This window comes from Marmota marmota, unplaced genomic scaffold (genome assembly GCF_001458135.2).
Source record: "Marmota marmota marmota unplaced genomic scaffold, marMar, whole genome shotgun sequence".
Taxonomy (NCBI): domain Eukaryota; kingdom Metazoa; phylum Chordata; class Mammalia; order Rodentia; family Sciuridae; genus Marmota; species Marmota marmota.
This window is the reverse complement of record NW_025999932.1, coordinates 26,061,103-26,133,191: the sequence shown is the minus strand read 5'-3', so window position 1 is coordinate 26,133,191 and position 72,089 is coordinate 26,061,103. Positions and strand designations below refer to the sequence as shown.

Sequence of the window (72,089 nt, the reverse complement as noted above, 5' to 3'; positions counted from 1 at the left end):
CCTGGGGAGAGGCCCTGTTGATATATTGTCCTCTAAAGAAAAAAAACAAAAACCTAATTCTTACCTCCTTATCGTTGTTCAGCATGAACCTTCTTCTTACTCCCCAGACCCCATGTACTTCTCACCACAGTAGAAGATTCCCTAGCCAGAAGATGGATATAAGTTGTCTCCTGAAAGCTATGTGTGAGAAAATGCAGGAGTGATCGGAGGTGGAATGAGAGCTGTAACCTAGTTGGTAGATTGATCCATTTGGTATGTTAAAAACTTGAAAGAACTACTTACTGGGTGGTAAAGATAGGCAAGTTGGATGTGATCAGAGGACACAGGTCCCTTGGGGACATGCCTTTGCGGTTTACATTTTATTCCTGGTGCCTTGACATCCCTCTTGACCACCATGAGCACAGAGCAGCCCTCCTCAGCCAGCTCTTCCACCGTGATGTTCTATCTCTCCTCAGGAGCAGAGAAGTCAGCCCACCAGGGTCTGAACCTCTGAGCCAAAATAAACTCTTCCACCTCCCAGTTATTCCTGCCTGGTATTTTGGTCACAGCTATGAAAAGCTGACTGACACACCATCCTCAAGGCCCACATCCAGTGTCACCTTCTCTATGAAGCCTTCCATGTCCCCCAAGGCAGAAGCAGCTTCCCCCTCATATCTCCATTAGGAGCATGTGTCTTTGGACATAAGTTTTCCTCTCCTACTCAGTTCCTGCTCCTGAAAAATTACCATGAGCTCATCTTCTGCACAGATTTTGCCCTTTCTGGGTTATTACTATTTTTCTTTAAATAGCCTTGCTTATTTTACATACTATGTTCTTTAGCTTCATTCTAAACAGGAGTAACATGAAATCATATATTTGATGTGCTTGTTATATTTCGAGAGCACATGAATACAAATACACTATTATTTTTTTAAAAAATCTCATCATGGTACTACCTAAAAACACTACCTTTGAGAAAAAACTGCTAGCTAGGTAGAGCCTCCAGGGGCTAGATTTTGTTAAGTTTGAGTTTTCTCCAGGGCTCAGTTCATGATATTGCTCCATAAATATTTGCCCAATAGAAATCAAGTGAAATGGATCACTGGAATTGACTTATACCCATTACCTATTTTCATGACTCTGATTCATCCCAAGGGTAATTGCCACCTTGGAAAGAAAAACCTGGAACTGAAAAAGAATTGGACATTGAAAATGTTGATAGGCCTGGGAAGGAGAGAGAGGAAACATGTAGAAGCCAGGTGTGATGTGACAGATGTTCTTCAAGGTGTGCCAGGGGAGGGAGATAGTTACAGAACAGCAGAGGTTAGGACCTGGCTGGGAGGAGACCACGACACACCTGAGAGGGACCCCAGCTTTACACTGGGTCCCTGCGGTGACTCTCCTCCTGGCCATGTCTGGGAGATTCCAGCCCAGTCCAGAGCCCTGCCTGAGAGTCCGCCCTGGCCTGCAAATGTGTTGCCTGCTCGCAGCCCTCATACCTTTTCAGCCCTCAGCCTCCGCTCCAGGTCTGTGTGGTGTGGGGGTGTCTTCCCCTGGGCCAACTCTTCCAAACCAGTGGAGTGACTGCGCATGCTCTGCCGCGTGAGGCAGGCCCGCAGCAGCCAGGCCGGGGGCTGGGCTCCAGGCCACCCCTGCTCCGCCCCAGGCCGAAGTGCAGCTGGACACGTGTGAGCTCGAAGCACGATGGGCTCCCCCAGGATCCCGACTGGGCTCAGGATGCTGTGTGGGCCCCACCCAAAGATGGGAACCATTAGGGGTCTCTGGAAGGGACCACTCCACTCCTCATGCAACTCTCATGAATAGCCTAGAGGTCACCTTCCCAAAGGTGACTCCTAAAGATAGGAGAGATTTTTTTGAGGTGTAGGAGCAGACCCTCTCTCTTACTTGGCCAAGTTGGGAAACGAAGTTGAGCCCTTCCCACCTGCTTTAAGAAAAGAAAAAAGAGCTGGATGTGGTGACTGCACACCTGTAATCCCAGTAGCTCAGGAGGCTGAGGCAGGAGGATCACAAATTCAAACCAGTCTCAGCAAAAGCAAGGCGCTAAGCAACTCAGTGAGACCCTGTCTCTAAATAAAAAACAAAATAGGGCTGGGGATGTGGTCAGTGGTCATATGTCTCTGAGTTCAATCCTTGGTACCCACCCCCTAAAAAAAGAAAGAAGAAAGAAAAATGAGAAAAGAAATGGGAACTGGGGGACACAGCTCCCCTATATATATCTAGTAGGTAGAGAGCTTGCTTTCCATGCACAAGTCCTGGGTTCAATCCCCAGCACCACAAAAAAAGGGGGGAGTTAACACTCATCCCCCTAAGTATTTTCTGTTCTGAACACACAAAGTAATAAGGAAGCATAAAAGTATTAAGGCAGAATTCATGGATATGAAGGATTGTCTGCAACAAAGAGAATCTGACATGCACTTCATGATAATTTTTATTATAGTACATGGTAATTAGATATAAATGACAGGATGTTTAAGCAATAATCCAAATTACTGTTAATTTTATAATAGTATTATGGGGACTGATGAGGAAAATCCCCAAAGGTGCTGGCAGTTGCTGATTCTTCCATGTGAATATTTCCCTCTTAAGGAAATAGAACCAATAATAGATTTTAGACCTCTTTTCTTAAGCACTGAGGATTTTTGTATCTATACTTAGAGTGTCACCTGCTAGTCACTTGTTTAAACTTCATCCACTTAAAGATCTTGTTTGCTGTATCCTTGGGAAATACAGAAAATTTGGAGGACCTCATCTCTGGTTGCAAAATAAGGCAAAAGAAGTCTGTCATCTCATTTTATCTTGCCCATAATTTTGACTCTGGGGAAAGTAACAGAGGGTAGACCAGTTATACCTCCAAGAGGCTTGACTGAAGGCTAGAACAATGGTCTTCTGTCCTCTGTTGTAAGGAGGACTGCCATTTTCAGGATTATTAGGTGATTAAAAGTGCTTGCTTAGAGAGTAGGCTCAAAGGTCTTAAAACCCAGATGATACTTGGATGCTGCAGAAAAGAATAGATACTACAGCCTATGAAACTCTTTGAAGACTTTCTTATTAGTGCCCTGAAATTTTATTTCATTGGGTGCATAGAACGTAGTCTGCCTGGAGGAAAGACCCAATCACTAATGGCACACTCTACACACCAACAAACCAAAACAGGCTTTTCTGGGGTCAGGTGAAGGGGAGGAAAGAACACCAGAGATGCACTGAGTGGAGGAGGATCTGGATGAGTGGGAGAGAAAGGGGAGGAAGGTTGATTTTGCAGCAGGCAGCATTTAAATGGAGCAACCAGAATGAGACCCATGATCCTCTCCAGGATGGGGGCTGACTGGGAGAGAGAGAGAGATACAAGTGTACCTCCTTTTGACCTTGTTCAGTATAGAGAAGAAGCTGTATGGCTAATAGTACTTGATGTCTCAACTGCAAGGCAGTGATCATCACAGTGTCTACTTTGTAGAGTGAGAAGTAAAACAAAGGCTACATGTGTCCAGTATTTAGAGCAGTACATGTTCTGTGCATTTTAGTCATTGTTATAGTTTGTATCTTGAATGTCCCTCAAAGGCCCATGTCCCTTAAAGGCCCATGTGTTAAAGGATTGGTTACCAGCCTGTGGCACTATTGGGAAGTGGTGGAACCTTTAAGAGGTGGGGCCTAGTGGAAGGAAGTTAGGTTATTGGGGTTTCACCCTTGAAGAGGATACTAGAAAACATTCTCTCTCTTTGTTTGCTGGTTGCTATGAGGTGAGCAGCTTTTCTCTACCATGTGCGCCCCTGCTATAATGTACTGCCTCACTACAGGACCCAAAACAATAGTCAACTGTCTGTAGGTTGAAACCTCTGAAATTGTGAGCCAAAATAAACCTTTCTTCCTTTTTAAGATAATTAGCTCAGGTATTTTGTCATGGTGACAGAAATATTATTATTATTATTATTATTACCACCATTTTTAGGCCAGAATTGTCTTTGGCTGTTCTGTAAGAGACAGGGCAAATGCCTTGTATAGATACAAAAAGTATAGATACAAAAATCCTCAGTGCTTAAGAAAAGAGGTCTAAATGTGACTCTCTTGCCCACAAGACAAGTATAAAGGATGTCCACCAATCTGAGGTCTATTGAAAAAATGAGCTGGGGTGGCATGAGTCTTTCTCTTGGTGTTTAAACTAGTACCTGTGAAAAGTGTTCAGGGAAAAAAGAAAAAAGCAGACACAGGAATGAACTGAGTTGTATGAACAGTGGGCTCCAGAGGAGATATTTTGAGCTTTTGGTTCCTGGATCTTAGATATACTCTGAATCCAAAACTATTCCTTAGGAGCCAGCCCAAGAGAGCTTCCTCTTCTAAGATTACCACAAGATTTTCTGTGAAGCCATCACCAAGGTCCCTGGCTTGAGCTACCTCAAGGGGGTTTCTATTCCTTGCAATCCAAAAAGCCACACTGAAGTTTCTCTGTTGAAGACTCTCCCTAGAGTTCTTACTTTATTCTCTTTGTTTTTCTCTCTAATCCATATTTACTTCAGTGACCTTATGTAATTCATGTTTTTCTATAACAAACACTTATTTCATAACCACAAAATAACCACCCACTTTAAAACCACCAATTTTATAGTACTTATTTTATAATCTTCCATTTACAGCAAGAAAGTTGTGTGGGAAAGACCAAGGACCACGAGGTCAGATCTGTGTTCCAGGGACTTTCTCATTATCCAGTCACATGACATTCCTCTCTGAGCCTTGACCCTAAAATGAGAAGGTCTCCTAAGGAAGTCCTAGGTTCCATTCTGGATCCAACTATCGTTCTGTGTAGCAGAATCTCTTCCCCAAACCTGCAGCTAGTGTCCAGAGGGTGGTTAACCCCAGAGCCAGCCTCTGTTCCTCCCTGGAAGACGACCCTTCTGAATGGAACAGGCCTGGTGACGGAGCACTGCGGGGACCCTTCCCTCGCTCTTCACTCCTTCTCTTACTTTGACCAGATATTGCCTATCACAGATCCTGTGCCAGAAACTGCACCAGATGCTGAGACAATGAAGACAAAACAGGATGGACAGGTGAGCCACAGCCAGGTCAGCACTTGGACAACAGAGAGGACGCACTTAACTCAAGTGAGGCTGGGCTGGGAGATGCTCCCTGACAGAGCCAGGCAGACAGGAGAGGCTGTGCCTTCCAGGCTGTGCCAGAGACAGTAAAACACGACAGAGGCAAGAAGGAGCAGGATGCTGGACAGGGTCATGGAGCTGCCCATTGTTACCCTTGGGGGAACTCTGGTGCAAGCCAGGGAGGGAAAAGAAAGGAGGCCGACAAATTAGCATGAAGAAGGGATGGAAGGGGCAGAGACCATTTTCAGGAGCCCAGGACAAAAGTGCAGAGGGTCTGGACCAAGATAGGGTAGTGGGAATGGAGGTGAGGAGAATGAAATATCAGGCCTCCATGACTAGAGGCTGCAGGAGAAAGAGGATGGCCCTGGGTTCTGACTGAAACCCACAGGGAAAAGGTCTTAGAAAACGAACAAGAATGAAAGAAGACCCGTGTCCGATAATTAATTCCTTTGGGAGCACGTTGAATTGAAGGTCCTTTTGAGATACCCACATGGACAGGTCTACCATACACCTGGAAAAATTGGGATGGGGCTCCTGAGAGAGTTGGGAGGCTTTGCCTGGAGTTTGTCAGGGGAAGGAGTCCTTGGAATAGGTCGGGTGGAGACTGTGTTGTTGTGTTGTTCTCAGAAATGTGGGTGCAACTGAAGTCCATGTGCAGAAGTCCATGTGAAGTCCATGTGCACAAGGACCAACCATCTGATGGTGACGGTCCTTGTGCACACTTTCAAATAGCTATTGGGAAATATGAGACCAGTGGCTTTAAGGAACAGTTGAGATGAAAGCAAGGGGCAAACCCTGGAGCTAAAGACATGGTGGCCCACTCCATTGCATGAGGGTTGAGGGTGGGGTCCCACTCTTCCTAAGGGTCCAGTTTCCCCGGTGGCAGGATTTCTCCTTTTGGCCCTCTGGCTGGCTACTTACCTAGGCAAGCCAAGAGCTACTGCAGCCTCACATCCCTCATGGTGACCCCACCACCCACCCAGCTGCCCAGCCTTCTGACCACTCACTGTACACTCCTTCCCTTCCCTACTAGCCTGAGAATGGAACCACCATTTGACCAGCTGCCCAAATTCAGAAGTTTGGTCATGATTTTACTCTTTCTCATCTTTCTTCCCCTTTGATCCACACACTCCCCAAGTCACTTATTCTTCCTCCTGTGTCCTCTCTTATCATGACCCTTAACCTGGTGGTTTCTGGGCCTCCATGACCTTTACTGTCTTCCTCCATGATCCTTGTGGACTCCAGATCTACCTCCCTGAAGCCTCCATTCCTCAGGTCACCCTCTGCCTCAAGCTTAGGGACTTCCTCTGCCCCATACCAGCCTCATACCGGCCTCTCTCTACCTTTCTGACCTTGGACACATCATTAACTCAGGTGAACTCAATTTTCTTGTCTATAAAATGAGGTGGCAGAACCAGGTGATTCCCAAGTTGCTTCCTATGATTTCTGTGGTCTACTCTGAAGATTCTTCTCACAGTCTCCAGCTCACACAAACCTATCTTTCCAGCCTGGTCTCACCTCTGCGCCTGTTGCTCTCACCTGAGGCCCCTCCCTGCAGGTGTGTAAACTGAGGCAGAGGCCTCAGTTACAGGTCAGGACTGCCCTGGGTCAGCGGGATGTGGGATGGAGCCCAGGTGTCTGTCAGCCTGCTCCCCTCTCCACCTTTCCAAGACTAGGTCCAGTGTGGGGAGGAGGGTCCTGCATTCCTGTCCCGCAACTTTTAAAAAATTCTCTTATTCTTTTTTTTTTTAATTTTTAATATTTATTTTTCAGTTTTCGGCAGACACAACATCTTTGTTTGTATGTGGTGCTGAGGATCGAACCTGGGCCACAGGCATGCCAGGAGAGCGCGCTACCGCTTGAGCCACATCCCCAGCCCTAAAATTCTCTTATTCTTGATGGAACCTTTTCTTGGTCTTTATGGATGTCTGTGACTTCCCTACTGGGAAATGATGTGATTCAGGCTCCTTTGACGATGCATTTAAGTTGGTATTGACATACTGAAATGAAGCCATCGGCTCATGCTTGTGTTCCCTCCCCTCTCCCAGTCCTCTTAATGGGACCTACCTGGCCCTGGCCCTGTTCCCAGAGCACCCTCCCCTTCCCCTTCACACCCTCCTGGGTCTTTCTCTTGTTTTCCCAGTGAACATAGGTCAGCAATCAGCATCCCATTAGAGCCTCTAATTGGGAATCCACCTTTCCAGTTGCCCCCATCTTGCCTGGCTGGACTCTGCTCTTGGCTATTGTGACCCTGCAGGTATAGGAGGAGCGCCCATGACCGGCCCTCATCACCTGTTCTCCTTCCACAGCTCTTCCCCCCGTCCACGGAGACACAGACACACAGAAGGGGCCTCAAAGAAGTCCTGCACAAATAGGAGTTTAAATAAAGCTAAGCAGTTCAGACAAGAACTAATCCAAACCATCACAGGGGTGCGTTTGTGTGGCGGCCAGATCAGAGCCACTACGAAGGCCCTCGGCTCCCTGGAATTCTGTCTGCAGAATGTGCTTACAAGGCTGGGAGACAGCGGCCTGTTTCAGATCAAGAGCTGGCATGCCCTGGTTGCCCATGGCAACCCAGCTGCGCTGGAGTGCTAGCATTTGTAAATGTGTGTGGGCTTAAAATTGTATTATTGATTCTGTCTGAAAGACGATAGTCTGATTTGTATATAGCTCTGCATAAATTACTCATTATCCTTTACAGCCATCAGAGTGTGAGCCTCCCTCTCTTTCTCCTTTTATTTTTATGTTAGAGAGACAGCAAATTGTGTCAGCAGATGTGAAGTGAAATGTTTCCCATAACAACCGTAGGAGAGGAATCAACATCCAGGGCACCCACCCGGAAAGAAGTCCGGCATTACTGAATAAATAACAAATGGATCTGGGAGGGACGGAACCTGCATTGGGTAATCTAGTCTGAAGGGAACATAAGGCATAGTTGGAACTGCCGTGAAGACCAGCCACCAATAGAGGAAAATGCAGGTCCACCTGGATGTGATCCATTCACACTGAGCCAGGCTTTCTCTTCTGTTTTCTTCCACGTGTAACATATTGAAGTATTGCCCCAGTTCCTCATCCTCCCTGCATCCATGCTCTTTGCCCTATAACTCTGTGGATCCTCCCACAAAAGACATCATGTATTGCCCTTGACTGTGGCCTTGGTCTCACAGCTTGCTCTGACTAACTAGACTAAATGGCAGTGTGCCATTTTTGAGGAGGGACTTTAAAAGTCTCCAAGAGTTGCCCTTCTTTGCTTTTGTCATCTCTCTGAGAAGATCCTGCCATAGGTAGCTGCTGCCCCTCCAGCTGGAACCCAAATTGATATACATGGGGGCAGAGTCATTCCCAACAACACCAGCCACACGGACAACTTGAAGAACGGCCCCAGCCTTCACTGATCACTCCAGCCAAGTTTCAGATGAATGTGAAGTAAATGTTCATTGTTGTACACCACCAAGAATTTGTAGGTGTTTGTTACACAGCAGTAGCTGACTGAAATAATCTTCCATCTTCCCAACATCAGTGCTTTGGTTTGTGTCCCCAAAGAGGTGGTGGTAATGGGGAGTAATGTGGAAACTTGGGAGATGAGGGCCCAGTGGCAGGTCCTTGTATCACTGGGAGCATAAAATCATTGACACTTGACCCTTGAGCTCTGCAGAGAGGACTGATATAAAAGGAACCCTCACCCTCTCACTGTTCCTGGTTCCAAGTGTAATCACTTGCTTTCTCCTACTAATACTATCCACACCATGAGGTGATATAGCCAAGGGGTGGTTCTTGCTGAGTCTGTGCTATATGGTATGAAATTTTAGTCTCCAAAACTATGAGGTAAATAAAGTTTTTTTATGCATTACAATTTTCTGCATATTGAGCACTGTTAGGGTTTAGATCTGGAATGTCTCCCAGGATCTCATGTGTTGAAGTCTTGATACTCAATACAGCAAAGCTTAGAGGTGGGCCTTTGGGGAAGTGATTCGATCATGAGGGCTCTAACCTCATCAGTGGATAAATCCATGGATAGCTAGATGGACTTCTGGGAGGTGGTGGAAACTATAGGCAGGGAAGGCATGGTTGGAGGAGGTAGGTCCGTGGAGGCCTTCCCTGGGGGCTGAATCCTATCCCTGCCCCCCACCCCTTCTCGGCTTCCTCTCTGCCATGAGTTAACAGCTTTCCCTGCTGTGCCCTTCCACCATGATGTTCTGTCTTGGAGTTGGTTGATCATGGACAGAAGCCTCTCAAACTGTGAGCCAAAATAAATATTTCCTCCTCTATATCATTTTGGTCAGTTTTTTTTGGATCACAGAAAAGAAAAGTTGACTAACACCGGCACTCGCTGTGCACTGTGCCATGTCATATGACATTGCCACCACCAGTGCACCCATGAGAAGCTCCAAGTAGGTTGCAAGGTTCCACTCACCATATGTTTTGTGCTCACAGAAGTCCTGTGAAAAGATTGGTGGGAATGTGTTTGAGCTGGGGGGAATGAATGGCATTATACCTCTCAGAACATTGTACATATTGGCCTTTGATCCATCCCAGAACATCTTTGTCGGAATGACACCTAAGATTGCCCCAGTGCTCTTTCTAGCCTCTGTGCTTCCACTCTTCAGTCAAGGTGCAGCTTATCCAAGTATGTTGATCAATTCTTATTGAATGTTTATTGAGAACCTACTGTGGGCTGTTCCCTGGGAATAAATAATGTATTGACCAACAGAAACATGATTTCGATAAGTATCTGGGAACATAAGAGTCAAGATTGATCCCTGGGCATCTATCCTGAATAACTAGGCAGAAGGAGATGCAATTTATTAAGATGAAAACAGCTGTGGAGTTGCTGGTTTGGGTGAACATACAAAGTTCCATTTTGAGCACATCACATTTGAGATGTTTCTGGGACACGAAAGTATGATGTCAAGTGGGCACTTAGATGTCCAGGTATGGAGCTCAGAGGAGATGTCAGGCTGAAGGTGCCGATTTGGAGGTTTGCCAGCATGTAGGTGGCATTTAAAACATGAGAACTGGATGATGTTTCCTAAGTGAGGAAAAGGAAGAAGGCTTGGGCCGAGTCGTGAGGAGTCGGCGGAGGGAGGGTAGGCAGAAGAGGGGTAAGCAAGGGAACCCCAGAGGAGCAGCTGGACAGAAGGAGAATCAGCAGAACCTGTGGAGGACAAGCATGTGCGTCCCATGCTCTCTATCCTGCGGCCATCTTCCCCAGGGCCAACAGAACTCCCCCTCCAGGTAGGTGTCGGGGTCCTGCCCTTTTTGACAGGAAGGGCTTCCCCTAGTCTCAGGACATGGATCAGAGGCCAGGGACAGTCATGGTAACACTCTCCTCACTGGTTTGGGTTTAGATGTGTTTGACATGACTTTGGCCAAGCAGATGTGAGCAGATACCCACTGGGTGGCTTTAGGGAAAGGTTTCTATGCTCAAAACAAAAAAGAAAACTGAATTCCTCTTCTGCTTCAGATGTGGCCTCTGGATGGAGATAATGCTGCCATCTCACTACTGAACAGATGTAAGGATAAAACTCCAATAATGAGGAAGGAAAGAGTACTTGACTTGAATCACACACTGAAGTAACCAACCGCAGAGAACTCTACCACGAAATTGATGCTGTGAGGTCATTAACTTTCTAAATGTTTAAGCACCGTGTGTCTTCCAAGAAAGCATCTTAATTGGCACTTGTAGTCTCATTAGACCAGAAGGTGATGCTTAATCCATAAGATGGTGGCTCTTACTTTATTTGAGGAAACAGCAATTGCCCAGCCCTTTAAGTATATTGTTAAATTGTAACACTAACTTAATATTATGCTGGCAGTCTCTTTCAACCATCAGAAACCAAATTCTTCTTCCAAACTCAGAGCGTGCTTTAGCTTAGTGACCTTTAAAGGAATGGGTCACCCTTAATCACACCATTTCATCAACACTTGCTAAGTAAGACGGATGCCCTGAGAGGCAGAGTTGGAAATACTCTGGAATTTATTTTCCTGCTAACATGGAAAAGAAAAGATTCATGATAGAGCAATCTGAGAAAGAAAAAAAAAAAAGAAACCTAATGGTCAGGAGAAAAAGATGATTAGATAGAAACTGACATATAAAGTACCCCGAAGTCAAAATGTTTGAAATGACATTTAGTATCTTAATTAGCCAGATTCTAAGATAATGACTGTATGTCTTCAAATGGTTTAGGATGTTCTTACAGCTCTTTGAATGGTGTTCTTTTTATTCAATTAATGCTTCTAAAAGAATTTTAATTTTACATTTAATCAAAAGCCCTCATGATATTCTTAGAATTTACTCAAATTCAAGTTATTTTTAAGTGCAATTAAGTTATCAAAGCACAGGCTCTGATTACAGGGACCAAATTCCATAGGAACAATGGTTAAACACACCAAGCCGGTGGCACTGCTCTACCTCCTGTCCGTGCCAGCCCGAGGGGACATGTGGTCAGGCTCCACAATGAAAGGGACAAACCTCCCTCCAGCTTCTTCTGCGGAGCAAAGACTACTTCCTTGACAATGTAAATAGTTATCTTACGCCACTCATTTTTACAGCAAACAACTCTATGCCTAGACCCCAAGCTAAGAAACTTCTAGAAAATTCTGTGACATTGAAAAAAAAATGAAGGAATGAAGATCACAGATCACTTTTTCTTACCTGTTAACATGAGATGTTTCTAGTCTTCCCAAAGCAGAACCTGTTTTTCTCCCTCTCCAATTCATGGTAGCTGATAGCAGAACCTCCCAGGGACTCCTTCACTGATTAGAATAGTGTCCACTCAGTCCCTTGGAGCAATTCTCAAGGATCAGAGAGATCTCCGTGAAGAAAATCACACTGTTGTCTTGTTGAGAGCAGCCGGTGCTGACTAGGTCTCCCCACGGCGGTGGCTCGCCAGCTCCTGCCTGTGTCTGGGTTTGTAACTGGAGTACCAGGCTGGGTTTCTCCTCTCTCCCCTCCTCCCTGGTATGTTAATCCCATCACAAGTGAAGGTAACTGATGCTCAGGTGAAATGGGGAGCAGGGAAGGAAATGCCAGGGAGTGGCCAGAAGGAAATTGCCCAGACAGGGTGAAATCAGTAATGGCTGGGTGCCATCTGCCTGCCATCCTAGACTGAATCCCTGATCACCCAGTCCCATTCCTCCCCCACCTTCCCCATCAAACTTGGCAACTAACTCCGTTCTTCCAATTGCTCAAGACAAAACTTTGGAATCATCCCCTTCTCCTCTTTCTCTCCCAAGCACACACTGAGTCCGCCAGCAATTTCTGTTGGGTTTACTTTTATAGTAGATTCGCCCAAAGCTATCACTCCTTGCTTTCTACACCAACACCTTGGGGGCTGAGGAACCCATGTCTCTCATCTGGACTTGGGGACAGCTTCCTTATTTGTCACTCTGTTTTGATTTCTGCTTCCTTTCAACATAGTCTATGTAGACAGTGGCAATCATTGTAAAATAAAAGTTGGATAATGTCCATCCTGCAGAATCCTGATATGCTTCTCATCTCATTGGAAATAAAATCAAAGACATTATTATAGCCTCAGAGGTACCCTGTGGTCTGTCTTCCTACCTGTCTTACCTCACCTGTCATTCTCTACTCTCTTCTCTGGGACGACCTTGACCTTCTCTTAGAACATATGAAACTCTGCACTTGTTCCCTGTACCAGAAAGACTCTCCCCACAGATAGGTACAAGATTCTTCCCTAATCCTTCACTTCCCCCAAGAAGGAGCTCAACACCATCTCAGAGAGGCCCTTCTTGTATACCCTTCCTAAAATAATAATCCCTTGGGCTTCCCAATCTCCTTAGTCTGCTGAATTTTTCTTCATATTTCTGAATTCAACATTATATTATATTTACCTGGAATATTATGCATATAAGAAACACATATTTGTATGTATTATAAGTTTTATGCTACTATATTTAATGTCTCATACATTTGTTTATTAGTTTGTCATAAATTTTCTTCCTTCAGAATAAGAACTCCATGAATATAATTTTACCTCTTTTCCTGATGTGTCCCCATAGCCTAGTACTGGCACAGGTGAAGAATGAATAAATGGATAAACTTCCCAGCTGGCCAGCTGCTCCCAAATACTTCATGTGCTGTGGAGAGTAGTGACAGTGAATGGGAGAGCAGTGTCTGAGATTGGGGTCCCTGATGACTTCATGGCTGTGGCATGCTTGGTGCTGGGAAAGTTTCTGTACAAAGGTGTAGGGTTCCTCGTTGCTATGGTAATGCCCTCCATAAAGAGGTTCTGTGCTAGAGTCTTATCAGCCTCAACCTTGATCTCAGGCACACAGTACCTAGGAATAAAGAAACTCTTTTGCTAAACAGCCACAATGTTTCACAGGCTCTGCTGCTCCTGAACCTGCTCCCATAACAGTCACTTTAAATAATGGACTTTCTTGAGAGATACACAAATCTCCTAACATTGCACATTGCAATTATAGTATGTAACTAAGGAACAAACTGCATTATGTTGCTAACTCTGTAAATTTCATGAATACAAAGAATAATGCTTGCCTAGTCTTTCCCCTGATTGATGAGACATATATAATAAAGATTGCTGGCATAATTCTTTAGACCTGCTTTCCCATCAGAGAGCAGCGCTCCACCCAATCCCAGCTCTTATCTTCAAAAATCTGAGTATGTGAGTCTTTATTTTTCTAATCTCCCATGGCCCCTCACCAGAACCTGCTAGTTTGGCCGCGCTGGTTGTGGCAATCTATTTCCTTCTTGTAATAACTTCTGAAGTGCCGTGATCCTCATTTATACAGGAAGAAAGAAGCCCTGATGGGATGAGCATCTCCTGAGATTTTATAGTTCATCAGGGACTCAACCATTTCTGTTTTGTGATGGGCCAGCTCAGCATTCCGTCTTTGGAACTACACTAAATCTGCATCATCTATGGCCTTTCCTGAATTTTTATAAAATACATGTAGATGCCCAATATTAAGTACAACATGTGAGATATCACCCCTTGTAAAACTCTAATATTGAGCTAAAGTGCTCTTGGTGGGCGTCCATGTAGTTTTGGTTTGGTTTGGTTTGGTTTGTCTGAGCAGCTTCCATTCCCATCTCTGGCTCACAGGAACGCACTCCTGTAGAAAGCCCATCCTGTTCCAGGTGGAGCTGACCTCTCTCTGCCTCACTCCTCTCTCTAGCCACCATCACTGTCAATTGGTTAATTTCAGGCTACACATTTGTGCAAAGATGTGTGATTTTATATAAATTGGATCACATCATTTTGTAACCTACTTTTTTCTTTTAGCAAGATATTTAGACTTTTCCATGTCAATAAATGTAGACTCAAATGTGTACTTGTTTCATTCTGAATTTACTAACAGTTCCCAGTTGATCAACATGAAGACCATTAACATTTTCCTGTGGTTTTAAATGGTGCTTTAACAAAAATAAAACAACAACAAAAAAAAGGTTATGTAACTTTTCCCTTTTGTGTAAAGATCTCATTAAGGTAAACTTATAAAAGTAGAACTCTGAAACATTGTCAAACTGTCCTGTGGGAAGACTGTATCCTACTTACACTCTGAGTTGAATTGTGTCCACCAAAAAGATGTGCTAAATTTCTAGCTTCCAGGACCTGTGGATGTGACCTTATTTTGAAGGAAGGTCTTTACAGATGTAAGCAATTAAAGTTGAGGTCTTGCTGGATTAGAGGGGGGCCCTAAACCAATATGACTCTCAGAGTCCTTATGAAGTGTATAAAAATTTTGAATTAACTGAAAATGTTAAAAGTCAGAGGATTTAAAATAAAATGATGTTTCTGACATTTGGTTTTTGCCCAGGAATTTAGAGAGTCGGAAAATTCACACATTTATAGGAACAACAGAAAAGTGTCCATACCAAAAGTTCACAAGCATCTCATGCCTATCAGAAAGCTATAGTCACTGGGCAACCAAATCTAAGGTGATACAGGTGTATGCAGGGAAAGGAAAGACATTATCACTTGCTTACCTTGGACAGAAGCTTTCTGAACACCAGAAAGAAGAACCCAGCAAGAATTCTTTATTCCTGGACAGATGCCGAGTAGGAGCTGGCAGGAGAGCATGAGCCCATTGGGGCTGCAGACACAGTTGGAGCACACAGCCTTTTGCAGACTTTTCTCCAGAGACTTCACCCAGAGCTCACCAAAGGGACTGGTGATCCTTGGGAGGCAACAGCCTTCCTGATACAGGTAATGAGGACCAAAACTATGGCTTGAGGAGCATGAAGCCCTACCCAGGCCCTTCTTCCATCTCCTCTATGGAACAAAATCCTCAATCTTCTAGGGGAAGGGAAATACCATTGCTCTTAGAGCACAGGTGAAAAACCACTGAGTGTTGGGCCCACAACTACAGCCCAGGGAGGGGCAGAAACCCTGAGAAGGCCACAACTGGGGACCAGAGCATAGTGCCTGATTAAGAATAGGTCTTAACTAGAACCTCAAATATCTCCTACCCCAGGGATAACGTTGAATAACAGTAGACAACTGATTGGAAAATGGAGGAGTGTAGAAATATAGATATTTCCACACTGAGGTGCATAGAAAAGACCTAACGCTGAGACAGAGGAGAAATTGAGAAAAGCCAGTCCCTACCCTAAACACACATGTTGTAGGAGAATTTGAAACATATGCACTGAGTGTAACTGCAGTGCTATGGTCTGAACATTAGTGTACTCCATGAATTCATGTGTTGAAATCCTTACTCCCACATAATGGTATTAGAAAGTGGGGCTCTTGGAAGGTGATTACCAAATGGGACTAGTGTCCTTATAACCTTCTATCATGTGAGGACCCAGTAAGGTGGCGTCTATGAACCAAGACATGGGCCCTTATTAGACACTAGATCTGATAGTACCTTGATCTTGGACTTCTGAGACTTCAGAACCCTGAGATATAAATCTCTCACAGCTGTTTATAAGCCACTAAGTTTATGGCATTTTGTTATAGCAGCTTGAACAGAGTAAGACGCATAGCAACAACAAACCTCAAATCAAGCTCAACTTGTGACATTAGCTCCCATGCTAAATATCTACCAAAAGACAAAGCACACACATTGTCAGGCATAAAAATTATTTATCCCTTCCTCTGCCATCCTACAAAAGATATCAAGCTTTCAGCAAAAAAAAATAATAATAATAATAATAATGAGGCACAAGAAAAGGCGATTAAAAAAAAAATCAACACACTGCCAAGAGACAAAACAATCAACAGAAACAGACCCCAGTATGGCACAGATGGTGAAATTCACTGATGGAGAATTTTAAATAATTATGATTTAAATGTTAAAGTCTCTAATTACAATATGGATAATATGTAATATCAGATAGGTTAAATGTAAGTACAGGGATGGAAACCACAAGAAGGAAGCAAATGGAAATACAGCCACAGAGATGAAGAACACTTTTATTAGACCTGACACAGAGAAGAAAAGAATCAGTGAACTTGACAGAAGTTTAGTGGAAGTGAACTTCAGTCGACATTTCAACAGAAGTAAACCAAACTGAAACAGAAAAAGAAATCATAAAAACAAACGAAGCATTCAAGTACTGGGGGAAATACCAAATGGTATGATATATGAGTAACTGGGAACACAAAAGGGAAGGGAACAAGAAACATTTGAAGATACAGTGGCTGAAAAATTTCCAAACTCAATGATAGATACCAAATTATAGATTTAAGAAGCTCAGAGAGCACCAAACAGGATAAATACCCCCAATCAACCTAATAAAAAACATATCATATCATGTTCAAACTGCTGCAAACAAAAGAGAAATTTTGAAGTCAACCATAGGGGGAAAATACATTACAATGAAGGAACAAAAGATCGTAGCACATGGATACAAATGATATAAGCAATTCTGCAATGGAGTGACACATTTAAATAACTGAAAGAAGAAAAAAACCTGTCAGATGAGAATTCTATAACTAGCAAAAATGTCTTCCATAAGCAAAGAAGAAATAAAGAGATTTTTTTTAGACTAACATAAAGTGAAACAGGTTTGAAGACTGCTGCACTGAAGATTCTCCTAATAACCAAACTCAAACTTAGCCAGACTTCTAACTAGGTTAACATCAGTCGTTACACTAAGGTCTATCAGCAGGAAACTTCTAGAAATATTATGTAAAATTCTTTAGGAAGAGGAATATGACATCAGACAGAAACTTAGATCTACCAAAAGAAATGAGGAATATTTGAGAGAGACAATAAGTTAAGGGGCTATAGATCTTAATTTTTCTTATTTTTAATTTTTCTAAGAGATCACTGTCTAAAATAATGGAAATGTATTGCTTATTTATAGCACATGTAAAAATAAAACATGGGATAACAGAAGCAGAAAGGCAAGGAGAGAGGAATTAGGTAAATATATTTATAAGGATCTTAAAATACACATGAACTGGTAAAATGGTGTTTGGAAGTAGAATACGTTTAATTCACGATATATATTAAAAAACTTGGGCAACCCACCAAAACATTTTACAAAAGCAGCATAAATAGGAAGTTGATAGTGGATTTAAAGATAGGATAATAAAAACATTAGTTAACCAAAGAGAACACAAAGAGGAAAAAATAACAACAAACAAATGTTAAAGATGGAAAATAAATATCAAAACAGCAAATTTTAGTCCAACATAGATAGGTTGAAAGTAAAGGATGGAAAAAATGTATCATATTAAAATTATACAAAAGAAGATATAATAGCCACATGAGCGAAAGACAAGGTTGACATCAGAGTCAGGAATATTATCAGGGACAAAGAGAGTGTCACATGGTGAAGAGGGATCAGTAGTCCAAAAAGACCCAGCCTTGTGTTCACCTCTAATAACAGAACTTCAAGATACACAAGGGATACAAATGGATAGAAATGCAAAGAAAAATAGATAAACCTATCCTTATAGTTGGAGGCTGGAACATTTCTCTCATGATCAATAAACAGACAGGAAGTCAGCAAAGATACAAATTTTAACTACATCTTCAGGAAACGTGACACACCAACATTCATAGAACACTCTGCCCCAAAGCACGCGTACATTGTTTTCCAGCACATAGACCATTCACCAAGACAGAACATATGTTGGCCCATGAAACCAACCATCAAATAAACCATTTAAGAGAACAGAAACTAGGATTCAATAACAGAAATCTATCTAGAAGTTCCCCTAATGTTTAGAAATTTAACTGCCGAGTAACCCACAAGCAAAGAGTAAGTCCCAAGGAAGTTTGAAAAAAATGCATTAATCTGAATGAAAATAAAAATACAAATAACCCCAAAATTTGTGGAATACAGCTTTCACCTTGCATACAGGGAAATAGGTAGGACTACAGCATTCAGTGCTTACAGCAGAAGGGAGGAAAGTGCTTTAATCAGTCATCTAGGCTTCGAGCTTAAGAACATGGAGAAGAAAGGCAAACTAGACCCTAAACAGCAAAAGGAAGAAAATTGTAAAAATATGAGCAGAAGCCAATAATATTAAAGGACAAAAGCAATGAAAAAAAAGCAATGAAAGCAAAAGTTACTTCTTAAAAAGATCAATAAAATTGGTGAACATCCAGCCAGGCTGACCCAGGCATAAAGAAGGAAAGTACAAATGACCTATATTAGGAACAAAAGAGGGCTGTCACTATGAAACCCAAAGACATTAAGAGAATAGGGAAGGTTTTGAATTTGATAGCATCCCACTTACTGATTCTCGGTTTTACTTGTTTTGCTTTAGGGGTCTTGTTAAGGAAGTCGGTGCTGGTGCCTACATGTTGGAAGGTTGACCCTACGTTTTCTTCTAGCAGTTGCAGTTTCTGGTCTAATTCCTAGGTCTTTCATACATTTTGAGTTGACTTTACCCAGAGTGATTGATAGGGATTTAGTGCCATCCTTCTACAAATAGATACCCACTTTTCCCAGCATCTGTTAAGACAGCTGTCTCTAATCCACCTCACGTTTTGGTACCCTTGTCAAAGATGAGATGACCGTATCTGTGTGGGTTTATTTCTGTTTCTTCTGTTCTATTCCACTGGTCTTCATGTCTGTTTGGGGACAGTACCCTGCTGTTTTTGTTACTGTAGCTCTGTAGTATAATTTGAGCTCAGATATTGTGATGCCTCCAGACTTTTTCTTCTTACTCAGGATTGCTTTGGCTATTCTGGGTCTTTTATTCTTCTGAATGAATTTTAAGACTGTTTCATCTAGTTCTGTGAAGGATGTCATTGGAATTTAGATGGGGATTGCATTGAATCTCTACATTGTTTTTGGAAATATGACTGTTTTAGCGATATTAAGTCTGCCTATCCAAGAACATGGGAGGTCTTTCCATCTTTTGATGTCTTCTTCAATTTCTTTCTTCGGTGTTCTACAATTTTCATTGTAGAGGTCTTTAACCTCCTCGCTTAGATTTATTCTCAGGGTTTTCTGTTTGTGTGTTTGAGGCTGTTGTGAATGCATAACAAATAATTAAGATAGAAAATCTCCACCAGTTACTCTTTGTACAGAAGGTTAATATCCAGAATATATAAAGAACTCAAAAAAGTTTAACACAGAAACTAAATAACCCAATCAGTAAAGGGTCAAATGAACTATACAGACATGTCTTGAAATGTAAATGGCCAGCAAATACATTTAAAAAAATGCTCAATGTTATTAGCAATCAGGGAAATGCAAATCAAAACTACAGTGAGACTTTTATCTCACCCCAGGTAGAATGGCAACCATCAAGAATACAAATAATAAGAAATGAATATGAGGGTGTAGGGAGAAAGGAACACTTACACATTGTTGGTGGGACTGCAAATTATTACAACTACTACGGGAATCAGTACAGAGGTTTCTCAAAACATAGGAATGGAACCACCATGTGATTCAGTCATTCCACTCCTCAATACTTATCCAAAATAACTAAAATAAGCACACTATAGTGAAACATATATTCCAATGTCCCTCAGTACAATTCACATAAGTTATGAAACCATCCTAGGTATCTGTCAACAGATGGATGGATGGATAAAGACAAAGTGGTATGTGTACACAATGGAGTTCTACTCAGCCATGAAGAAGACTTTTTCCCCAGGGATATAAAACTGTTTCTGCATTTTAAAACCAACCGATGAATACCATATTAATAAGCAAAGGAGCAAAACACACATAACCTTCTCAAGATTCAGAAAAATCATTTGACAGCATTCAACACTGATTCATGATTATTAAAAAGAAAAACCCAAGCAAAACTCTGATCCAATCAGGAATAGAGGGACATTTCTATTTTGCCTGATAAAAGACGTCCACAAAACACTCATAGCTAACATCAGCTCTAATCTGGATAAGTGTCTCCCAAAGACCTATGTGCTGAGATCACCCGCCTGTGGTACTGCCGGGAGTTGTCAGAACCTTTGGTGGAGGCACTAATGGAAGGAAATTAAGTCACTGGGAGAGTGCCCTTGAAGGGGATGTTGGGAGCCCAGGAATGTTCTTTCTCTCTTTTGCCTCTTTGCTTCCAGCTTTGCTCTACAATGTCCCTGCCATGATATGCTGCCTCACCATAGGACAAAAGCAGCAGCAGCAACTGACCATGGACTGAAACTTCTGAAACCATGATCTAAAATAAACATTTCATCTTTTTAAGTTGATTGTCTCAATACATTTTGTTATAATTACAGAAACCCGACTGACATCATACCTAATGTTGAAAGAGTGCATAGTTTTTCTCAAAGTTGAGGAACAAGGCAAGAGTGTTTTTTCTCATCACTCCAATTCAAAGTTATACGTGAGGTGTTTGCTAGCACAAGTATATAAGACAGCGAAACTTGAAGTATAGAGATTGCAAAGGTAGAAATAGAAATATCTCTATCCATAGATAATGTGATTTTATACATAGAAAATCACAAGGAATTTACAGAAATACTTCTAAGCTAACAAGTGAGTTTAGTTAGGTCACAGGGTAAAATATCAATAAAAAGTCAATTGTATTAAAATTGAAATATCAATTTTATTTCTTCTCTATACACTAACAGTGAACAACTGGAATTCAAAATTCAAAAAATTGTACCATTCTCAATAGCAATTTGATAATGAAATACTCTAATAAAATGTGTGCAGGATCTATGTGTTAAAAGTTATAAATTGTTGATGAAAGAAATCAAGGACCAAAATAAAGAGATATTCAGGATTCATGGATTGGAAGACTCAATATTATATGAATTACCTCCTAATTTGGTCTATGGATTCAATATAATCTCAATTTCAAAAAATCTTTGGGTTTTATATATATATATCAGCAAGCTAATTATAAAATTTGTATAGAAAAGAAAACAAACTAGGATGGCAAAAATAATTTTGAAAAAGAACAAGGAGGACTTACTACCTGATTTTAAGATTTCCATAGCTGCAAAATCCAGACAGCGTGGTGTTAGTGAAGGAGAGAAACATAGATCAATGGCAGAGTTAAAATTTAAACCTACATCAATACAGTGAACTGATTTTTGACAAAGATGAAAAAACAACTGAATTCAATGGAGAAAGGATAGTCTTTTAAATAAATGTTGCTGCAACAAGTAGACATTCACATGCAAAACAATGAAATAAGTTGAACCTCAAATCACATCTCACCCACGTACTTAACTGTAAAATCTAAACCTGTAAATTTCTGGAAAACAGAAAAGAAAATCTATGTGACTTTGGTTTTGATTTTTACATTATAAAAGACACTGTTAAGATAATAAAGGTAGAAGGCATAGATGAAGAAAAAATAATTGCAAATCATACTTTCGTCAAAAAACTTGTAACCAGAATATTAATTTTAACATAACTCCCCATATTCAAAAATAAGAACCCTAAAAAGTTGGGCACCATGGCACACACCTCCAATACTAGCTCCTCAGGAGGAACAGGCAGGAAGATTGCAAGTTCAAGGCTAATCTAGGCAACTTAGTGAGAACTTGTCCCAAAATAAAATAAATTTTAAAAGCCTGTACAAAAATTCATCAACATCATTTTCATTAGGGAAATGCAAATTAAAATATAATCACACACCTACTAGACTAGCAACAAGCACACACACAGAAAAAGAAAATCAAATTCAACTATACTAATTGCTGATGTAGATGGGAAACAACTGTAACAATCATATGTGCTAAAAAAGCACAAAATGATACAACCTTGAATGGCCAGTTTCTTACATAATTAAACATACATATGACATGGAAATCCCACTCCCAGATAGGTGCCCAAGATAAAGGGAATTTTTTTGTATTAATCTGTTTTCTGTTACTATAATAAAATACTCAAGACAGGAAACTTATAAAGAAAAGAAAGTAAATTATTTAGCTCACAATTTGGGCAGCAGAAAGTTCAAACAGCGTAGCTCCAATTCTGGTGAGAGGACCCTGGCTGTATCGCCTGATGGTAGATGTCATTATTATAGGAGCACTTGCGGAAAGAAGATATCCCAAGATAAGAAGCCAGAGTACAGAGCAGGGTCGGGGTTGAAACCTCTCAATGAGACCTACCTCTCAGAGATCCCACTACCTCTCAACATCACAGTGCTATGACCAAGTTCCCAGCACCGAAACTTTGGGCCACATACTCTGTGTTAGCTTTCCAGCACTGTGACAAAAATACCTGACATCCAGCCAAAACTGTGAATTTTATTTTATGGAAACTTCAAGAACACATTTCTGGCTTCTCCTGAAGTCCCGCATGTCTGGCACATGCTGAGGGGGCAAGAATAACTAGAGAGGTTGGTAGCAGCCCCTCTTTTTTATTTTGTATTTTTTATGCTAATTTTCTATATATGACAGCAGAATGCATTACAATTCATAGTACACATCTAGCACAATTTTTCATACCTCTGGTTGTATATTCACACCATTTGTGTCTTCATACATGACTAGGGTAATGATGTTCAACTCATTCCACCGTCTTTCCTACCCCCAAGCTCCCTCCCTCCCCTCCCACCCCTCCGCCCTATCTAGAGCTCATCTATTCCTCCCATGCTCCTGCTCCCAACCCTACTATGAATCAGCCTCCTGATATCAGAGAAAACATTCAGCGTTTGGTTTTTTGGGGATTGGCTAACTTGACTTAGCATTATACTCTCCAATTCCATCCATTTATCTTGCAAATGCCATGTTATTCTCTTTTATTGCTGAGTAACATTCTACTGTGTGTATATACCACATTTTCTTTATCCATTCATCTACTGAAGGGCATCTAGATGGTTCCACAGTTTAGCTACTGTGAATTGCAGCAGCCCCTCTTAAAAAGGGAAGGCACTCCCAATTTTGCCACAGTTCTCACTGTTCTCTCCTGGCCCACTTCCCTCACTCAGGCTCCTCATGCTATTTTTATTTAAAATAGGAAATACATATTTTGGTCTTTGTCCAATTTCCTGGCACACAGCTCCTGAAAATCCCTGAAGTGATAATTGTCATTTGGTATGCTAATGGGATGACTGATGGGGAAAGGGAGGCTTCTGGACAGTCTGAGGATGGGGGCTGGTGCCAGGGGAACCAACCGCGTGAGAGAGGATGGTGACCTCCAGCCTTACCCCCAAGGCAGGGAGAAGGACTGAAGGGGGGTTGATCACCAATGGCCCATGACGTAATTATGGATCATGCCTGCCCTGCGTAACGAAGTCTCCATTAATAACCCAAAGGACCAGGTTTGGACAACACGTTGAGGTGCCCAGGGGTGGTTTTCTGGAGAGTGCAGAAGCCCTCTTCCCATGCATCTTGCACATGTCCTTCTCCATCTGGCTCTTTGTCCTGTGACATCGTCCTAGTAAGCTGCAATGGAAGTGTTCCCCTGCATTCTGTGAGGTGTTCTAACAAATAGCAGAACCTCAGAGAGGGTCCTGGGAACCTCCCATCTGTAGCCAAGTTGGACAGAACTTGCAGATGACCTGGGGACCTATTACTTCCAGTGGCATTAGTTGGGGCTGCTTTGTGGGAACATGTCCTCAACCTGGCCGGCCCAAGCTACTTCCAGTTAGTGTCAACATTGAACCAAACTGTGGGGCATCTGGTCTTGGAAAATTGCTCAGTTTGAGGCGAAATCTCCACATACCCAGCCAAAGCAGTGTTCCATGTTGAATGAGGATGGTGGCGAGACCATCAGGGACCACCTCAGGGAAAATGGGCAGATGCATTCCTGAGGCCTTAACACATAGCTATTACCCAAGTATGGCACCCATTCTTCCGTTAACCCCTCACCCAAACTTCAAAAACCATCATTAAAACTAGGATGCTGGGGCTGGGGTTGTGGTAGAGCACTTGCCTAGCCCATGGGAAGCACTGAGTTCAATCCTCAGCACCACATAAAAAAATAAATAAATAAAATGAAGGTATTGTGTCCATCTACAACTAAAAAAAAAGTTAACAACAATGACAACAAACAAACAAACAACAACAACAACAAAAAACTAGGATGCCTTAGCCATAATGTCTCTGAGGACAAACTAGGTCAAAGAAACCATCGGGGAACCATCACAGAGGGCTACTGGCCAACTCCCAGGGCCCTGGCCTGTTACTCACAGGTATGTGTTTTCTCCCACCCCCCATCTATGTATTCTCCCACCAGTTGCAGGGATTCATAAAAATGGGCCCCCTTTCTTGGCTGGGGGGGGGCACTGACACATTCTGTGTCTCCCTTTTTACTTGAGCGGATGCCTCAAGTCCTTGCCTGAGTTTGAATTCCTCTGGGTCTAGTCTCATTTCCGCCACTTCTGGACCCAAGAACCTGGATCTGCTAGCAGTTGTACAGAAGGAAAAACAACTCGTCCCTCCTGCCATGTACCTCTGTAGGCATTTAAGTTTGAGACTTGCTTTTGCAAACAGTAACTGCAGCGCCTATGCCTTCAAAAAAGATCTAGGTCTTACCTTGTTCAGAAAATCTTTTCTGCATTATTAAGAACTTCACTGATCACAAGTGGCAGAAGTCCAGCTCAGTCCAGCTTGAATCAGTGCAGAAATGAATTGCACAAGCCTGGGGTGCAGATGGCTCAGGAGCAGACACCCCAATCTCAGCAGCTTTCCCTCTCCTTCATTCATTCATTCTCTCTCATGTCTCCATTCTCTGGAGTTGTTTGTCCTTAAAAGGTTGGAAGAAAGACTACAGGTAGCTCTGAAGGTGTCCTCTTACAGCCTCATAACAACAGACAAAAGACTGCTCAGCCCACACTCCTCCTGAGGACCATCCTAGGCAGAGGGTAGCATCCTTGGTGAGGTACCAGTCCAGGGAGGGCATGGTAATCTCCAGTCGCCCTCGGCACCATCCAGCTGTGGATGAGGATAAGAGGGTAACCCCAAGCAGGCACACTGCTCTGAACTAATTAAAGAATACGTTTTTATTACATTTGTTTGTCGGTTTGAGCCATAAACTCCTATATCTTTAAGAATAGTTATTGTGTCCTTTATCTTTGTATCTGGCCCAATATGACATCTAGAAGAAAAGATCTTTTAAAAATATATTCTAAAAGAGATGTTAGATAAAGTTTAAGTTGTCATAGTCATGCACTCCAGAGTTCTTAATAATGCAATAATAATTTCAATAAAATCTGAAGAGAGCAGTCACAGAGCCACGCACAGAGTGCTATGAGATTTCTGTGGAGGTTTGCCTAACCCTGTCGGAAGGGTCAGAAAAGGTTTTTTGAAAAAGACAAGATCCAGATCTTTTTTGAAGGCACAGGCGCTACAGTTACTATTTGCGAAAGCAAGTCTCAAACTTAAATGCCAACAGAGGTACATAGCAGGAGGGACGAGTTGTTTTTCCTTCTGTATAATGGCTAGCATTTCCTAGGATATGAATGCAGTCTTTCTTTTTCTTTCTTTCCTTCCTTCCTCCCTCCCAAGCAGGAGGCTTCCTTACATTCCAAACCATATTTGGTCTTCGGTCATACACTCCTGTGTTGGTTCGGTTTCTGCAAGCTTGGCCAGCTATGTTGGTTACATTTTGCCTGGCTTTCACATCCCTTTAACACCCTTCTCTAGTCTGTTGGGTGCCACCAAAAGCTACCTGACTCTTTGGACTCCATCCCTCTCTGGACTTTGCTGGAAGGCTTCCAATGGATTAGGTCCCTCCAGCAGACTTGGCCATTGGCAGGAGATGAGACTGTATCAGAGGGAAGGTGAAGGAAAGCTGAGGTATTTCTCCAGACTCTCCTGTCTCATGTGTCCAGCAGTGGCTCAGTCCCTCCCAGGGGACAGCAGCTCCTCCATAGCTCTGGATCTCCCTGGGCTCCAATCCATTCAGACCCCGAGAAATTAACTGCTTCCTTCTTGTCACCAGTCTCTGGGAGCTTTACCCTTATTTATATTCTCAGCAGGTGATCCCTTCACTTAATCCCAAAATTTGGAACAAATGGGGTGATCGTGTTGCTTGCCAAGACCTTGACTGAACTACCAACTTAAATTTAGCAGGTGCGAACTTCCCATTGGAACACTCCTCTAATTAATGCTTCTTCCTGTCCGCTGGGCACTGGAATCACCTGGGGACCTTTAGCATCCATGGCTGCCTGGGTTCCATTGCCAGGATTTCTGATGTAATTGGTCCACGGAGAGGCCATAATCTCTCCAGGTCGTTCTATTTTGCAACCAAAGTGAGAAGCCTTGCTTCTGGCTCATATGGCTCTCATACAGAGAGGAGATTCTAATACATAATGGGAACGCAACTGCATATAACCCATTTTATTTTATATATCTACAAATTACTGCAATCTCTGGTTTAAAGTGACATTGTTTTCAACTTTTCCATTCATGAAGGCATTTTTTTAAACAAATAGAACAAGTTAAACACATTTACCTAAGTTTTCTCGAGGGGTTTCTAGAAAACACAGAGTCTCCCCCCCCTCTATACACACACACACACACACACACACACACACATGTGTGTGTATAATACATTATGTGTGTGTATTTATGTATATATATTTTAAATAAAATACATATAAATGTATTTTATAGGGTGCCTTGAGGAGTTAAGTTTTGTAGGAGGATTAAAAGAAAATTAAAGAGCCATGAAAGGATATAATAAGAGAAAATATTTCTGAATCACTGTGTCAAAAACTATTCTCTTTGAAATATAATCATAGAGGTATTAGTAGGAGGCAATGAATTCACATGAGAAGCATGGCTGATCCAATCTTTCCAATCTTCTCTGAGAAGGAACCCCATTAAAGCAATCATTCACAACTTCTGTACATTAAAATAAGCATCAGCCACTGGCCTCGGGAGAACTTTTGAGATGTCCAGTGTTTAAAATGCCTTCACCATGTAGCAGGTTTTTCACCAGCACCACACTCTCCTACTTTGAAACACAATCATTTTTTAAACACACGTTTGTTAGTGGTGATTAGACTTATTTAATATTTTTAAGAGAACTTGTACAACCAAGGCTTCCTTCTCATTTTGAGTGTTCCAGGGATATCTCATCTAAACAAATACTGCATTGGTCAGCTGGTGCTCCATTAACTTCTGTGTCATGAAACCAAAAGCATTTATTTCCCACTGTCTGTGGGTCCCCGGGATGGGCCAGCCTGGGGTGGCTTTCCTCCACTTGTCACATCCTCCTCCAGGAACCCACTGGCAGCCCAGGTATGTGTGCTAACATCCATTGGCCAAAGAAAGTCATGTGGCCAGGATCACAACTGAAGGCTGGAGAAATACACTGTGTCTTTATGAGGAAGGGATACAAGGTTACAGAGCCAGGGGTAGGGATACAGAGAGATGAATTGAATAGGGACAACAATTCAATTTACCACAATACCTCAAGCAAAAATATGTCAGTGTGCACCCCAATCCTGTATGTATGGTAAAGAGAATTTCTGGCTCTAGATTGGCCAGTCGCTGTTGAGTTCTAGAACCCCACATATAGGATGGCTTTCTAAATCCCGACGGATGATGGCAATCCTCACCCACTGGCGGGGAGCCTCAGAACAAAGGGGCTGCTGGTTTTTCTCAGCTCTCCTCCCTGAAAGCACCAAAACCATCTTCCAAGGAGTAATATTTCGAGAGGAGCAGAGAATGAGAATGGTGGAGCGCAGGATTTTTAGGGCAGTGAAGTCATCCGACATGGTGCTACAGTTGTAGATATCATGGCACCATGATTTTGTGAAGACCCATAGAACTTTACAGCACAAATAGTGAACATTAATGTATGAGAATTTTTAAAAAAATCCTCTAAGTGATCAGGGATCCCACTTGGATGTGGAGGTTCGTGGTCAGCTGAAGATGCGTGCACAGACATGTCCCCAACGGCTAACAACTGGAGTCCTGTACAAAGCTTTGCCCCCAGTTTGAAAGACGGTTAGTGCAAAACCAAGTCATGTTTATGGGTGATCCACAACTTGACTCAACAGAAATCTAGTAAACATTCTAGAATACAGCAAGTAGAATACAAGGGCCCATGATCTCAGGAATATGAAGGCCCCCAGGCCTCAACTGAAGTCTCCTTGACCTTTTTGTGCATAACAGTCCCTCTGTCCCTTGTTCCTGACCAACTCACTAGACTTCAGCCACTCTGCCTTCTGCAGGTTTCTAGGACATTTCAAGGTCTTTCCTTTTCAATGCACTTCCTTGTTGCTCCCCAAGCCTGGAAAGCTATTGCCCCATCTCTACCTAGCTAACTCTTCCTCCCCACTTGAAGCCTCAGCTTATAGGATCTGTTCTCAGTAGGAGCCTCCCAAGAGGCTTCTACTTGAAGATAAGCTCTGGGTATTTTCCCATCACCTAAAACAATTCCTGGCACACAGTAGGTATTAAATAAATATTCATGTCATGTTTGTTTAGGATTCTTATAGAATGATTTAGCATGGGTGCTGTGAAGACAGTTGAGAAGTCCTACACCACGCATATTAAACTAAGAGAATCCATGCAAAGTTCTTGGGTGACTACTGCTACAGTCCTAACACTCTAATAAAGACATAAAAGCAGCTTTATGCTCAGGTGCTGGAAATTTAATCTTTCAATTCATATTTTGACAGTATTTGGAGGAGAGGCCTTCAGGAGGTAATCAGGTTTAAAGGAAGTTATGAGGGTGGAGGTCCCATGATGACTTTAATGCCTATATAAGAGGAGGTGTAAGGACCCAAGCTAGTGTATTCCTTTGATTTCTCCATGTGATGCCCTCTGCCATGTTATGACACAGTAAGAAGGCCCTCATCTTAAGCACCTTGGACTTCCCAGCCTCCAGGTTGTGAGAAATAAATCTCTCTCCTTTATGCATTCCCCATCTTGGATATGTTGGCGTAGCAGCAGAACACAGCTTAGGACACAGGTACTGGGCATATCTGAAGCCGTGAATTCTCCAGAGATTTGGAGTGGGTGAAGGCTTTACTTTCCTTCAACCCTGGTGCTACGCTGCAGCCATCAGTTCCAAGCCATGCAAGAGAGGTGTCTGCTGGATCCCAGGCAGTGATCTCAGATTTGCAAATCCTGGCAGGCCCCACATGGGTAGATGTGGGATGACCCCTTCTACAGGGTCACAGCTACCCACTTGCTGCTGGAGGATCTGTCCAAGGCTGGTGACCCTGGAAAACCTGGTGGAAGATGAAATCATGAGATAAACTTTTCCCACTCTGTGCAGCTGAGAGAGCTGTTCATCCCCTACTTGGAGGAAGCAGAATGGAACTCTTACCTGCATGTCAGCAAGTAACGGAACTCTTCTCTCTAAGGCCGGCTCCTTTGCAACTCATTCACTAAGCCAAAGCCAGCCATTCTTCCCCTGAGGCTTATTTTCTCTGACCAAAGAGACCACAATAGACTGACCTTCCATGAGAGCAATGACAAGCCACGCTACCATTTCTGGGTATCCATAAGGTGATGGAGAAGACAAGAGCCACCGTCAGAAACATGGCTGCAATTAGGGCAGAGTCGATGGAGAAGGCAAAGAATAAAGTCATTTCAACAAACCATAATAACTCAAAGGGGATTCAAGTACAGAGAAAAAGAAGACTTTCTGAAATTCAAGCTCCATAAAACACGATGCCCTGATTTATGAACGGCCGCTGCTGAGAATCAAACTGATGCTTTGAGTCAACAAAAGGAAGAAATTTCATACAAAAAAAAAAAAAAAACCTTAAAAAATTGAATTCTGTAAACAAAAAGAAAATCTGAGAGCTCTGATGTGATTGTTGGTTCAGGAAAGAAACATGGAAAGAGACAGAGGGAAGATAAGTAATAATAAAAACAAGTGAGATAAAAGAAATTTCCCAAAGCTAGAGAAAGATCTCAGATAAAGATGAACGTCAAAAAACGATGGACATATTATCCAAAGTACATGTACAAAGACATGAATTGGCGTGAACATACTTTATATACAACCAGAGATATGAAAATTGTCCTCTATATGTGTAACAAGAATTGTAATGCATTCTGCTGTCATGTATTTAAAAACTAAAATCAATTAAAAAAAACACTGAAATGCTATGATGGAAAGAGAAAATCATAAACTTTTGGGGGAAAAAAACAGGTCACTTACAGCAGTAATAGAATAAAACTTACAAATCATATTTTCAACCAGAAGAAAATTAACACAGTGACTGGGAACTCTTGAGAAAATAAGAAAAAGTCCTACTCATTCTATAGCTAGCCAAAAAGCATATGTTTGACAAGTAAGGTTTAAGAGTATTGCCCATCTTGTAACCCACCAGAGGAGGTACACAGAAAATATTCTAACCAAGGAGAGTAAATCAGAATATGGAGCTCGTGACACAGAAAAACTGGGGAAGCAGAAAACCATGACAGTAACGAATAGCTAGACAACATGGGTAATGTGGCTAAAATCTGTCATAGGTTTTAAGCAGAAAAATAATCTTTAATAAAACAAAATTCCACACTCTCTCAGCGTGCAAAACTATGTATGCCTGTGCACGAGTGTGCGTGTGTTTGTGCGCATGCGCACGTGTGCGTGTGTGAGCATTTACACGCGGACGATGGAGTGGGAAGGACAAAATTAAATGGGAAAACAAAAGTTCTCTTCTCGGTAAGCAAGGGTGGGAGGAACGGGGAAGTAAAAGGCACTGGTAACATAGGGATTATGTGATTTTTATATATTGGTGGAAGAATCCAAATTTAGTAATGACTATATGTGTTAAAGACTATAAGTATAAAGAAAAATAATATATTTAAAAAATTCACACTAGAGGGGGAAAAATGAAATTAGGAAAAATAAAACAGGAGAACAAAGAATAAAGAACAAAAAATAGTATGAAAAACATAAAACCCAGTACGTAAAACATGACAATCACTGTGTACTAACTTTGTCAAAAGAATGATTTTCATATTAATTATGATTCAAAACTCAGGCCTAAAGTATTGCTATAAATACACTGAAGCAAAGTTACAAAGAAAGACTGGAAAGTAAAGGGGGTTCAAGGAGGTACTAAGCAAATGCAAAGGTTAAAAAAAAAAACAGTATGAATGGCAACATTTTAATATCAGGTAAAATGCAATTCAAACCCAAAAGCATTAACCAGGTTAAAGAAGACAGGGGAAAACTTAATCAGCAAAGAAGCTCTGTGTAAGACATAAACCCCAATAGAATAAACAATATAGCTGTCATACATATAAAATAAAAATCCCAGAAATACAAGGAGAAATTGACAAAATTATTTATTGTGGAAAGTTTCTAATATTAATATTTTTCTTTCAAAATTTGACAGTTCAAGTATACAATTAAGGCAAAGATATACAATATTTGAAAGGTACAACAAGTTAAGATTTTCCCTTATATTCATGTAACACAAAAATTAATCATATATTGGATGAATGGCATTGAAAAAAACTTTGATAAACTTCCCAAAGCAGATGCATTTATTTTACTTCATTTAAAAAATAAATCAACAATCAGAATATTTTTTAAAATCTTCTAGTTATTGGGAAGTTAATAAATCTGTTCCACACAAATCGTGGTTCAAAGAGGAAATCAAAATTGAAAACAAAAAATTAAGATCCAAAGGGAAAAGACAAGACATTATATCAAAATCTATCAGATATAGCCAAAGCTATGTGCAGAGGGAAATTTGAAGCCTTAAATTACTTTATTATTAAAAAAAAACAAAACAAATCCACAGGCTCAAAACCATCACAATGCATTTGGAGTAATACGTATCCATTTTTTCTTGATTTTTCTAGGTAGGCCCCATTGCTTCCACTGATTTTCTGGTTTTCTTCACTGAGCAATTTCCCTCTTTCATTTCTTTCTTGATACCACAGTGAGAATGGATAAAGTGATCAAGAATTTCTCTGTCTGAAAAATCACGAAGAAGAAAATCCGGATGAAAATTTCATGCAAGTATTTAAATGCTAAATAGAAAAATTCTAGGAAGGAGGCGAATATCTGATAATCGTACTAGATTTACAAATTTGATGGCAAATCAAAAGAATCAAAGGATAATTATGTCTAATACCTAAAGAAGTACATATGTATAATTGTTAAGAAGAGTACATTTAATATTCAAGGTATTAGAAAGATTTTAGAATGGAACAGAAGTAAGTCTCAGTGCTGTGCTGGCCAGTGTTAACAAGCCACTAACCTCTCCCCTTCTCCATTCCCCCTCATCTTGGAATACAGCCCACAGTACTTACCTTACCCTCCCGTAGGGATGGATTAAGGATGTGTGTGAGGCACCTAGGTGATGCCTGGCCCATCAAAGACATCTAACAGCCCTACCCTTTATCCTGGCTGTCCGGTAATAAACATTGGTGATAAACAACTGAGACTTACACCTAAAGTTTCACAGAAGCTAGCCTGTTTTTCTATCCACCAAAGCCGGTGTGTTTTGTTATTCTTGAGAGATGACTGTTGAACCCTGGGAATGTCCTTCAAGCTCCCTGGCTCCCACTTCCTCATCTATGAAATGGAGGAGTCTTGTATGGTTCTGAACATCTGTGATTCCCTAATTTTAATTTCATGTCTTGTCAGCAATACAGAGTGGAGCTGTAAAATTTGGTTCACTTCTAGAAATTGTCATGTGTGCAGCCAAAGCCAAAAAGAAGAAGAGTGCAAGGGATAACGTGTTAAGCTCAATGTTTACATCATCCTGCTCAATGTCACAAAAGCCAGTGGGAGTCCCTAGATCCCTAGATGTGTGTGTGTGTGTGTTTGTGCGCACGTGCGCACGTGCATGCACACATATGCATGTGTTTTCTCTCCAACTATATTTGCATTTATTTGTCTTTGCAGTCTCATGTTTAATTTTGAACAGCTTCTACCCTTACCCATACTTTTTTGATGCCTGTACTTTTCCATTGAGGTTCCCTTTCTATAAAAAGTAATGCACTGATCTTCCATGTACAGTTGGATCAACTGATATTTACACACTTATATGCCACACCCACATGAAAATTTCAACTATCCCACCATCCCAGAAGATCCTCCCTGTTTCTTCCCACTCAAGACTGCTGCTGTTATGATTTCTTTTAATCAAAGACAAGATTTGCCTGTTGTAGACCTTCCCATCAGTGAAATCATATAGGTGGTGTTTTGTGTCTGGCTTCTTTCATTCGGCATGTTTTTATGGCTCATGCATTTTGTTGTATACATCAGTAATTTGTTCCTTTTTATTCTCACTATGTTAATATGTCATAATTGATCTATCCATTTTCCTGCTGATGGGGATTTGAGTCGTATCCAGTTTGGGGGTACTGAGAATAAAGGGGTTATAAACATTTTCATATGAGTCTTTTTGAGGACCTGTGCTTTCTTTTCTCTAAGGTAAATATCCAGAAGAGGAATTTTTGAGTCATGAAAGAGTCATACGTTCAACACTGCCTGATCTGTTTCCAAAGTGATTATACTGTTTGATATTCCCCCAAAGTCTGGGAGTTCTGATTGCTCCATGATTGCTCCATGTCATCCACAACTGCTATCATCAATTCTTTTCAGTTTAAGCACTGTCTCTAGTTTTAAACTTTATAGTAAAGATTTTATTTTAAAATAAGCAAAAGAAAAAATTCCCTCTTTCCAATACCAAAGATATGCATACAAGATGAATCAAGTATGGCATGCATTAGTGAAAAGGATGAGATTGTGTAAAATATAATGTCAACTTAAGTTGACAACTACCCCCAAAGACTGCCAATTGTAACTCAAGGACTACCCATGTTTATTATGTACAGATGCGGGTTCGTGTCTCCATGGTTTTATCAATGCTATTCCCTTTGCTAGAAAGGGCCTTGCCTCTTCTCATTGTGCATCTAGATTCATCTCTTCTGAGTGGCTTTTCCTCATTTCCTGAACCCCTGTGCACTGTCAGGGTTAAGAGTACCCCACATGGGCTTCCCATATAACCAAAGATCCCTTGCTTACAGCCTACAGCCTACAACATTAAAACTACACGTCTGTCTCTCACACCGGGCAACAAGCTTCCCAATAAGAGGGTTTATTTTTCACTCATCATTTATCTTTGTATCAAATGAACATTATAGGTCTTCAATTAATAAAGTTTGTTGAGTGATTAAATAAATGTATTTTGGATAGCACTGGAGATTAAAGTCCCACATGTGCTCTACCACTGAGCTACATCCTCAGCCCAATAAGTGCATTCTTAATTACTGGAAGTCATCCATGACCCATGCATAAGCTGAGTGATGTTGAAACCATTAGGCAGGGAAGCCTGGTTTTGGGAACTCCCAGTCAGAATCCACTGGCTTGAGAACGCCCGACCCATGTGGTACCCTGTTCTAGCTCACCATTTAAGTTCTAGCTTAGCTATGGAGATGATACTGACCCATTAGAGCCACACAGACTCCCAGAGATGGAGAGATGGGTATGGCTTGCCAAAATGCCATTCAACCTGTTTACTGAAGGACCCCCACCATACCAAGAAGCAAGCACGGAACCAAGACTCCTCCCACTGAAACTTTATCCCTGCCTTTGATGTACTCCCCACTTAACTAAAGAATTGGGGCCTTCTTCAGTTATTCAGTCCTAGCTCCCATCAGGACTGGAAGACCCATCAGATGCTCCCCTTTTTATATCTAATTTCTGGCTTTGTTTTTATTTCTTACTGATTATTTCAGACCTTTTATTTTCCCAGGCAGCTTATACCTCCTGAGTAAGAACCTACCCTGCTGGGGTTGCTGGTAACCTCGTTATAATTAATACTACAAAGAAATACCTTCTTGACAGCCCTATTCACAGGAGTTTGGTTGGAAAAAAAAGATGGGGAAGGAGTAGTAGCTTAAAAATTTCATAGAAAACCAGACTTTAGAAAATTTATCTTTAAAAGAAAAAAATTTTGGCGGTGCTGGGGATTGAACCCAGGGCCTTGTGCATGTGAGGCAAGCACCAAGTACTGTACCAACTGAGCTATATCTCCAGCCCCCGATATTTTTATCTTTTAAGTGGAAAAAAATGGGTAAATTACAGAATCTTTACCAATGGATAACAGACACCCAAAGAGAGTAATAAGCTTTTGGGTGGTCTGAATCAGACCTAGGGATTAAAACAATTTGGAAAAAAGACTGGTCACTAAACAGATCTAATCCCATCTCTTCAAGTCACAAATGAACTGTGGAGGATCCCTTATCAAAAATGCTTAAGACCAGATGTGTTTCATAATTCTGATTTTTTAAAAATTTTAGAATGTATTTGTATAAATACAATGAAATATCTTGGGGATGGGACCTGAGTCTAAACATGAAATTCACTTGTGCTTCCTATACACCTTATCCACATGGCCCACAGGTAATTTTATACAATATTTTTGGTGCACCTGGGTTTTAAGTGCAATCCATCTCATGAAGCCAGGTGTGGAGTTTTCCACCTGTGCATCACCTCCGTGCTCACAAAGCTTTGGATTTCAGATGTTTGGATGAAGGATGCTCAACTTGTACCAAATGTGGCAACAGAGTTAATGGGGAATAGAAGGTTCCCCTTAGCTACTTTCTCCTCCTGTCTCCTTCCCCAGTATCTTTCATCTTCCTGGAGTCTTCCCTATCTGTCCTCACCTTTCCTTCTCTCCAGAACATTCTCCACCCTGTCTCAGGCCTTTACTGAAGGTGAAGGTTGGTCTTTCCACCCTTTGTCTCTCTCTCAAAATATTCCTGTTCTGGGCTCCTATTCCATCAGGCCTACGACCCATGAAGGGTAATCCAGTAAAATGATTCAAACTGAGCTGATAATAACTGAGCCTGCCACATCTGCCAGGTGTTTTATTCTCTGCTTACTCACTCAGTACCATCAAAAAAAGAAGAAGGAAAAAAAAAAAAAAAGCACCTCTGAGATCTTCACCAGCTGAAAAGCATCCGTGTCACCCCTGACATTAGAAAATGACAAGAGGTTTGGGGCATGATGCAAAGGAAGCCTCCTACTTGCTAGTCAGTGTCTAGCCCAGCCAGCACGGATGAGTGAGCCATTCTAAAGTGAAGAGAGATGAGAAACCCACAGGAAGCAGCTCCTCCGTCCGCCCACGTCAGCACAAAAATAGCTGAATGCTGGGCCATGAGCTTTCAGGTACCTGTCCCCAGTGCTGCCCTCAGGCAACCCAGGCACCTTGAAGGATGAAGATGCAGGCTGAGCAGAGGTTCCACCCTTAGGGGACATCACCAAGGCTCAGGCTGCATACGACACAGAGAGGAAACCAAGGTGCCCAGCAGCCACTATGGCAGAAGTGGTGGCTGCAACTCTCTGGCCAGTCCCTGGGCAGAAGGAAGCATCTGCTTAGGGAAAGACAGAAACAGTCCTGCTGTAGGCTCCCACAGATGTGCCTCCTGGAAGTGGAATGAGCTCTTTGTAAAGTACAGAGGATGGTTTTACATGTCTGCCACAAAGCTGAGCAAAGAGTGAGAAAGCAGCTCGGGGCGTCAGGATCCCACCTGAAAATATCCACTTCTGCCTCAGTATGAGGCAAAACATCTGCTTTTCGGGTTTCCCTGAAACCTACCATTCAAGCACTTTTAAGAGTAGGAAAATACCTGCTTTTTCTCCCCAACCTAGACACACGCATGTGCGCACACACACAGGCATGCACACATGCACATACCCCTCCCTTTCAATCTTGTTTGGAGCAGGAAAATCCAGAAACAAAGGGTTTCAGTGCAAACTTCAGAAGAATCATGTGTCTGTCTGGGGACAACTGGGAACCCAAGAGAAGCAGGTGGTGACAGAGCAGCTGGAGGGCTGCAGAGGAGCTGGGGGAAGTCCCAACCTTAGGCCTGGTCACGGAGCATGAAAGAGCTGATGACGCCACATGCCCTTGGGCACAAATATGGGTGCAGGAGATGACCCTTTGGGTGCCGGGGAAAATAGCAGAACCTCTATTTATATTTGTTTTTAACTTCCTCAACTCTAACTTTTCTAATGGGCCTGATACACTAGTTCATGTAAAAAAAAAAAAATATATATATATATATATGTATATATCCATCCGTCTTGGGGCATGTATTTAAACGGGGCCTGTGACCCCTCACAGAGGGAGCTATGGGAAGAGCTCTGCTTCCTCACACTCCTTCAGTCCCCAAGTTCATATTTTATACACACTCAGTCGGACAACCAGTTACCCCTGCGATGTTCCCAAATCCATCCCCACCCCACCCCCGCTCAGCCTGGGTATGGGTAAGTGTTATGAAGAGGAGGAACGACGCCATCCTGAAAATGGAATGGCTCTCTTTGGCAGGTGTGAATAATGGAGGTTCTCAGGTACTGTCAACAGCTGTCACAAAAATGTGCCACCAAATTGGAAATAGTGGGGGGAAAATAAACAAAACATGAGATAATACAGTCATCCTCTAGAGAAATCAATTAGCTGGAAGAAAAAAGAGAAGCCATTCTGGAATAATTCAACTGCAGGCAAAATGGGTTGGGAATTAGTGAAAAGCTCTACCTCCTTTTTAATAAGTGGGAATGAAGTCACTGGGGCCTCTTCTTAGGGAAAAAGTTTTCAATAGGTTGAGGTTTACTCTACACTTGGGGATTTTTTTAAAGCAATTTTTTATGGCTAGAAATGGGGACAATTGCTATTTTAGTATAAAGCAATGTGCTACGATCTGTGAATGAAATGTGAAACTTTAGACTCCATCTTACCTTTGTCAGAAACAGTCTTAAGGTAATTACTGATTTGCCAGGGCGTGATGGAGTTCAAGATCATTAAGAAGTCCAGGTGGTCCTTCCCGTAGTCGCTTTGGTAAGTGGTCTGCTTCTTTGTACGTTCTTGGGTCCTCATGTAGCTGTGTAGCACCGAAGGGACTACAGAAACACAAGGGAAGGACAGACGCAGCGGCTGTCACCCAAGCAGAGAACTCTTGTCCCCCTTGTTAGAACCTGCCTCTGGCAACCCTGACTGCCATTGGAGGTCACTCTGCATCACTTTGCATACTTCATGACGCTGGAAACTAAGGCGCTGTGTGAGTCTGATTCCTCCAGTAACTAGGAGCTGCACAAAGCTGCTGAGACTTCCAGACTGTTGCCATTAGAAGAGGGAGGGATGGGGGGACGCAATGGCCAGAAGGTCGAGTCTGGCCATTGTTTTCAGAAAAGAAGTTGTTCTGACGTGAGCTCATATGCAGGTCAGTGTGTTGGGATGGCAGTGGGCACCACCAGGTTAATAAACAACCACCTTCCTAGAAACACCTTTGTCTTTCAGGACATGTCCTGTGCAAACCTGGGTTGGTGCACTAAGAGACCTCCTTCCGGTGGCCTGGGAATCAGTCTTGGGATGAGCGGTTTGGAAGAACATTGATATTTACAGCCAGCCCTCACTGTCCTGTCCGTTCAGACCAGGAGAGGTAAGAGGTGCGGGCAACCCCAAGGCACTTACACTTGATAATGAATATTGTTATTCTAATGTGGATTCTGATACCTTATGGAGCTAACATGTTTTTAAAATGAAGACGTGATACAAAAATCCAATTCCTACAACTTTCTCAAGTTTTTGGTAAACCTTGGAAACACTTTCCATACTGTTTCCAGTCTATTAAAGGGGCCATTGGCCAAATGGAAGGACCAAACTATTGAGGGGTTTTGATGCTCCTTCCTGAGATGAGTGTCTGTAAGGTCTGGAAATGCTTTAACTGGAAAAGAAGAAGACTAAGAAGTTCTACGATGACCTTTTTATAGAATAATATATTTCTGCTACTAGTTAACCTCCATGAAAAGAAGCAGAATCAATGACTAGAAGTTTAGCAGGGAATATTCCAGCTATGGGAACAGTGCAAGGCTTGGAACATGGAGCACTACCCTGAATGGGGCGGGGAGGCATGTCAACCCTCAGCGAGGATGGGGTGCAGGCAATTCACGTGTGCCCTGAGGCTCTAGACGAGGTAACTTCTGGACTACCCTTTAGCCCCAGGATGCTAGGCTTCCATTCTGCAATTCTTCTGTCTCAGGGACTATCTGGTCCCAATTCTTCTTCAGAAGACACCAAGTTTTCTTCTTAACCAATACCTTGGAGGGGACTGAACTTTTAAACACTTTCGGGATTGCCCAAGAACACTCAAGCAGATGAGTGCCAAATCTGAAGACGCTGGAGGGAGGGAGGATGCCCTCTGAACCCAGCAAGGTTCGGACTGCCCGCCAGGATCATGGCCATTCCCTGTGACCATTATCAAATTTGGCTGCCGGGGCTGCTGCATCAAGGAATCTTGGAGCAAAGGGATAGTGAAACTGGGCTACAAAAAACAGCAACTGCCCATTTCTAAAAATTGTTGTGTATGCTGTTTCTCAGGACACAGGCGCAGACCTCGAGAGCCAAGAGGAACCCAAAGTCTGCCACCAGTGAAACCTGAAGAAAGGGAACCCAGCCTCATCGATGGCAATTAGAACCCAGGGGCTCTGATGGCAGGTGCAGGATGGATAAGAATAACGGAGAGACGGGAAGTGGCCCAATCACAAAGCACCCACAAGTTACACCTGGCCTGGTGTGCAGGGTGCAGACTGCTCCACAAAGACTCCGCGTTACACCCAGGCAGCCCTCTTACTCCTCACCCCGGGTCCCTTCAATTCCTTTGCTAAGGGCCATTAGGGAGACAGATCTGAGTAGGCCTCCTCCCACCCCCTTGTTGACTGATCTACAATAAATTTCTCTCTTTGTTCAAAGACCTATGCCATGGTACCGGCTTCCGTGTGTGCCAGGGAGCAAGCCTTGCGTGGTATCTACAGGATCTCTGGAGTCATTTTTAAAACCAAAGGTGTACTTACCTAGACCTTTAGAAGCAACTGACAGGTTTGAGTAGCATCCATATCGGAAGCTAAAATCCTGCGACTCAGGAATTTTAGCTGGAATTTGGTAATTCCGTCGAAATTCAGTGTCTGGGGGCTGGGGAAGGTACTTTTTCCAGTCTACACACACCGGAGAACTGTTCTTAATCTCCTGAGCTGGGGTAGAATGGAAAAGGGAAGAAAAAAAAACACTCCTTGTAACCTATTTCTGAGTAGCATTTCTTTCCATTTTGCTTCTGGCAATAGCTTCCAATTTGCCAGACAGACCCCTCCCCCCCACACACACACGCCTCTTGTATTTAGAAGAATGGTCAGTGTGCTTTTTATGAAAACTTAAATTATTTTCTGCTTTCTCAGAAGGTAGGGTATGCTCCCTAGTGAATATATCTGTCTGCCCCTTAGAGTACCCCTTGTTCTGCTCTGTGAGCACAGAAGGCGTTGATTATCCCCCTGCCAGTCTCTGGAGCAGGGGCGAGGGGCAGAGCGGGAGAAGGGACAAAAATTTTGGATATGACTCATGTTGCCATTTGAAACACAGGATGCCCAGTTTAATTTGAATTTCAGACAAACAATGAATACTTTTTTCATATAAGTATGTAAAAATATATTACCTACTATATAAGTATGTAAAAATCATTATCTACTATATATCATTATTCATATTTAACTGGGCAGCTTAAATATTTTTTATTTTTTTAAATATTTATTTCTTTAGTTTTTAGGTGGACACAGTATCTTTATTTCACATTTATGTGGTGCTGCGAATTGAACCCAGTGCCTCACGCACGCTAGGCGAGCTCACTACCACTTGAGCCACACCCCCAGCCCGTCAGCTTATATTTTTATTTGCTTAACCTAACAACCCCAGATGGGGTGGTTTGTGTCATCCTCATCACATGGAAAAGAACCATTGAAAGCTTATCTGGTATAGGGCTAGGGGACATCATTGTTATTAGTGATAATAACATTATTTGTTTGAAATAATAATCTAACTAAAAACATTCATTAAATATACCATCATTAAATGAAGCACTGATTAAACATGAGTTTCACAAACATGACAGAGGAGCCACAAGCCAACTCATTTAGTTATGTTCACCCTTCAGTTTTGCTGGCAAAGCCTTAGTTCGGGGGCATATTATAAAACACCATCTTTATTCAGAAAGATAAAGATTTAAAAAGATGGGTTTCATGAGCAATGTCTAAACAGTGGAAATGCTCGTTGACACTAAACTCAATTCTCTTGAAAATTAATTTTCAATAGGTCTTTTCCAAATAAAATTCTAATAAACACTGTATGTCAAAGGGTTCATACAATGGCATCTACTGGTCTACACTGTGTATCAAAGGATACATTATTGCATCTACCAGCACATGACAACATTTAAAATACTGATTTTTTAAAAATAAGCTCTCTGTCTAGACCAGCAAAGGTGAAGTTCATTGCACCAAGCTGCCTCTAACTTTGGATGACCCAGGAGAAAAAAGATGCAGGTGCTCAACAGCCTCAAAATGACCTCAGAAACTGCCCATGGAGATACTTTGGAAAACCATCTGGTATTGTTCCCAGTAACTTGCATCTCTAACTTGTTTTTTGCCATTTACTAATAGCTTTATAGGAGAAAAACAAATTTATGTTGAAATACATCATGCCTGTGTCTCTCTCCCTGTCCCCCAGGGCAACCATTCAATAGCAAATGTTTTCATTCCCCAGATGTGTTCTGTGCTGCTTGCCAAGGTGATTAATAATGAAGTCATTGTTCTACCTTCAGACAACCCCAAACCAGTGTGATTAAAGAGATATCTCCAGGACCAATAGATATGGGACGCGATAAGTCTTGCAACCACAACAGGAGGAACTGTGGAGATGTCGGAATCTCCAGGGAAGGGTTTCTAGAACAGATCCCTGCAGATCCTCATCTCAGACCTGAGCAGCTCCCGAAGTGGGAGTGCCAGGCTCTTCACTGTGAACAGACTCCCCGTGTTTTTAGGAATCACTGAGTCAGAGCTCTGCACAGGGTGCCACGGAAGCCCAGAGAAGAGTGAAAGAGGAGGAAGACGAATGGCAGACAGACCCTGGGAGGGGCCCTGACAAAGGGCCAACATGGGGGCAAAACATACAGTGGGCCCCTGGTGTGTGGCTGGCAGAGTGCAGGGCGCCCTGGGCAGGAGGGGGAGTTGAGGGTGACATGGAGAAGTGACTTGGGAGCTGGCTGGGGAGAGTCTTGGAGGTCTTTTTACATGGACCAGGATGGACCAGCACAGAAGTGGGATCAGTGGAGATGAGGACCTAGAAAAGGCACAACTCAGGACCTACACATACTTTAAGTTCCTTTGAAGGCAGAGATTAAGTTTTATTCTTCATTTATTCTCTGTACTTATCACATTAATAGACCTCATTAAATATTTACTAAATTTATGAGTGAATGACAAAAACCAACCGGAAACATAATTGTTATGGATTAGCACTTAATGTCTTTTGAACCACACTCTGGCAACTGCCTCTGTGATATATGTGTAAGGTAACTCCCAGTCGACTGTGTAATCTTCCTCCGTAGCCTGGGCTTAGTGTTTCTCAGCTAATACTTTTGTTGTCTTTATAAAAATTTCTTGTTAATGAGCTCCTTCAGGCATTACTAAGAAGGGAGGTTCTTCATACATAGGGGCCAAATGAATGACTGAAGCCCCCCATCCTGGTGCTGAAGTAGAGACAGATGAGGTAACCATGATCCAGAGCTAAGCTGGCTGAAGGCCTCTCCCAAGGGGTCATCTGTGCTCCTCAGAGGCTCAGTTCCCTTTGGTTTCTTTCCACTTGAAAACCAGTAAATTTTCCCTAAAAAAGGAAACCGGCCCATTTAGATCAGGTAGACCTCCGCAGAAAGGCTCAAGCCAAAAGTAATGTAGAGCAAGGAACATTCAAAACAATTAGGACCATTGGCAGCAATACTCTAAAGCCAAGTGGGATATGGTTCTAGGGTCTTTACCAACTGTTCTAACTCATCAAAGCCAAGTTCTCCAAGTGTGAATGTGAAAACAAGCATCTTGCTGGGTATGGTGGCATGTGCCTATAATCCTGGTAACTTGGGAGGTTGAGGCAGGAGGATTACAAATTTGAGACCAGCCTGAGCAACTCAGTGAGACTCTGCTTCAAAATTTTTTAAAAATGAAAACAACAGGGGGTATAGCTCAACAGTGAAGCATCCTTGGGTTCAATCCCCAGGTACCACCAAACAACATACAAAAAAGCACCTTTTGGTACTTCTCATTCATTTGCCTTAATTCAATATTCAATAATGAGGATACCAAGCTAAGACACAGTCCCCGTGCTTCAGAAGCTTAAAGTCTTAGAGAAAATAAGCACACAGAACATAACTGCAATACTATGTGATAAATGCAATACTATGTGATAAATCCTCCAAAAGAGGTTAGAATGGGGCTAGGAAAACAGGTGGGACAGCCACTGAGACAAAACTGGAGACGAGAGAAGGCTTCCAGGACAGAAATGACACCTGCGTGTAGACTCCAGTGGTGAGAAGACATGCTGACAGGAGGAAGGGGGACACTCTGCACAGGAAGCAACAACATGTGCAGGCAGGAGGAGGCTGCGGAGAGTGTGGGCGGCAGTGCAGTCTCAAGAGGGTTGTGGGGACAGGCGGGGGGAGGCTGGGGGGAGGCTGGACAGGGGCAAGGGTATCCATTATTCAGATTAAGGCATTTAGCTGCTGTCTGGAGGACTATGGGGGAGTCCCTAAAGGGATAAGGGATGAAAAGCCTAGGTGACATTGGTTTTCACCTCCAGAAGTTCACTGTGACTGTAGTATGCACAGTGGGTTGGGGGAAGGAACTAGAAAAGGGAATTGGATCAGAGGTCATCCAAGGTAGACACCGGTAACTAAGGCAGGACTGTGGGCAGCAAGAGAAACAGATGGATTTGAGAAATTTAGGAGGGAGTCTTGACAGGTCCTGAATATTTGCTAGCACTTGGGGGACATGGTGATTCGCCGAATGGACAACTTTGATGAAAACCCAAACACATCTTGAAGAATTCTGGCATTTCCAATGTTTTTCCTGGATCCTTTTAGTTTATCTGCAGGTACACTGGTCTTTTGACCCCATGCCCATCTATAATCTCAAGAAGGGCATTTCCCATATATTCTCTCTGACATTCAACAAATACGTCCTGGGCTTCTTGCATCCACCAGGCCCTGCACTAAGCCCCGAGTGGGCAACTTACTGCATCAGAGACGAAGGAGTAAAACAAGAACAACACAAGACAAGAATCAGGGACAAATGACTTCAAAGTGCAACAGGCTAGATGAAATGAGACCAAGGTCCCTTCAGATAAAGAAGTAAAAGGTGGCCTCATGGGAGAGGTGGCGCTGAAGCTGGGATGGAAAAGCAAAGCCTCAGGAAGAGCTGGGAAGACGCACTGGCCAAAGGGGAAGGAAGTTGGCATCTTTCAGGACCTAAAAAAGGTGGATTCCCCAGGAATGAGGGGGATGAAACAAAGGTAAGGAACTAAGCAAGGCCTAACAGGAACCCACAGAAGGAACTGAAACTGGGATTTTATTCAAACTGTGATAGAAAGTCAGTGAAAAGAAGCCATAGAATAACGGGATCCAGTCTAGATGTTTAAAGATCATCCATCTGCCTCGTGGTGGAGGGACTGGAGGGTCCAACAGGTAAAGTAAGATCAGTTGAGGGAAAGGAGGCCATGTGTTGGGACCCTCCTAGACTTCTCCAAATATATGGAACTGAGAGGTCTGGGGGAGAGACCCGAGTGTGGGAGTCCAGAATAGCTGCTATTTAAGGAATCAGGACCTCTAGCAGATACCAAATGGACAAATGACCAGAAAGTAAGAGACAGGAAATAGGAAACCACAGGGAGAAGGTGACAACACAGAAGTTCAAAGAGAAGGGTGTCCCAAGGTGTTCCAAGAGTGAGCGAGTGGCCAGCAATACTGACTGCTGCTCACGGGCTGGGAAAGACACAAATGGGAAGATCCTAATGAAAGGCCATCAAGCACCTTGACAAGAGGAGTTTCAATAACTGGATGGAGACAAAACCCAACCTGGAGGGGGTTGAAAATTCAAAGGGTTAGCAGTATCTCACATTGAACCCAGTGGATTGTCTCCACTGTATTCCTGCATTTAGTCCATGCCCAAACGTCACCAGAGTGACTGTATGTGAGAAATGTTGACACTTGGCCAGATGCTGAAGAGCAAACAAGATACAGTAACTGAATGAGCAAAGCAGAGGAAATGGAAACCTAGGAACTGCAGAAGGAAATAACAGATAAGTGAGCTAACCCACTCTATGGAACTCCAGCAGGCTCAGACTTGGATATGACAGCTACCGTGGAAGACAGGGTGAGAGGCTCAGGACTGGAATCAGAGGCCTGGCTGGAAGCTTGGATGCAGAGTGGGTCCTTGCTTCACCTTCTTAACCCATGCAGTCATATGACGGCCCCTTCCTACTGTGGTTTGAAAGTCCCCTCCGAATTCATACTGAAATGTAATTGCAACAGTGACAGTATTAAGAGGTGGGACCTTTAAGAGGTGATTAGATCACAAGGGCAGAAGGGATTAATAAGATTATGGGGGATTGGGTTAGTTATTGCAGGAGTGGACTCTTGATAAATTTGGAAGCCACCCTTCCTCTCTTGCTTTCATGTGCTCTTTCATCATGCAATGCCTTCCACCATGTTATGATGGTCATGCAGGCCCTCACCAGATGCAGCCCCTAATCTTGGACTTCCCAGCCTTCAGAACCACCGGCCCCAAATCTTCTTTGTTTATAATTTACCCAGTCTTGAGTACTCTGGTACAGCAGCAGAAAATGAGTTAAGACATGTTATGGTTTGGATGTGAGGTGTCCCCCAAAAGCTCACATGTGAGACAATGCAAGAAGGTTCGGAGGAGAAGTGTTTGGGTTATAAGAGTCTTAACGTGATCAGTGAATTAATCCCCTGATAAGAATTAACAGAATGGTAATCAAAGTGGTAGGGTGTGGCTGGAGGAGGTGGGAATTGGGGTGTGGCTTTTGTGGTGCATATTTGTATCTGGCAGTAGAGACTCTTGCTCTCTGCTCTCTGATCATCATGTGAGCTGCTTCCTTCTACCACTCACTTCTACCATGATGTTCTGCCTCACCTCATCCCTGAGGAATGGAGCCAACCTTCTGTGGACTCAGACCTCTGAAACCATGAGCCCTCAAATAAACTTTTCCTCCTCCACAGTTGTTCTGATTTGGTCCTATAGTCACAGCAGTGAAAAGTGACTAAGACAAGACACTTCTTGTTTTAGTCAGCTTTTGCATCGATGTGACCAAAATGCCCAACAAGAACAACTTAGAAGAGAAAATGTTTATTTGTGGCTCACAGTTGCAGAGGTCTCAGTCCACAGATGGCCAACTCCATTGCTCTCGGCCCAAGAGGAGGCAGGACATCATGGGGGAAGAGCCCAGTGGAGGAAAGCTGCTCAGTTCAGAGTGGGATTAGAAAACAGAAAGAGATGAGAAAAGGGGACACAGGGAAGATGCACCCCTGCAGAGCACACCCCCAGTGACCCACCTCCTCCACTCATGCCCCACCTGCCTGCAGGTATCAGCCAGTCCATTCAAACTAGGAGGAACTGATGAGTTTCAGCTCTCAGGATTCAATCATTTCACTTCAAACATTCCTGCGTTCATACAGGAGCCTTCCAGTGACACCTCATATCCAAGCCATAACACTTCCTAACTAGAAATTTATCTTCTGAAAAACTGAGCCAAAGAAGCTCTGAACTTTTTAAAAAAGTTTCCAAGAAAAAAATACAAAAGGATCAGAAATTAAGATAGCATCAGTCTTCTGTATCCTAGATGCTAGAACATATTTGGAAGAATGTGTTCTGAGGGAAAATAATCATCAACCCAGAATCTATATCCAGCCAAACTATCAAACAGATGTAGCAAAGTAAAAAAGACTTTCCCAGATTGGCAAAAACATTTCTCCCTTGTACCTGTTCGTAGGAAGTTACTGGAAGATGTGCTTCAGCAAAATAAAAGGAGGATAAGAAAGAGAAAGATGTGGACTCAGGAAACAGGGGATCTATTGCAGGGAAGATACAAAAGAAAATTTCCAGAATGATGAAAAAGAAGGTCCTGGGGCCCAGTTGGGTGGCAAACCTACTGAATGACTAATTGAGTCCAGGAGCTCAGGACCAGCCTGGGCAATATAGCAAGACCCCATGTAAAAAAAAACAAAGCAAACAAAAATAGAAACATCTATGTCTTTCACAGTTAAAATTCCTTTAAGGGTCAAATTACATATGCTATTTTCAATTCTTGTTGATCACTATTTTTAAGAATTAAAAGTCACTTTCATTAAATAAATGTAGGCATATATTTTAATGGTTAGACTAACTAATCTCAACTAGCCTAGATTAGAGGAGAATGATGGCAGAGAGAGGGGTGGGGGGGCGGATCAGAGGATCTCCAGGAGAACTATTAGAATGGACAGAACGTACTGTTTGGAAAAAATCTCAGCAAGTGTATGACAAAATATTTGGGGAAAAAAATAGTGACAGGCACATAGAAAATGAGGTATGTGGAAACAAAGTCAAATATTAAATGGTAAAAATAAACAAAAAAATAATAATCATGTAATACACACTGGCTCAGTGATAAATGTTACATAATCATATCATATTATGTGATCATAATACGTCCTGTCATTATAATCATAATGTAAGCAGTAATGATATAATGTAACCAAAAATTTGGAATATAATTCCACTGAAAGGCTGAACGGAGGAGGAAAGAGAAATAGTTATAGTACCAGATCCTCCACTACCTACAGCAGGATCAGTAATAATGCCTAAAATTGGTGACTTAAAAATAGCAGCAGTATTTAAAATTATGGGGAATCACATAAGAAGAAACTGTTAAGAGGATTAAAATTGATCACTAATGGCAGGTAAGGGTGTCGGTGGAGAGTGGCAGGTCAGGAACCATTGTGATTTCTTTATATGTCTGAGTAACCACTTAAATATATGCATGTATTTGTTTAATAAAAATAACTTTTAATTCTTAAAAATAGTGATCAACAAGTTAAGAATTGGAAATAGCATATATAATTTAACTCTGAAAGACTTAAACTTAGATGTTCCTGTTTTTGTTTGCTTTGTTGTTTTAGATGGGGTCTTGCTATATTGCCCAGGCTGGCCCCGAGCTCCTGGACTCAAGCAATCCTGCCACCTCAGCCTCTGGAGTAGGTAGGACAATAGACATGCACCAGTGTGCCCAGCTAGGGATGTGGTTTTGACAAGGGGAGCCAGACTACCAGGGTTCATATCCTAGACTGCACCTGTCACTAGCTGGGTGATCATGGGCAGGTTGCTTCCCCCCTCTGAGTCAGATTTCTCATCTTTGATTGGGGGTGATAACTTCATAGCTTGTTATGAAGATTCAATGTGTTAAATTATGAAAAACTAAGGGGTTAGAGTAAACATTAGCAGTTTTTGTGAAGAGAATCAGAGAAATGCACAGTTGCCAAACAGAGATGTGAGTCAGGAAAAGCTCTTGTTCTTGTTTGGTATTTTAAACACTGCACTAGAGCCAAGTAAATGCTGGTGGGGGGTGGACAAGGACGACCAGAGACGGAAAGGTGACTTAGGAGGAAAAGCCAGAAAACTGGAGCAGAGTAGCTCCTGTTCAGGGAGAGGGGAGGAGCATCCTGAGTTCTCCAGGGTGGACTGAGCTGTTGAGACAGAGGGGGCAGGAATGAAGGTGGAGACAGAGGACAACATAGGCATTGTGATCCTCCCTTGCCTTCCAGAGTCTCAGGGAGATGGGGGCCCTCCGTGCTCCTCAGTTTATGTTTAAAATCCACATGGCTGTCAAGCTTCCTCAGGGCCATGTGTTCTTACCAAAGAGGTGGGAGAGCACCAGGCTCCAACCACCATTTTGTCACAAGGCTTGGAGCAGCCAATCAGAGAGCACTGCATTCTCCACTAGAGGGAAGAGTTTTAAAATACCTACGATCAATTTTCATGAATTCTCATGAAGCAAATTTCTTGCCTATATAAAAGACCAAAATTGCACTGTATGGGTATATATTCATTTCTGGAAAATGGGTCTGACTCCACAAAGTTGATTTCAGGCCCCTGAGAAATGGCGACAGTTATCGCATCATCTCCATTTGCCCTACAGAAAACCAAGGCAAATGTTATTCCAGCTACAGAATCCTAAGGGCAGAGCCAAGTGAATCATGGGAGAATCTGGATTCTTGCAGGGGAAGATTTGTATAGCCAAAGTTCAATTCCAGAAAGAGGCATGTGTTTTTCTAGGAGGCAGCATGAAGAGAGTGCTAGACTCTACCTCTTACCTACAGAGAAAATGAAATGGGCCTTGCTTAACCCTCTACTGTTTTTATACCTGTCTACAAAAGGTACCACACCATCCCATCCCATCCTCAGTCAGACAGTTGGCTCCTTTGACTTCCTTATCCCTTTCATCCATCAGTCACTCAACCCTATGTTCATTCATTTGTTCTACCAATATTTCTTTTCATGCTTATGATGAATCAGACACTGGAGTGGACACTGGTGGTACACTGTCTTAAACAGGTAAACCATCCTCCACCATGATGATGTGGACTGAAGTGCCCATCTCATCATCCTGCTGGTGCCACTCCTTCATCCCCACTGCACAGCCCTGCTTCAGGCACCGCTCTCCCCCAGGGACTGTTTTGACAACCTCTTGGTGGCCTCCTTCCTCTCAGTAGGACCACCCCCTTCATGCTAGAGTCTACATCTGAACTATATCGCCACTCTAATATGAACCTTTTGATTGCTCCTGGGATAAACTCCTGTACACCGCCCTTTCAAACTGAATTCTCTCTGCCTGTGTTGATTTCTTCTCTCATTCCTCCCACTTGCCCTTGACTTCATCTCTACACATGAAGTCCTTTTAGTTCCTCAAATGTTCCTCTATGCCTTCACAAGACAAAAGTGACACTCTCCCCCCTACATCTTTACCTGGCTCATTCCTCTTCACCCTTCAGGTCCAGAAGGGAAGCCTTTCCTGACCTCCACTTCTACCTCCCACTTCACCATCTCATGATGTTTTATATTGTGCCCACAGCAACCTGCATTTCTTAAAACATGCACCTGTTTATGCTTGACTGTTTTTGCACATGACATTTCCTGTTTCATGTCTAGATTGTGAGTTCCTCAAGGGAAGGGACCACAACCATGCGGCTAACTACTGCAACTCATTGACCAGAACATGATCAGGCTCCAGAGGAAAACAAACACGTTTACCTTTGTCTAGATCCACAAAATCTCTCTTGGTGTGGGAAACAAACTGATTTGCTATTGCCTTCTTAATTTCTTCCATAGAAGCAGGAATTTTCCAAGGAACGCAGCCCCTTCTTGTCTCACTTAGTTGCTCTGGAGGTAGTGTCCATTCAATGTAGCCCTATCAATGCAAATACAATTTTCAACAAAACTGATACAGATTCACCTAATGGAATCAAGAATAGGAGCACTGGTGTGGACATAGTCTCTGAAATCCTTTATATCCAGTTAGAACTCCCTGGTTGCCTGAGTGCAAGGAGCCTGTTAATGGGATCCATTAGTTTACCTAGCTGTAGCACAGATACTTGTGCATTTCTTTGACTTTTCACACTGATGAAAAAAAAATGTGATTGCAAGCACCAAAAAAAATGTGCTTCTAAAAAGAATTCTCCCACAGATAAGACCAAAAAAAGGAGAAAACCCATACTATTCTAGTTATGGCTACCTGTTCCCAAAAGAGCAGAGACAAGTGGCTGCTTTCCCCTTGGTAGTCCCAGAGAGAAACATCCCATAGAGAAACCCTGACTCACAGGCAGAGACCTGTAGGGGTCAGGGGAGAAAAGGCACTGTCTCCTCTTTACCTCCAAAGCAATTCTATGATTATAAAACTTGAAACCTGCACTCCCTGCTGCCATCTTCCTCTTTCATGACCTCACTCCCTAGCTCCCTAGGAAAATGGAAGCCGTCAGGAGAGAAGCTCTGCACACCAACTCCCATCTGCCACACCTGCCCTGGCATCTCTGATGAGAGTATCTGCAGTGCTGCCAGCAGGACCCAACCCACTTGGGTAGCTAGATCCAGTTCCTTGTAGTGTGCTCCAGCCCAGCACTCCAGCGACCCTCACTTCTAGAAACTTCAGTGTCTTCCTCTCTGCTGGGTAGCTGTCTTTATTTCTTCTACCTTGTAAAGAAACCCTTCTCTTTGGCCAAGTTCCTGGGAATAGTTATATATACATACTGTTCCAAATTATCTTTTAAGTCCCTTTTAATCTTCAGGTTCCCTCTTAATCCCCTTCTTTCTCTTATCATTTATCTACTGAAGAAACCAATTGTAAATATGCCAGCATCTATTGAAGCAGCTATTGATGCATAGAGGTTCCAAGTCTGGATTTTGTTGATTACATACCCACAGTGCCATTTAAAAAGCCTTTAGGATTCAGATTCAGGGTGCATCTCCTGGACCATTCTCTAAGTGGTGTTCAGCAAGATCATGGGAAATGATATTGAAATTATATTGCTATTTCTCTTTGGTAACAGTTGTTGAGGCTCAGTGACCAGATCAGTAGGATCAACAAATCTGGTTTGCCAAAACTCATTGGCTCAAAGTACAAAGGACCATCTATAACACTAGTTCTCATTGGCTGAGAGCACAAAGGACAGTCGGCCACCAGCTCTCATTGGCTGAGAGAACACAGGGAGGCAGCCATGCTACCTCTCAGGGTGAGAGCCTTGGATAGCACTTAGATAAATGGAAATTATATGCCTATTTGTATGTATATGCATACAAATACGGCATAATGTTGTAATTAACTCTCTCATATTTATTTTAGGATTTTAATGAAAATACTTAAGACACATATAGATGGTAATGAATGGATGCCATGAGGAACCAAGTTAGATGGGGTATGTGTGTGTGTTCTAAGGATTCCCAAGTTTACCTCTCCAGCTTCTCACTCACAGGAGCTACAGACCTCTATGTGCAGCTGCCTGTCTACCGAACAGATCTTCACCAGAACTCCCATTCCCTCTTATTCCTTTCCCCATCAAACCTGGTCTTCCACCTTGTTCCAGCTCAGAAAACAGCGTCAGCACACACCCAGCCTCCGAGAGAGAAATATGAACATCCTCCTCCCTCTTTCTTCTTCATCTTTCACATCCCTTTAGTCATCAAATACTGTCCATTCTACCACTTTGTCATCGCTTCAATGCATGCAAGAGCCTCATCCTAGGTATCAGGTAAATGAAACCTTTTATTATGACTGAGAATTGTCTTATATGATGGAAGAAGGGTGTACAGTGCCAAGAAAACAGCAGAAAAAATGGTTATTTTTCTTCCGGCAGAGGATGGGAGATGGCTCTTTTTAAAATGAGCCTTGAAGAAATATAGGGCAGTGCTCCTTAGTAGAGAGGAAAAGGCTTTTCTAGAGGAAGGCAAAGTGATAAAAGTCAGGGAGGTTTGAGAGAGCACAAAACACCTTGTGCATACCTATTTATAGCAGCACTATTCACCATAGTACAAGGTGGAATCAACCCAAACATCCAACAGGGTGGTATGGACAAATAAATTGTGGCCTATTCATACAATAGTATTCAATCACAGAAAGTACTGGTACTTCTATGGTACTGGTACCATAGGTGAACTTCAAAAATACTACACTAAGTGAAAGAAGTCAGGCACAAAAGGTCACCTGTTGTATGATTCCACATGTAAACTATCCAGAATAGGTAATTCATAGAGATAGAAAGCAAATAGGTGGTTTCTAAGGGGAAGGTGACAGGGATTTTTTGGGGGACGGGGGGTAACTCTTTAATGGGCATGAGTTGTTTTGTTTTGTTTTCTGGGATGATAAAAATGTTCTGCAACAAAACAGAGAAATAAATAGAGATAGAGAAAAGATAGTTAGAAATAAAGATGAGAAGGTAGGAAGGAGATTGTCCCAGAGGACCATATAGCTCATCACAGAAGAAAGTGAAGAGTGTTTGTGACGTATTCAAACTCTTATTCTCATGGATTGTTGACGCAGTATTAAATTCGACACATATAGTGCTATTATCTTACTTGATTGGCTTACTTTTTTGTGTCTCCTTAATCCTCTTGAAGACCCATTTTTTATGGTATTTTCCTTAGAATATGATTTCCAAACGTACTCGTCACTGTATTGTGTATTCAGAATGGGATCACTAAGTGCATATGCATATCCTAATCTTCTGATACTTTTTTGACTACAAAAAAAGTAGAAAATAGAGTAAGGGATTAAATGCCAAATCTCACAACAGTGCACATGTCAAACCATTTGATTAATGATATATTTTTTAAAGATGGGTTAACTTAAGACTTGATGCCAGATATAATTTAATTTGAGGGTTCCCCTGATAAGAAACAATTCTGTGACAATCTTAGGACGGCTTTAGCAAATGTACAGGGATCTAAAATGAAATTAAGAATAACAACCTAAGTTTACTATATTTTTTAAAGATACTCTCATAGACAAAAATTACTTCAATCTAACCACATAGTTGGTAAGGAAAAGATTAATTACAGAGACAAAAAGAAGCAAATTAGGATGTTCATTTTTTGGCTTGCAAGTCCTGAATGAAATGATGCATCTAGGCAATGATCAGCCATGTCACCAAGAACTCAAAAGGAGGGGTTCACTGGGTATTATGTACTTCTGGTTGAATATACTCACCTGCACCTATTAAATGTTTTTGCCAAAATATGGAATCTGAATCAAATGAAGACTGCAGAATATTGAATTACAAGAAATGGAAGAGAAGAGAAATATTTTAAAACACACGATGGGGATGGAATCAGAAAAATTCCAAACAATGATTCTGTTTCTTCAGAAAAAAAAAAATGGTCAGGGAGGAAAAAAAAAGTGCAGAGGTAGATTAAATGAGAAAGGAGACATAATAACCAAAAGTAATGTGTGGACTTTGGATTCTACTTCAAACCTTTTGAAAATTTTGAGACAAATTTTTGGAATAAATCTGATTGCTGACTGGTTATTCGATACTAAGGGACTGATTTTTTTGAGGATGAAATAATGAAATTATATTTTTAAAGCATCCGATTTTGGGATTCTATTTTGATACATAGAAAATATTCAGAATTAAAATGATATGCCTTGAATTTATCTTGACAAAATCCAGTATGTTTATTGTCATAGATGGTGATTGTGTTTATTCCTTTGTGTGTGTTTAAAATAGTTCACATTGACTTTAAAAAAAAAAAATTTAAGAGTCTGAGCAGATTCATGTGTTCGAAAGAAACAAACATCTGGGAAGTTGGGCACATCTGGATGATTGATGATTTTCCTGTCATTCAGATATAAACTGGAGATTCTCCAAAAGAGACACAGCAGAAATAGCTTTAAAGGAATTAGTTTTCAGATCTCAATTTCTCAATATTTTTTTTCCTAAATTATGTCTGCCTGATCGGTGGCAGGGGTGGGGGGTGTGCTGACTATGTAAGCAAGTCCTTTCCTTCTTTACCACGCCCCTTTCCCAGGGCTCTCTTTCCTACATTATCAGTAGGATCTTTCTAGGGTGCATTGCCTCCAGAGAGGCAAAGGGGTATGCCCAAGGGGCAGCTTGGCCAGAGCCATTTCAGAGACGCCTCCTGGTCATTGGAGCTCCACACCCTTGTCCAGGGCTTGTCTTATCTAGGAGTTTCTGCAGAGTGAGGGATCGTGCTGTAACCGGGGTATCGCCACCTGTGTGGGGTGTTATAGATTTTGGTAGGTGTGCTTCAAAGTCCTGCCCAGTTTTCTGTCTCCTACTAATTGCCAACTACTCATCCATCTTCAGGGAGAGGCTCTAAGAGCATGTAGAATGCTCCAAATGGCTTTTTTCCTCATGTACTTAAAGATAAGCATTTTTTCAGCTTAAAAAAAAAAAAATCCCTGGGAAATGTCATTAGCTGGAGAGAAAAGCACGTCGAGTGGGGAAGCAGTACAAGTTGGTGATGATGATCGCTTTAAATATAACTAGTCTTTTCTGGGACATCACACTTTTTAAAGATTACTGGGTAAAACTGGTAGATTAAAATCTTGTGGGTTTTTTTTTTTCCCAGATCTTGTATTCATCACTTAGTAAGGTATTTAAATCTTATTTTTGAAATATTTACTCCAGTGTAGCCAATCCTTATTTCCTTTTATGCTGTAAAAAATTATTTAAAAATAAAATACTTAACAGTAAGTAAAAACATATGCTGGCTTGTCAGACCAATTAATTTTCACACTGTATAACTTTTTCCTTCATTAAATGCATAGGAAATGCCTGATGTCTAATGAAATCAATGAAACTCTTCCTTTCACATGTGACTATAATGATTATTGAAAGTCAAGCACCAGAGTTCTGCAGACATGAGAACACATTTAACTTTAAAAAAAAAAAAAGCATATATTTATCAGACCCCTTGCTTCACAGGTAACTTGCACATTTTATGCATTATTTTTGTTACTTAGATATAATTAATTTATCAGACTTGAATCTTTTGTTACTTCCCCTATTTTTATAACCTTCCCTATAAAAGATATATCCAATAATTTATTTTTCAGTTATTTTCATAACATTCCTCAAAACATATATTAACATTTATATGAACTGAAAGAGTAGGTAGGTTTTGACAGGGAGTGAACCAAATTTCGCTCATTGGTTTGACAAATAGGACTGACTTAACCAACTAGTTATAGGCGATATAAACTGAGCTAAATCTTCAGCTCCAAGATTTTGATAAGAATATATTTAAAGTAAGTGATGATAAAAGTCTTTTATACAAAGAATATTGTGTTGGAAAACATTTATTGAAATTAATGTTTCTGTGTTCCAAACCATATAATATTAAGCAAGCTAGCTACCTTCGAGGGAGAGGGTAACGATGTAACTTAATGGTCATTTGTTCAAGCCATGCCTTCTGGGATATTTCTCAGAAACTGAAATAGGGAACAACTCAATAAGTGGATGACAAATCATCTCATTACTTGATTTCAATAAAATCAGAGGAGTACTCCACCAAGTAGGAGGAGGATCCATCATTAAAATCACCTTGTGATTTGTGACTCAGCAAAAACAAAGAAAGAGTTCAAAGTGCTGAGCCTGGTTCAGTAGCACACAACTGCAATCCCATTTACCCAGGAGGCTAAGGCAGTAAGATCACAAGTTCAAGGTCATCCTAAGCAAGCTAGGAAGAACCTGTTGCAAAATAACAAATAAAAAAAATAATTTAAAAAAAAGACTGGTCATGTGGTTCAATGGTAAAATGCCGCTGGGTTGAATACCTACCTATTACTACAAAAAAAAAAAAGTTCAGAGCACTGGATGACACTGCTATGCTGAAGCTCCTTTTCATATATATGAATAAACTTTCTCAAGTCTAACACCTATAAAATGGAAAAAAGAAAACAAACAGAAAAACTGATGCTACATATGGGTCATTCTAAAAATAATAACACTCACAATTGGATGCATGAACTAACTGAAGGCAAAACTGCCCATTTATCTTCTTAGGATGCAGTTCTAAGCTAGGCATAGTGGTGCACACCTAGACTCCCTGTTACTAGGGAGCCTGAGGCAGGAGGATTGAGTCCAGGAGGTTGAGGCCAGCCTAGGCAACACAGGGAGACCTCATCTAAAAAAAAAAAAAAGGAAAGAAAAATATATACATAAATAGATAGTTTCAAAAATTAATTTTTGTATTTAGTATTATTATTATTATTAACATTGTAATTTATTTATTGCTCTGAGCAGTTGGGTACTAAAAATAATGATGATGATACTTAAAGTCACATAGCATGTTTAAAAATTCACTTCAACTAAAATATTGAAACAGTTGCAAAGAACTATGAGTGGACAGTAAGTTGCTTTCGAGCAAAAAATATATTATAGCAGGGGAAAATTCTATTGAGGAAGTGGAGTGGAAGAAGGAAAAGGAATGAAATGAGTTTTCAAAAAAGAGCTTGTTTGAGTATTTTTTTTTTTTTAAAAAGAATCCTAATGAGTATTAATTTGCTAGGGAATTTAGACTGTGCATTGGTTGCATTTAAAATTTTTATTTTAAAATGTCAATATTTAGGATGGACTGGAAGTTTTATTTTCTGCAGCTATTTAAATGTATGAGAACTTAAAAAAAAATGTGAGTTTGAAAATCACTGACTTAGATTCTCCAAGTACATCTTTATTTTTGGCTTTTAACCCAAATGCTTCTTCTTTAGAAAACTGTTACCGCCTGTGAACCTGGCAAATTTATTTCAATCGAATGATAAATGTCCCAATTAAGGAGTTAGTTGTGGCCCCGTGGGATAACCAGTAACTCAGAAATCGGGAGTCTGGGAGCTTGGCACTTTTGAGAGCCTATCATATTTTACTAGGGGAAATGAAAGAAAATTACTGAGTAACCCCCTTGTGTTAGTCCTTTACCTGTGTCCTCCTCCTCAAAACACTCCCTTAGGGATCATCAGTCCCGTTCCACCAATAAAACTGAGCTGTGGATGATTTGTTACTCGCCTGAGGGTGAGGGTGGGGCAGAGCTATGGAGGGTCAGCCTTGGCTTGGACGTGCCCCTAATTCATCTGACTTCTCACTAACTTGAACTTGCAAGGAGAAAAGATCCTCCTTTTGGGAAACAATTCACAGAGTCAACACAAGCAAGGAAGGCTCTCCTTCCAACTTCACACCTACCTAACAGGGACGCAATTAAAGGGATATCCTGGCACTCCCCTCCTGCTGAGCTCAGAGAGGCAGCTGGTGGCTAGAAATTCCCACAGCCCTCAGCTTGGGTGGGAGTGGAGAAGTTGCAAGCCAACACTGCTGTAGCTGGAGGAGTGCAGGTAAGGAGAGGGGGATTGTGCCCTTCCTTCAGCTTCCAGAGATGAGTGTTGGTGACAGTAGGGACAGCAAGCATTCATTCATCCACTCAGCCATTCATTCAGCCGTGGAGGCCTGCTTCTATAACAGGGAGTGGCTTTGATTCATGCGTGGTGCTCAGGTGGCACAGTCGTCAATGAACCTAAATGCTGGGTCAGTGGTAAACACAATGTGCAGTAACATCATAAAGAACTAGTGGGGCCATTTTCTCGGTGGTCCTGTGGGAGGTCTGGCTGCTGTTTGAGAGGAGGAACTTTCAAGACGCTTGGAGGGGAGCCGTGAGCACAATGGCCTTACTCCACTGCATTTTTATAAGCCTTCTCCAGTTGCTCTATTTGTTTAGGATTCTGAATCGGAAAAGACAAGTGAACAAAGCCACGAGTGTCTGTCGGGCTGACTGAAGGGGGATCTACCGGATCAAAGCGGGCACTGCTCCTGTCTTGCGGGTGAAATCTGTCTTCATCCTGGTGGCATAAGAATCCCAGTCGGTACCACCTGCTGAAAGGACAATAAAGCCGTTTTCAGTGGGGTGAACCCGAACATCTCACTTGAATGTTGCACAATTAAAATAATTTCTCAAAAGACAGGAACCTTCTGGATAGTGATTTTATATGAGAGTCTAAAGAGCCATAAAGGCCAAGTGGTGGCCTGGAATAGGAGAGAAGGGAAGCACAACTTAATTATCTGAGTTTATCTCAAAATAAGAATGGCCTATTGTTTTCCCCAAGCATTCGCACCCGCTGTTTTAAAGAATTCAAGCCAAACATAAAAATCCATGAAGGAGGAAGTCCTTGGAAATTCTATCTTTGCTCATTATTGCTTTCTAGTGACCCATTTCCATTACATCAGGTATATCTGTGCACATACGGAATGATTTTATACACAGGAGTTCATATTAGACATGCCAGCTCTTACCCCGGGCACCTCTTTGCTTTTCCTCTCCACCCTTCATTATCCTTTTCTGGGCTAGGCCGTGTTAACAATCCTGTCTGCTTCTCTCCATACTTGTATATGCAATCACATGAGGATTTACGTGTACGGGTGTTTTACAAAAATGGGCTCATGTTACACCAAGTGTCCCGACGAACAGTGTCTTGGGGGAAAAACACCCTTTGTAATAATGGTGTTATTAATAATAATAATAATGTAATAATAATAATAATGTAATAAAAATTCACCCTTTGTAATAATGATTGTAAAATTCAGTGGTGTAAAAGTTATTGACAACTAGGTGCGTGGGTAAGAGCATTGAGGGACAGAGTGGAGTTGGAAGAGAAGTCCAGGGCTGAAGCCTGGGCACTCGAAGGTCAAGAAGAAGAACAGCCAGAGAAAAATACAGTCAGTTGGGCATGAAGAAAAACCAGGAGCATGTGGTGTCCTGAAAGCCCAAAGAAGAAAGTGCTTCCAAAGGAGGGAGGAATCATCCATGGCAAATACTGTCGATGGCTCCAGAAAGATACCAGCTGAGAATTTAGCAGCACCCAAGCCGATCTACCCCAACTTCCTATTTTTAACAAGGTATCACCAAATTACTTGAGAATACAGTTGTCCCTCCTTATCTGTAGTTTCACTTTTCATGGTTTCAGATACCTGTGATCAACACCAATAATCCAAAAAGATGAAATGAAGAATTCCAGAAATTAACAATTCAGAAGTTTTAAATCGTGCACCATTCTGAGCACCATGATGAAATCTCATGCCATCCAGCTCCATCCTGCTGGAAATGTGATTACCCCTTTGTGTAGCGTGTCCACACCGTATGCACTACCTGCACGTTAAGTCATGTAGCTGCAGTATCACAATGCTCGTGTATAGAGTCAGCGCTACCCAGGGCTATGCACTGGGAGTGCATAAGTGGGGGCTACTATATATATTTTAAATTTACTCATTCTCTCATTTTTTTAATATCTGGGCAGTTACCTGTTGCTTTTTACATTTCATAAATAACTGGGTTGGAATGTCTCTAATTTTTGAATAGGTACTGTCTAGGATCTCATCATCTCATCCCAAGAATACTGGAGCTATTCCCATTGCCTGAATTTGTTTCCAAGCCTGTATCCTATTAAAATGACAGTAAAGTATCCTTTTATCTTTCAATTTCCCAATATTCTTAAAAGCTATCTGCCTCCTGCCTAGCATAGAAAGCCCTGGCTAAACATTAACGGTTTCTGTCATCTGTGGACTTCTTAGTATTCATCTCCCCATCTCTCCCAGCCAGGTCGTTTTTAATTTAACAGGCCCTGGCCCCAGGCAGGGAATGGGATCTGCTCATCTGTGACTATTCCCTGCTGCCTTCACACTGGTTTAAGCTTCGCGTCCACCCAGAAGCATCCCTGAGGGAGAACTCTTGCCTTGGCATTATCCTTGGAGACTCCTGCTTTGGTGGGAATCACTTTAGGCTTGAAAGCATTTTATTCCAATAGTGGATTTAAATGATCTTTGTGAAAAGAATTGCAAATGTGGAGAAGGGGAACAAAATCCTGAGTAGCTGCTCTTAAAGAAGCCTCCCTTAGTTTGATTGGAACCTCTGCCTTGGGCTTTTAGGAGGACCAGGAAGGATCTCTGCAGAGACCACACTTCCCTCTACCCTTCTCACTTCTGTCTTGCTGTTAGTTTCCTTCCTCTCTCATTTCCTGTGCCTTCCCATGGACCAGGTCCTGTGCTCCGCACTGGGACACACATCTTGTCCTGGCTTTGGAGAACTTAACAGTTAGTGGAGGAGCTATGTATCCTATGAACATCAGATTAAGATTGTGTGTCACAGGAACCATGAGGAGCATGTGATTCTTCCTCAAAGGAGAAGAGGGGACAGCAAGGACAGGTCAAGGAGAGATTTCACCACATAGACAGCTTTCTGAACTTGTATTTTATCTGGTAGAAGTTTGACAGGGAAACTTAAAGATGTTCTTGGCTGATTTAACAGGCAGAATGAGAATCCGAGACAGCAAATTTCAAACGCAAATTTGAAATAAAGAGGAAATGACTAAGGATAATTCAGTGGGGCCCCCTGTGCCTAAGCCTACTCTGCTCAACTTAGGACCGACCAAAGGTGTTCACAGTTATGAAAATAAATTTATAAAGCTTTGAAAATATTAAAAAACTAATATAATTAATATGTATATGTATTATACTTTACAAAGTATTTCCATATATATTATGTTGTTTTATTCTGATGGACAAGGCAGGTATTGATGACATCTATTAATCCTAACCTTACCTTATTTTGAGGATTAAAGGCATTGGTAAGTGTACATGCTTGTAGTATGCTGAATGATGGACCCCCAAAAGATATGTGCATCTGTGAATCTGACCTTATTTGGAAAAGAGATTTTTGCACATGCAATTAAGGATTGCAAAATAAAGCAGTCATCATGGATCATACTCATGGATCTGAAATGCAATTATAAATGTCCTTAGAAGAGGAAGGCAATGTGACCTCCACATTGATGTATCCAGAAGTCAAGAATATTGACAGCCAGCAGAAGCAGGAGGTAGGAAAGATTCTGCCCTGGAGCCTCCAGAGGGGTTGCAGCCCTGTGTACACCTTGATTTTGGATGTCAGGCCTTCAGAGCCAAGAGAGAATGAATTTTTGTCATTTTAAGCCACTAGTTTGTGGTTCTGTTCTAGCAGCTATGAGAAATTAATAAACTGCACCTGAGTGTCCAGTCTACAGAGACTGCTCATCAGCAGTTAACCATCATTGTCAACCACTTTATCCTGTTTTTAGACCAAAATTGAGCAGTGCCACATCAAGCCCACCTTTTAGAAGGTGAATGTCCTAGCAGTGGAAGATGGAGTAGCACACAGAGGCTCTCAGAGACCCCACACTGGAGGGGAAGAGTCAGACCTGCCCATGGAAAGGAAAACTTGATGGCCAAATCAAAGAAATCTGGTGATCACATTGAGATATCAAAGCAGCTGCCTCCGCTTCTGATTTCAGAAGCTGGGACCCTCCTCCTAACCGGTCTCTCAAAGCCTGGAAGGTTTGAGAAGGAAAGGAGTATAATTTTGCACATGTTGAATTAGAGGCCTTTCTGTGACATCCGAATGGAACAGTCTAGCAGAAAGCTGGATAGTTTGGTCTGGAAATTGGAAGAAAGATCGAAGTTAGAGACAGAATAGAGTCACAGGCACCTTTATGAAGCACTTAAAATTTTATGGCAGCATATGGCCACTCGTGGAGGATGCAAATTCGCAAGGAAAGTCTTGGAAGACTCTGGCATTTCCCAGCCAAGGACAGGGAGAGGAGACAATGAAAGAAACCAAGACAGCATAGCTAGAAAAGGAAGAGGAAATTAAAAGGAGACCCCTCAGGAATCCTGGGAAAGCATTTCTCTCTCCTCTCTGCTTACCTTGACATTATATGGAAACTGAGTATATTTGATATTTTTGTGCTAATTAAGTATTTCCTCTTTCTATTCTTCATTTACAAAGAATGAATTGAAATGAAAGTACACATTTCACTCACTCTCACGGGAGCACAATTCTAGGGAATTTGCAGTTGAACAATTCCTCCCTGCTCTGGAGCCAGCGTGCAGCCACAATTACCCAGCTAGACAGCAGCCACAGGCCATTATTGCCAAGGGAAAGGCCACGGTGTAGCTGACTACACAGTAATCATGCCACTAGCGTCACAGCTAGAGCGGCTCTCCCCCCGCAGACACGAAAAGCTGAGCTGGTAACCTGCTGCATCTGGGAGCAAAAAGGAGGATGCAGAGTTCCCCATCTTTACAGACAGAGTCTCTTTGAAAGAGAAATGGTCCTACTCAGAAGGTGCGGCTGAAGACCTTAGCTCCATCTGTAACCACCTAGCTCCCCCAAACCACAAACCCTATTTCTTGGCTGTTTCCCAGATCCTCCATGGGGGCGGGGCTCAAGCCCATCTTGTTCTCTTCTGAGAGTCCCAGTCTCTCTGCTCCTTCTTTGCTTTTGACCCTAGGGTCCCTTCCTAGGCAGGCATGTCCTGGATGTTTTAGAAAGAAGTACCGGCAGGTCAAAGAGGAGGTTTAGCAGCAAGTATGAAGGGCTGGAGAGGGACAAGGTCATGAACATGGTCATTCTCCCCGACTCCCCAGCCGTCCCTAGTCCCTCAGTGGGGCCCATCCCCAAGAGGGAGACAACACCCTTAAAGATCGAAGGCCCTTGGCTGGACGCTACCCCTTCCCCAGGAAAGACCCCAACCCTGTCTGCAGACAGGCAGGGTAGACAATCTTACTTGGCTGGAGCTTGTGGTCGTTTAAAGAGGGGCACGAAGCCATGAACTCAGGCTGGGCCATCCTGCCGAGGAGACAGTGGAGCCGGGCTGAGGCTCCAGCCCTACTCGGCTCTGCAGGCGGCACGCGGCTGCTTTGTGACGCGTCGCCATGGAGACGCAGGTCTGGTACTGGGCAACTTAAATCGGGAGACCCAGATGGCTAGACCAGGCCGGCGCAAAGATGCGATGCAGAAAGCTAATCCTTGCCTCTTCTCCTGTGGATACCTTACTTCCGTATATTTGTATAGATCTTGCAATGAGCTCTCCCAATTCTTGTGTTGTGTATTTGGGGACAGAAAACAAAAAAGGGGGGAAGAAATTAAACAGAAAGTAATGTCAGACTTTTTTTGGGGGGGGTGGAGGGGGCACTTGACAACTGAGCCACATTCCCCAGCCCTATTTCATATTTTATTTAGAGTCAGGGTCTCACTGAGTTGCTTAACACCTCCCTTTTGCTGAGGCCGGCTTTGAATTTGCCATCCTCCTGCCTCAGCCTCTCCAACTGCTAGAATGTCAGTCTTTCAACTGATAATTTTCATCTATTCATAGATTTCAGTTTAAGCAAATGGGGGGGGGAAATGTCATGGATCTGACTAAATCACCAGTGGGGCCTGAGAAGCATCGATTCTGTGATGTTCCATGCTATTCAAGGGGTCATCCTGGGTATCCGTCAGTTTCAGGTTACTACAAGGAAATGGCTGACTAAGGCTACCTATGAAGAGAGGTATATTTTGGCTCATGGTTTTGGAGGTTTCAAAGGCCTAGAACAGGCTGGGCAAGGGTGCCCCTTTACTGTATCTCCTTATTGCTGGGAAAGCCAATGGCAGGAGTGGATGTCAGAACCAGCAATCCTGTGTCCAGCCAGGAAACAGAGGAAGAGACAGCAGTCCTACAGTGCCTCTGGGGAACAGATCACCCAAAGACCTAAGGACCTCCCACTAGATCCCACCTCCTGAAAGTCCCAAGAGCACCACCATGGAGACCAGGAAACTGGGGATGGGGGACACTATTCAGAGCCAAACCATAGTATCCCAGCTCACAAATCAGGGGAGAAAGCAGCCAGTGAAAAATGTGCTTAGAGACCAAGGGGAGGGGACCTATGTGTCACAGATCTCCTTAGCAGGACATGAGATCCTGGCACCCATCATAGTGCTTTGTGACTATCAATTTATTTGTTCTTCCTCCACATCCCCCATCGACTGAGTGGTGCCTTCCACTCCCATGTGTGTTAGGGATGCTTAACTGGATGAGGAAATTCCTTTATTTTCATATTCTTGGCAACTCCCTGGTAATCTGACACATAGTCGGTGCTGAAGAACTATTGAAAAGCTCCAGGTTAGAACAGAGCCACCACTCACTCCTGTGAGGAGACGAAGGAACACACTGGGACCGCTGGCAACAGTTTAGGAAGGAATCGACAACAGCCCCACATCCTAAGAGGGGCTATCCTAGGCCTTAGTAAAGAGGGAGATGTAACAAGGGAGTTTATTAAAGGAGACAGAATAGACATCCAACCAAAGACCCCAAACATATATGCAAGGAACATCTCTAAAGTGAAGAGCTAAACTAGAATTTTCTGAGGGTAGAGACCCATCCACACGGCAAATGAATATAATAAATCTTAGACTCTCCGAGCAATGAATGGTGAAACTCAGTAGAAGGCAGACTTCTGTCAATGTTATTTAAAGGAACATGTCTAAATTAAGATTTAGTAGTGGCATCTAAATTAAAGAAAGTCGCACCCAATAACAGATTAACTGTCTGGAAATGGTGGAGCTAATTAGCATAGCATAATTTAAGAGAAATGTGTTTTTAAAATAGAGCAGTTAGTATATAGAATTTTAAAAGTGAATTCTTATTAATATCTTACATTTGTTTCTTCTTGGACTAGCTGAAATGGTGGGGTATGCACTGAACCGAGGGAGATGCAAAAGAACCGTCATATTCCCTCTTCGACCCCTTAGGGTAAGGCAGGTACCTCTGTGAGCCTCAGTTTCCTTGTTGTACAATGAATGTACTAGCACCACCGTGCTGAGCTGTCAAGATACCGATCCTTACCGTAATCTGTCAATAGGAGACCACACAAATCGAAGGTGTTGTTCTTTTGTCTGATTACTATTCTGATCCTTTTTTTTTTCTTTTTATAGTCTCCCATTTCTGCTTCAAAATGTGGTTTCAGTGAGGGTCTGCATTATTGTGAGTAGTATGGCACTGTTTCCGCCTTTGAATTTTGATCACCCGAGGCAATCCCTTTTCATGATTGAGTGCAGGGTTTTGGTTTTTTTTTTTTTTTCTTTTTATTTCTTCTTTCCTTCAACTAATGCTGACTGTGCACTGAAAATGAGCTGTCTGGGGACATTAAGGGCAAAGCCCTGGATATGATAAGAGCCTGGGGATAACTTCCTGCAAGAAAAGATGCTTGAGCTGAGTCCTCGAGGATGTGTAGGGTTGACCAGGTGAAGAGGGAGAGGTGATATGGGTAGAGCCTGTAATAGCCTGCGGAACCCAAAGCCCTGAAGTTTGATGTTACCATGTTGAGAAGATCGAGGGGGAAACTGAGAAGAGGCTAGAGGGGAAGAACGCCCTGCAGGTCACACTGAGAAGCTGGGACTTCACCTGAGCAGGTGGAGGATTCATTGAGTGGGTTGAACAGCAGAGTGAACAGGCCTGGTCGCAAGTTTGAATAAATTCTGACATTTTTCCCAGGGCAAGGAGCAGCAAAGTTCCATATCATCCTGCCAAAATAAGTTAATCATCCAGAAATCAAAACATCTACGTTACAAATATGCCTTGTACAAGCTTCTCATTGATCCAAAACAATTGAGAATAGTTTTATCGAATGGGTTAAAAGTTAACTGGTTGTTTCCAACTAAAGTTATGACAATAAATTTAGTTCTGCACACACACACACACACACACACAGAGAACATGATGTGAACTGCTAAAGACAAGGATGGGGGGCAAGGCTGAGGAGATAGCAAGCATAGAATACTCAAATTCTGGCTGTCGAGGAGAAGAAAGCCTACAACAGGTGGAGAGAAAAATAAATATGTAGGAAGCAGAATTACTTAAAACAGAAAGAAGTAAACAAGTTCACAGACCAAGAGTAAGGAGTAGGGAAAGAGAACTTGAAGCTTCAGGAAAGACTAGAGGGGCCCAGGTATACTCTAGAGCTACCTCCTGCACCTGACCACCTCACACCTGGGCATCTGTGAGAACATGGACTCTGTCCAGTGGGGCCTGAGCTTCTGCATTTCTACCAAGACTCTTAGGTGACTCACAAAGTTAGAGAGAGACAGACTTAGAGCCAAGTAGAACCATAACAACAAGTTAAAGCCTTGTGAGGGCAGCCTCAGCCTCACCTGGGAATCTTTTATAAATGCAGAAGCTGAGGCCCCACCTAGAGGGGTTGAATCCAGATCTGCACTGTCACATGACCTGCAGAAGATTCCTTGGCACAGTTTGAGAAGCATTGCTCTAGATAATACAGGAGGCTGGCTAGGTCATCTCCTGAATGAAAGGGAGACTAGAAAATAGTTGAAGGGAGAATTAGGAGAACAAGCTAATGAAGGTTGTGTAAACAAAAATCAACAGGTGCCTATTTCCAAAAGCCCAGAAGGTGATGTCCAGCTGTCTTGTGTACAAAGAAACTCAGTGAAGTTTCTCTGCCTCAATTTTTATATTTGGGCAAAAGAACACACTCTCTCTCTCTCTCTCTCTCTCTCTGTATCAGAGGTTGAATTCAGAGGTGCTTAACCATTGAGCCACATCCCCAGTCCTTTTCACTTTTCATTTTTTATTTTAAGAGAGGGTCCCACTAAGATGCTGAGGCTGGCTTTGAATTTAGGATTCTCCTGCCTCGGCCTTCCAAGCTGCTGGGATTTCAGGTATGTGCCACCATGCCTGACTATGCAAAAGACTTTCTACAGCTATGTAATATGCAATGTTTCCTTCAAGTGTCCTCATGTTAAAAAAAAAATGGAATATTTCTTATTCTCTCTCTCATTGATGAACTCAAAACATATTCTCAATTTCATTGAAGGACTATGTTAGGATTCTCCAGAAAAACAGAATCAATATGGAGTATCTACCAACCTATTGAGAGATTTGTTTTAAGGAGTTAGATCACACAATTGTGGGGGTTGACAAGTCCAAAATCCATAAGATAGACCAACAGGCTGGAGACACCTGGAAGAGCTAAAGTTGCATCTCAAATCCAAAGGCAGAATTCCCTTTTGCCTAGGGGAGGGGCAGATTTTTGTTCTGTTCCAGCCTTCAGCTGATTGGATGTGGCCTCCCACAGAATAGAGGGAAGAGTGCTTTACTCAAAACCCACCAGTTTAAATATTAATCAATCTCATCCAAAAACACCTCCATAGAAATATCCAGAATAATGATTGACCAAATATCTGGGCACTGTAGCCCAGCCAAGTTAACATAAAAAATTAACCATCACCGATTCAGATGTTCTTGGTGTCATCCAGATCATAGCTGCCACAAAGAGGGGTTGTGGATAAGTAGTCCCAGGATAATTACTATGATCTTATTGAAAAATCCAGAAAATTCTATGATATCCTCTATTTTATTAATGCAGTCTAGTATAATGGGGATACATTCTAAAATCTGCTTGTAACTTGCAATTCACCAAATTTATTTCTGTTTCATCCAAATAAAACCATAACATCAAGTTAAGACTATTAAATCTATCAAAATCTTATCAGTCCCCTTTAACTGTGACCTCCTTCCTGGTCCATGTGGTCCCCCTGGTTCTTATGGTTTTCTCTTCTCTCAACTCTTAAGGAGGAAGCTGGCTGGGCCAGCCATTGGGTTATTATCAATGGCTTCTATTGTTAGTTCTCCTTTCAGGTCTATGCAAGTAGTGAACATCAGCCTACTCAAGTGCTGACACTTGTTTTAAATCTGTTCTACCAACGAATGTATATATTCGTTCATGCACATGAATGTTCTCTTCTTCAAAGCAATTTATTTTAATGATGCTTCCATTGCTTGAAGCATTTTTAAAATTCTTTAGAAACTCCCTTCAGAATCTGACACACATATTCTTTAGAATTCTTCATTAGGGTCATAACTTTGCTCTCCAAGTACAGATTGGATATTTAAAACAGTAAGCATACATTCAAGTTGACAATTAATGCAGGTGACCAAGTTGGGCAGTGTTATCCCTTAGCCAGAAATCAAATTATTTCCATCAGGTAATGAGAAAAAAAAAACAGCTCCTTCATTCTGTAAATCATTTCTGAACTTGCATTCTTATTGGAATAAATCAATAGCCTCCAAGGACACTGACAGCTTGTGTAAATCAATCACTTGGGTAAATCGATCCATGTTTGTTTTAAACTAAATTTTGCTGTTATACTTCATTAATTTTATTGCCCAGACTGGATCACAGGTATCTTGGGCATTTTCCCTTTGGAACTTCTCTTGTAGCACATATTTTATTGTTCTTGTAAGCTTGTAACCCGGTGTGTTTGCTTGTTTGTTTTGGTGTTGGGGATTGAAAACAAGGCCTTGTGCATGCTAAGTATGTGCTCTACCACTAAGCTACACCCTTGCTCTGTCTTTATTTTTTGTTCTAATTAGTTATACATGACAGCAGAATACATTTCAGTTCATTGTACATAAATGGAGTACAACTTTTCATTTCTTTGGTTGTACATGATATAGCATTGTACCATATTAGCAGTCATACATGCACCTAGAGTAATGATGCTTACCTCATTCCACCATCTTTCCTGCCCCCATTCCCTCTTCTCCCTCTTCTTTGCCCAAAGTTCCTCCATTCTCCCCACGCCCCGCCCCCTATTATGGATCAGCATTCACTTATCAGAGAGAACATTCGGCCTTTGGTTTTGGGGGATTGGCTTACTTCGCTGAGCATGATATTCTCCAATTCCATCCATTTTCCTGCAAAGGCCATAATTTTATTCTCTTTTAAGGCTGAGTAATATTCCGTTGTATGTATGTGTGTGTGTGTGTGTGTGTGTGTGTGTGTATATATCACAGTTTCTTTATCCATTCATCTCTTGAAGGGCATCTAGTTTGCTTCCACAGTTTAGCTATTGTGAATTGAGCTGCTATGAACATTGATGTGGCTACATCACTATAGTATGCTGATATTAAGTCCTTTAGGTATAAACGGAAAAGTGGGATAGCTGGGTCAAATGGTGGTTCTCTATCTTCTTTTAATACAATTGGAAACTCCTTGAAAACAAGGGTCAATTTTAAGCTCCATTATACACCAGGATCACCTCGATGCAAGGCACAGATCATGACAGACACTCAATTATTCGTATTGAATGAATGAACTGAACAAATAGACAAATTGCTTAGGTCCTCATCTATATAGTTCATCTATACAGTTGTGTGTTGCTGTAATAGAGTACCTGAGACTAGGAAATTTCTAAAAGGAAGGAGGTTGAGTTGGATCTGAAGTCCAAGAGCATGGTGCCAGCATCTTCTAGAGTTCTGGTGAGGGCCTCCTGCAGGTGGGGACTCTATAGGTATTGAGGTGCCCAACATCAGAAGGAGAGAAAGAGCAAGTTTGCTTGGGTTTCTTTTGGATGTACAAATCCACTAATACAATCATGAGGGCTCCTTCATGATGACCTCATCTAATCCTAATTACCGCCCCCAAAGGCCCACCTCTAAATTCCATTGACATTTGACTTTGGGGGTTAAGTTTCAACATGAGTTTTGATGAGGACAAACCATATCCAACCATAGCACTGTCCTATAGATTTCTATTGATCTTAAACTGTTAAAACATACACATTGGGCCACATGTGTATGAGATTGAGGCCTTTTTTGTCCAGGTAGATCTTTCCTGGACTTTTTATCAATTTTACAGATTTCTCAACGTCACTTCTTTGTAATATTTGCTAATAAAATACAGTAGGTAGCACAGTGCATATTTCCTTATAGGCAATTGATAAAACTTGGCTAAGTGGAAATTGAATGCATTTGGTTCAGAGTCAACTAAAATGATTTTAATGATGAAAGAAACCTTCCAGATCTTTAGTTCATTCCTGAGGTAATTACTAATCATTTTTCTCAGTTCAGCTACTTAAAAAAAAATCCTTTGTCAATTTTGTGAAGAATTTCTATTTCCTTTGGGAAGCATTTAATACTCGATATCCACCTAAGGTTTGTTTGCACTGGTATTAAACTTATTTTATTATTAATGTTCTGCATTTTTTTACTGAAATTAATGCTCATCCTCTCCTGCAACTAAGAAGCATTTCTTCCTATTTTTCTGAAAGATCAGTATCAGATCTTCCTTTCTCCAAATACTTTATAGCCCTGTTCTTCAAAGGCTCTTCTTGAGAAAGTGACTGTTAAAAACAATTCTTATTGCCATTTAGTAAGTTATAAGGCAAATACACCACGCAAAGACACCACCTGCAAACCACAAAGGAATGATCACACACACAAGGGAATTGGTGACCTCGAGGTTGAATGCTAGGAAAAGTTTTAATTGTGCAAATGTACCTCATAACATTTCAAATGTAAATGTCAGGACCATCAGTAGTGTTATCAAACATATAATACAGGAACATTTTTTTTAAAAGACAGAAAAATGATATTCAGAACCTATAAGTCTCCCTCATTATGAGCAAATGGAGTGATCCATTCATGCAAGTTTTTATATGTAGGATATGTTTTTTTTTCCTTTTGAAGAATTCCATCATAGCTATAAGATGAAAAATATATTGATAGAAAATGTAGTATGGTAATTATATAGATTTCTTCTATTTTTCTTTTCATGTTAGGATTGCAAAAAGCTTATTTTAAATGCCCAACTGACATAATGCACTTTCAGTAAGGAGGATAGTGCCATGTACCTTATCCTTCCCCTGTCATAGTTGGTACTATACGACCTGGCCTCATTCTCCATGTGCCACTTGGAGAAGAGAAAGGCCAAGGGAGCTCCCATTTCAGGCTGTGGGTGGCAGGATTACTGTCCTATCTGCCTGGCCAGTCATTCAGCAAACCTTACCTTGAATGTTTCCTATAAGGTTTCACACAGGCAGGATGAAAAACAAACTTGCCTCCTGGATGAAAGATGGCACAGGTTTTTTACCCACCAGGTTTGCAAGAGAAGAGCACTGTGAACCCCATGCTTTCTGGGTTGAGGGATAAGGATGTCTCAAGCAGAGAGCAAACCCTGAATTATGAAGCATCACAGGTTGACAACCAAGTCAGAGGACTCCCAGAGAGGTTTCCAGGAAAATTCCCAGGGTGCCAGGGTACTGAGCAAAGTTCAGGGTGGCAGGACCCTGTGGCTTCCTCTGCCTCTTTGCAGAAATGTTCAAAGCATGCCACAAGCCAAAGCCCTTCCATCCGGGTAACCGTAGCCTTGAAGGAAGCCAGCTACATTGGGCCTGCCACAGCATCACACCCAGGGAAATGGGAGAAAGGAGCCCCTCACAGAAGCCATGGGGGAGCCAGGAGTTGGCAAAGGGGTGGAAGTGCCCACCTCCCACCTCCTCTAGTCCCCTCAACCTGCAGTCTGGCACAGGCTTGCAACATAAAAGTGACAGCTAGAATGTTCAGTCCAATTAGATAAATTGGTTTGGTGTCTCTTCAGATTCCAGAACACTTGGAAATGGTAATTCTGCCAAAAGAGGCTCTGTCAGAGATGATCTGGGTGACAGACTGCAGTTAA

At 42.0% G+C, this 72,089-nt stretch overlaps 2 protein-coding genes across 4 annotated transcripts in view; both read right to left on the bottom strand.

The window, feature by feature from the left end:
* Nucleotides 1–31,777: 31,777 nt before the first annotated feature.
* Tex26 (testis expressed 26) lies at nucleotides 31,778–63,475 on the bottom strand. Its single transcript, XM_015483958.2, has 7 exons — nucleotides 63,365–63,475; nucleotides 58,562–58,646; nucleotides 53,354–53,504; nucleotides 50,527–50,683; nucleotides 40,204–40,380; nucleotides 38,092–38,253; nucleotides 31,778–32,313 (listed from the first exon to the last, which is right to left on the bottom strand). Exons 1-7 carry the CDS (start codon nucleotides 63,423–63,425, stop codon nucleotides 32,195–32,197), a joined length of 912 nt encoding a protein of 303 aa, XP_015339444.1. The 5' UTR covers nucleotides 63,426–63,475; the 3' UTR covers nucleotides 31,778–32,194.
* Nucleotides 63,476–70,860: 7,385 nt separating this feature from the next.
* Medag (mesenteric estrogen dependent adipogenesis) overlaps nucleotides 70,861–72,089 on the bottom strand; it is a 24,389-nt gene continuing 23,160 nt past the window's right edge. For all 3 annotated transcript variants that reach the window (XM_048800785.1, XM_048800786.1, XM_015484189.2), the window contains exon 5: nucleotides 70,861–72,089. This exon is cut by the window's right edge and continues 18 nt beyond it. In XM_048800785.1, coding sequence (XP_048656742.1) covers nucleotides 71,983–72,089 — 107 coding nt within the window. In that variant the 3' untranslated portion in view covers nucleotides 70,861–71,982.

Bases quoted from the DNA above. Each gene is read 5' to 3' on its own strand.
- Tex26 (XM_015483958.2), bottom strand. From the start codon at position 63,425: ATGGCCCAGCCTGAGTTCATGGCTTCGTGCCCCTCTTTAAACGACCAC. The intron at 53,505-58,561 runs GTAGATCCCCCT...CTTTTTTTGTAG, and splicing joins GCAGTGCCCGCTTTGATCCG to TCAAAAAAGTATCAGAAGAT. The intron at 32,314-38,091 runs GTAAGATGGAGT...GTGATTTTTCAG, and splicing joins TAAGACTGTTTCTGACAAAG to ACAGAGAAATTCTTGATCAC.